This window comes from Urtica dioica, chromosome 2 (genome assembly GCF_054948205.1).
Source record: "Urtica dioica subsp. dioica isolate 48M chromosome 2, U.dioica_male_clone48M_v1_H2, whole genome shotgun sequence".
Classification (NCBI taxonomy): Eukaryota; Viridiplantae; Streptophyta; class Magnoliopsida; order Rosales; family Urticaceae; genus Urtica; species Urtica dioica.
Genome location: NC_142757.1, coordinates 31,419,725 through 31,491,813, shown reverse-complemented (window position 1 = coordinate 31,491,813; position 72,089 = coordinate 31,419,725). Strand labels below are relative to the sequence as shown.

At 41.7% G+C, this 72,089-nt stretch overlaps 2 protein-coding genes and 1 long non-coding RNA gene across 5 annotated transcripts; 1 reads left to right on the top strand and 2 right to left on the bottom strand.

Annotated features, from left to right (window-relative positions):
- Positions 1–21,890: 21,890 nt before the first annotated feature.
- On the bottom strand, positions 21,891–23,673 carry LOC149404351 (uncharacterized). Its single transcript, XR_016295473.1, has 3 exons — positions 23,063–23,673; positions 22,705–22,941; positions 21,891–22,113 (listed from the first exon to the last, which is right to left on the bottom strand). It is a non-coding gene; the product is annotated as an uncharacterized LOC149404351 (long non-coding RNA).
- Positions 23,674–30,454: 6,781 nt separating this feature from the next.
- On the bottom strand, positions 30,455–34,650 carry PHT4;2 (phosphate transporter 4;2). The gene is made up of 8 exons (XM_089607291.1): positions 34,073–34,650; positions 32,596–32,822; positions 32,169–32,517; positions 31,734–31,778; positions 31,507–31,653; positions 31,213–31,350; positions 30,923–30,956; positions 30,455–30,828 (listed from the first exon to the last, which is right to left on the bottom strand). Exons 1-8 carry the CDS (start codon positions 34,502–34,504, stop codon positions 30,656–30,658), a joined length of 1,545 nt encoding a protein of 514 aa, XP_089463417.1. The 5' UTR covers positions 34,505–34,650; the 3' UTR covers positions 30,455–30,655.
- Positions 34,651–41,720: 7,070 nt separating this feature from the next.
- LOC149404349 (Transducin/WD40 repeat-like superfamily protein) lies at positions 41,721–50,981 on the top strand. Of its 3 annotated transcripts, none has more exons than XM_089606485.1 (20): positions 41,721–41,923; positions 42,001–42,225; positions 42,525–42,633; positions 42,727–43,071; positions 43,156–43,211; positions 43,643–43,889; positions 43,978–44,033; positions 44,508–44,754; positions 44,871–45,025; positions 45,118–45,260; positions 45,344–45,445; positions 45,530–45,668; positions 45,818–45,904; positions 45,975–46,136; positions 48,129–48,461; positions 48,902–49,056; positions 49,158–49,264; positions 49,523–49,785; positions 50,226–50,423; positions 50,494–50,981. In XM_089606485.1, the coding sequence occupies exons 1-20, from the start codon at positions 41,870–41,872 to the stop codon at positions 50,773–50,775; spliced, it is 3,465 nt and encodes a 1,154-aa protein (XP_089462611.1). In that variant the 5' UTR covers positions 41,721–41,869; the 3' UTR covers positions 50,776–50,981. The 3 variants fall into 3 exon arrangements, with proteins under 3 accessions (XP_089462611.1, XP_089462610.1, XP_089462612.1); XM_089606484.1 differs by having other exon boundaries at positions 44,865–45,025; XM_089606486.1 differs by lacking the exons at positions 50,226–50,423; positions 50,494–50,981 and having other exon boundaries at positions 44,865–45,025; positions 49,147–49,264.
- Positions 50,982–72,089: the final 21,108 nt, after the last annotated feature.

The following is a 72,089-nucleotide window of genomic DNA, read 5'->3' as shown; positions in this document are numbered from 1 at the left end:
CTATATTAGAATATCAGAGAATATCTCCATGGTACTTGTTTTTTATGAAATGGAACAATTATTTAAAACTTCGGATGGTTCGACCCAAGGTCGGACCAAGTGCACCCGAGCCAAGTGTGTGAAACTAAAAAGTCATGAGTGTCACTCTTCTAGTTCAAGAACGTTACTCATTCGACCTAGAGATCTGAGAATAATAATAAATAAAGATAGGCTAGAAGGGCGCAGAGGCAATGCCTTTTGTGCGCAGTCCGACGCTCAATATTAGTCTGATTGTTGTGCCTGAGGTGAACCTATATTGGTAGAGAGTAGTTTAGGATTATGGTTCGATTTGAGGTAACTTGTGTGCCGATAGTCCTCAACAACATTTCAAAACTCTATAATTGAGTAGCAAGTGTTTGGAAAAAGTTACCAGGATCACTTTGAGGAATGGGGTATTAATAGTAAGAAGGAGGGCTAAAAAAAGCCCTCATGCGTGAAGGCAAGGTGCGCGCAGCTAGCCTGAGCACGTGCGTGCGCTCCTCGTAGGCATAGGTGCACCGCGCCAAGCGTTGGGTCGGGGCGCCACATTGATAGCACGAGCTTCTCTATGAGCGACGCGCGCAGCATCCGCAACTGGGGCGCATGTAAGTGAGGGCTCGAATTGGGCCCATTTTAGATGTGGTTTGGACTCCTTTGAGCCTTGGTGGGAATTTTTTATGATTCTGGAGCCGTAATTCATTGCAAGCCGCGATAAATTTAATGTTTCAGATTTTTCAAGAATGACCGATAACATTAGTCCTCCGTGTTTGTCGTTCATGGGACCCAGACGATGAACTTCAGACTTCAATGTCGGAGGTTTGAGGAAAAAAAATTCCTCTTGGTCTCTGTGGTTGCGAAGATTATTATTATTAGTATAACACTAATTATTATTATTTTTTTCTAGTGGTCGTGCCGCGCGTCAGGCTTGAGCGCATGTGGGAGGAATCTAGAATGGCATCTTCCTTCCCTTTCTTTCTTTCATTTTCCTAATTGGAATAGGAGTAGGAATCCCAATTAGGGAATCCTTCTTTTTTTCCTTTTCTATGCTTATAAATGGAAGCTTAGATTATTTGTTTTCCACAATTTGCATATGCCTCTTCTTTTTATTTTTATTCTCTCTTACCATATTTGAATAATTGAACATAAATTCTCTCTCTCGACTTTTGGTTTTTACGTGAATATCTCTCACTCGCTTCAGCGCTCCAAGAACTCTAAGAGCGATTTATTCCCAGGATTGAAGAAGGTTCCCTTGCACATGGAGGAGGACTCTTTCCCACGACGGTCGGCCACTATGCCGTGGCCGGCCACTATGCCGTGGCCGGCCACTCCTTGACGTAACCGGCCAATCACCCGACACTGGCTTACCCTCTCTTGCCACAACCGGCTGGCCACATAACGTAGGCCGCTTTGTCTCTCCTGGCCGGCCTATTGAAATATGGCCAGCTAGGGCCATTCTTATGCCACCCAAAGCCAAGACAATGATCCCATAACTCATCAAACCCCTATATATACCCCCTTCTCCTTGGGGGGGGGGGGGGGGGGGGGGGGGGGGGGGGGAACGAGTTTCTACATACCCTAAGCTCTGCTAAAATTGTCTCTCACTAAATCAACTCTTGAGATTTCATAAGAACTCAACAAAATCACACTAATGTTGAGCGTCGGATAGTGCACCAGAGGCATTGCCTTTGCGCCCCAATAGCTCAAGTGTTCTTTGTTTCTCAAGAACACACGAGCATCACTAGAGCTCACCCATAGCTTGGAGCAAAAATAGCTTCGAGCAAAGCCTAAACCCATAGCTTGGAGCCAAGACTTGGGGATTAAACCTAAAACCTCGACATGGAGCTTGGAGTTGAAGAGATTCGTGCCAATTTGGACTTTAGTGCAATCATAGTTTCTGGCTCTAGATCGAACCACTTTGGATTTTAGTGTTGATCCGTTTTCTAGCATTATTATTTTGGTGCTAGAAGGAGAAGGTCTTGAGTAATAATTACGAGATTCCCACCGGATTATCTATTGTCATCTCAATCAACCTGCAAACATGTGGATTGACATTCCACCGACGGCTTCTGGAGAGGCCGACAATCGGAGTATTGGAGTGGCCGCCACAAGCCAGAATCCTTGAGCGACAAGTTCGAGGTCCAACCTTTGCTTACAAGAGCGAAGGAACACAAGCATGCTCCCACAAAGACATATGAGCCAGCCCCAGCTTTAGGCTTTCATGGCAATCACAAGACACATGATATACGTGCAGAAGGAGGAAATCTATTACTCTGTAGAGCCGAGACTCAACTGGAAGCTACCACGACAACATTACCACAAGAGCAGCATCATGGTCGTCTGCCTTTCCTTGGATGACCTCCCTTGCTTGGTCAGCCCCTCTACCTTGGTCGGCCCTCCCGTTCTCAGTCGGCCTTTCTTGCTTGGCCGGCCTCTCTACCATGACCGACCCTATATGATTCGCTGGCCTCCCTTGCTGTGCCGGCCTCTATGCCTCGAGTGACATTCCCTGCTGGGCTGGCCACCCAGTCTTTTGCCACATGACCAAGCCAAAGTCATGTGTGTTGGAATTGATCTAGGGTTAAGAAAAGATTTAACGCTTCGAGCAAGCGGCAGAATTTAAAAATTTTCTTTAAAACAAGTAAAACTTTTTTTACTAACCTAGACAAAGAGCAAGTACATATAAATTAAAACTATAAATGAGCACTATATGTTTACTAACCTTTGAGAAGATTGAATGTTGAGAAGCCTTAGGAAGGTTGGAACGTTTGTCTCCCCTCGCAGCACGTCTCTCTTCTTTCCTCGGGAACTCGAGCAACCACAAAAGTTTCTATCACAATAATCACTCGAGAAAGAAAGGAATTAGTGTGTGGGTACTTTTAAACACGACAACTCAAGAACATGTCTCAAAGTCGAAGAGCTAAAACACTAGGTCAAATATGGACCTACGTGCCCAAACAAAAACGAAAGAAAACTTAGAGAGAGAGATAGAGGATCGGCCAAGAGGTTCTAGAGAGAGAAGCTCTCAATCTCTAAAACTTTGGAATGAATGAAATGAGAGGAATGAGGGCTCTATTTATAGGAGAGGTTTTACCTTTAATAAGGCAGCTTCCTCTTCTATAGAATATCACATATTCATGAGCAAAATTTGCTCTCCTTCCTTCCTCATTCACACGGCCAAATAAGGCTTCTAGAAGCCTTGGATTTGTTTCCTCTTTTGCTTCCCCTCTTGCATTGGCCGAAATCCCTCTTTCCTCATAGAGGAAATCTATTTCCCCTTTTTCTTTTGGCAAGTATCTTCATACATATTAATGCACAAAATAATCTCTCTTTTTCTCCTTTGGGTTTGGGCGTGCAACATGTCTAGAAGGAGCTTCTAGATTTTTCTTCCTTTGTTCATGACAACATAAGAAAAGCCCATTAAGAATTTTCAAGTAAAATTCTATGAAATGAAATTAATCCACAAGGTCCAATAAACTTGTTATGGCCGAGTGATTATATGTCATCATATGACAATCTCAAAAAATTTATCGACATTCATTTCATCCTATGTCCAAAAGGACAAAATTAACCTTTTGACGATTTTCGTAAAACTTGTCTCGTTCTTGTTTTGACTTAGCTTCTAGTTTAACTATTCCTACTCGATATGATTTGTGACAGTGACCTCATGGATCCAAATGAACAAACCTTTAGCTAAAATACTTGGACTCAAAAGTTCACAAACCTTTTCCAAGTTTAGCTTAATGTCAACTGACTCCACTAAAGAGTTGACACTGAGAATCTCTCGGTTAAAATGAATTTATTTTCTACTCAAGAATTCAACTAAATTGTGATGAGTGGATCCACTGAATATTATCTATGTTTACCCTTCATGAATATCATCAGCTAGTCGGGATTTACAAAATTACCATTTTACCCTTCTAGTTGTTATTTCCACAACTCTTTTGTCGCTTTTGAATAAGTTAGAAATAATGTATTGACGAGGAGCTAACAAGTCACATTGTTTCATCCAAAAGAGTCATGACTCAATTTGGACACTGGCCAGTTCATATATTCACATTCCAAGGAACAAAGCATGAGGTGATATACATTGCATTTCAGCAATCTTGTACATGAGTTCCATATCTATGAGATCTTCACAAAGTTACTCATGACATCTTCATAACTTAGTACTTCACCAATAGGTCTTGTTATGAATCACATAGTGAATCCAAACTCTGACTTTCTCAAATGAGAATACGTAAGCTATGAAATGGCATGTCTCATTTCAGGATTGAGGTAAGCACAATGCAATTCATACGTAGTGACCTCGAGACATAAGAGGTTAAATGGTTTGTTCTTATCTTGTCTCTAGAACTGCACTGATCAATTCAGTACCTTCGGAAGATACCTAGAAGAACTATAGAGTCTTCAACTCTCAATGTCCAATAACCAGACATCATAGATTCTCCTAACAATCGTACTGGGATCAATACTCCTTTGATCCTTAGATTGCGAATATATTTTTTTAAGCAAACCATGAAGAGTTTGTTCATGCAAATCTACATTTGTCTCTTCATATGTTGTTAGGTTTGTTTATGGACTAAAGACTAAGGTTTTATCATAAAGCTTCAGACATGGAAGAATGAATGAGCGTTTCAACTTTTATTAATAAATAAGCAATTACAAGCAAGAGTCTTCGTGAGACTTTATTATATCAAATGTACAAAAGTAAAGACTATAACTCTTCTTGTGGGCACCATTGACAAAAATGTGGCCAGTCCCTTGTCACAGGTCGGCCTAAATTCATGTAGTCCGGTCCATTGACCACAAAGCCGGCCCCCGATGTTCCTATGGAAACTCCCAAATAAGATTCCTCGAGTCAAATCTCAAGTCCACAAGTAGATTCTCGAGTCCTTGTATCGACTCAAGAATAAGATTCCTCGAGTCCAGTAGCAAGTCTTTTAGTCGAATCTCAAGTCCACGAGTCGACACTCGAGTCCTCCTGTCAACTTAGGAGCAGGTGACCCTCGAGTCCTCGTGACAATCTAAGAGAAAGTCCACGAGTTGACCCTCGAGTCCTCGTGTCGATTCATGAGTTAGTCCATGAGTTGACCCTCGAGTCCTCATGTGGACTTAGGGCTAACTCCATATGTCAACTAAAGAGCAAAATTCCTTGAGTCGACTACCGAGTCTTTGAATCGAATCTCAAGTTCACGAGTTAACTCTAGAGTCCTCATATCGACTCAGGAAAAGTCTACAAGTCGAACCTCAAGTCCTCATGTCAACTTAGAAGAAAAATACTTTTAAGTGTACTGGTGAGTCCTAGAGTCGAATCTCAAGTCTACAAGTTGACTCTCGAGTACTCGTGTAAACTTATAAGCAAGATTCCTCGAGTCGACTGGCAAATCCTATAATATTATCTCAAGTCCATGACTTGACCCTTGATTCCTCATGTTGACTCAGAATCAAGTCCACGAGTCGACTCGCAAGTCCTTTTGTTGACTTGAGAGAAAGATTCCTCGAGTCGACTGGCAAGTCTTCGGGTCAATTCTTAAGTCCACGACTTAACCCTCGAATCTTGGTGTCGACTTAGAAGCAATTCCACGAGTCAACTCTCGAGTCCTAGTGTCGACTTAAAAGCTAGTCTACAAGTCGACTCTCGAGTCCTCGTGTCGACTCTAAGCGAGATTCCTCGAGTCCACTGGTGAGTCCTCGGGTTAAATCTAAATTCCATAAGTTGACTCTCTAGTCCTCTTGCGAGCTCAAGAAAAAAATCCCTTGAATCACTGTCTACTCCTCGAGTTGAATTTTAAGTCCACGTGTCGACTCTCCAGTCCTCGTGTTGACTTAGGAGCAAGTCCGTGAGTCGACTCTCTAGTCATCGTGTCGACTTAGCAACAAGTCCACTAGTTGAATCTCGAGTCCTCGTGTTGACTTAGGAGCAAGTCCTCAAGTCGACTCTCTAGTCCTCATGTCGACTTAGCAACAAGTCCACGAGTTGATTCTCGAGTCCTCGTGTCAACCCAGAAAGAAGTCGAGTCGATCCTCGACTCCTTGTGTCTACTTAGAAGCAAGATTCCTTGAGTCGATTGGTGAGTCATTGAGTCAAATATCAAGTCCACGAGTGGACTCTTAAATCCTCGTGTTGACTTAGACGCAAGATTCCTCGAGTCAACTGGCAAGTCCTCCAATCTAATCTCAAGTTCACGAGTTGACTGTCGAGTCCTCGTGTCCACTTAGGAGCAAGTCCATAAGTCGACTCTCGAGTCCCAGTGTTGACTTAATAGCAAGATTCCACGAGTCGACTGGCGAGTCCTTGAGTCGAATCTCAATTCCATGAGTTCCTCGAGTCCTTGTGTCGACTTAGGAGCAAGTCCATGAGTCGAGTATCGAGTCTTTGTCTGAACTTAAAAGCTAGTGCACAAGTTGACTCTCGGGTCCTTGTGTCGACTCTAGGCAAGATTCCTCGAGTCGGCATGTGATTCGTCGAGTTGAATCTAAAATGCACTAGTTGACTCTCTAGTCCTCGTGAACTTAAGAATAAGATATCTTGAGTCGACTAGTGAGTCCCATTGAGTCGAATCTAAAGTCCATGAGTCGAGTCTCGAGCCCTCGTGTCAACTTAGGAGCAAGTACATGAGTCAACTCTCTAGTTCTCTTATCGACTTAATAATAAATCCACGAGTTGACTCTCGAGTCCTAGTGTCGACTAGGGAAGAAGTCCACGAGTTGACCCTCGACTCCTTGTGTCGACTTAGAAGCAAGATTCCTCGAGTCGACTTGCGAGTCCTTGAGTCGAATATTAATTCCACGAGTTCACCATCGAATCTTTATGTCAACTCAAGAATAAGATTCCTTGATTCAACTGGCGAGTCCTTAATTCAAATCTCAAATCCACGAGTTGACTATCAAGTCCTCATGACTAAAAAAGAAGTCCACGGGTCGACCTCTGAGTCCTCGTGTCGACTTAGAAGTAAGATTTCTCGAGTCGATTGGTAAGTCCTCGAGTCAAATCAGAAGTCAAAGAGTCGACTTTTGAGTCCTCATCTCGACTTAGAAGCAAGTTCACGAGTCGCTTTGAGTCCTCATGTCGACTCATGAGAAAGATTCTTTGAGTCGAGCGACAAGTCCCCGAGTCGAATCGCAAGTCCACGAGCTGGCCGTCAAGTCCTCGTATCAACTTAGGAGCAAGTCCATATGTCAACTCCCAAGTCCTCATGTTGACTGAAGAGCAAGATTCCTCGAGTCAACTGGTGAATCCTCGAGTCAAATTGCAAGTCAACGAGCCAGCCCTTGAGTACCCGTGTCGACATAAGAGCAAGTCGATGAGTTGGCTATTAAGTCCTCGTGTGGACTTTGAAGCAATATTTCTCAAGTCGACTTATGAGTCCTCAAGTCTAATTTGAAGTCCACAAGTTAACCCTCGAGTCCAGGTGTCGACTTAGGAGAAAATCCATTTTCAACTCTCTAGTCCCCGTGTTGACTTAAGAGCAAGATTCCACGAGTCGACTAGCGAGTTCTCGAGTCGAATCTCAAGTCCACGAGTTCCTCGAGTCCTCATGTCGACTTTGGAGCAAGTCCATGTGTCGAATTGTGAGTCCTTGTGTCATCTTACATGAGAGTCCACGAGTCAACTCTAGAGTCCTCATGTCAACTCTAAGCAAGATTCTTCGAGTCATCATATGATTCATCGAGTCGAATCGCAAATCCACTAGTTTACTCTCTAGTCCTCGTTTCAACTCTAGAACAAGATTCCTTGAGTCGGCTGTTGAGTCATTGAGTCGAATCTAAGACCTGCGAGATGACTGTCTAGTCCTCGTGTCGACTTAGCACCATGTCCATGAGTTGACTCTAGATTCTCGACCCTAGATTCCTTGTGTCGACTTAGAAACAAGATTCCTTGAGTTGAATCTCAAGTCCACGAGTTGACTCGTGAGTCCTTGTGTTGACTTAGAAGCAAGATTCCTTTAGTCAACTGGGGAGTCCTTGAGTCGAATCTTAAATCCACGAGTTGACACTCGAGCCCTTATGTCGACTCATGAACAAGACTCCTAGAATCGACTGGTGAGTCCTCGAGTCGAATCTCAAATCCACGAGTTGACTATCGAGTCTTCGTTTCAACTAAAGAGCAATATTCCTCGAGTCGACTGACGAGTCCCCAAGTCAAATCTCAATTCAACGAGTCGACTCTCAAGTCCTCCAGTCGACTTAGTAGCAAGTCCACGAGTCGACTCATGAGTCCTCGTGTCGACTAAAGAGCAAGATTACTTGTGTCTACTAGTGAGTCCTTGAGTCGAATCACAAGTCAACGAGTCGACTATCGAGTCCCCATCTTGACTTAGAAGGAAGTCCATGAGCTGAACTTCGAGTCCTTGGGTCGACTTAGGAGCAAGTTCACAAGTCATCTCTTGAGTCCTCATGTTGACTGAAGACCACGATTCCTTGAGTCCACTGGTGAGTCCTGAAGTCGAATCACAAGTCAATGAGCTGACCCTCGAGTCCTCGCGTTAACATAAGAGCAAGTCAACTCTCGAGTCCTCGCATTGACTTCGGAGCAAGTCTGTCAGTCGAGTCTCAAGTCCTCGTGTTGACTTAGGAGCAAGTCCATGAGTCAACCCACAAATCCTCATGTCGACTTAGTAGTAAGTCCACGAGTCAGCTCTCCTGTCCTCGTATTGGCTTAAGAGCAAGACACCTCTAGTGGATTGGCAAGTCCTCGAGTCGAATCTCAAGTCCACGAGTCAACTCTTGAGTCCTCATATTGACTTTGGATCAAGTCCAAGAGTCGACTCCCGAGTCCTCGTATCGACTCAAGAGAAAGATTCCTTGAGTTTAATGCCGAGTCCTTGAGTCGAATCTTAAGCCCATGAGTCAACTCTTGAATCCTCGTTTCGATGTAGGAGAAGGTCCACGAGTCGACTCTTGACTCCTTGTGTCGAGTTAGGAGTAAGTCCACGAGTCAACTCTAAAGTTCTCGTGTCGACTCAAGAGAAAGATTTCTTGAGTTGATTGGCAAGTCCTTGAGTCGAATCTCAAGTCTACGAGTTGAACCTTGTGTCCTCGTGTCGATATAAGAGCAATTCCACAAGTCAACTTTCGAATCCTTGTGTCGACTCAAGAGAAAGATTCCTCGAGTCGAATCTCAATCCACGAGTTGACTCTTGAGTCCTCATGTTAGGAGCAAGTCTAGTCGACTCTCTAGTCCTCGTGTTAGGATCAAGTCCTCGAGTCAAATATTAAGTCCACTAGTTGATTTTCAAGTCCTTTTGTCGACTCTATGCGATTCCACGAGGTTACACTCAAACCCTCATATCGACTCAAAAGAAGGCCCACGAGTTGACTTTAGAGTACTTGTTTCGACTCCAAACAAGTCCTCGAGTCGACTCTGGCATCCTCAAGTAGCCTTTAAGGAAGATTACTTAATTCAACTCTTGAATCTTCATGATGACACTAACTCAAGTCCACAAATGGACTATATGTTCCTCACGTTGAGTCTAATTCAAGATGCTTATGGAGTCGAACCATAAGTCCACATGTCGACTCTCGAGTCCTTGTGCCGACCTTTAGTCAGGTCCATGGGTTGACTCTGAAGTCCTCACGATGACCCCATGCAAGGCCATAAGGTTAAACTCAAACCCTTGTGTCGACTCAAAAGCGGGTCCATGAGTTGACTCTCAAGTCCTCGTGTTGATTCCAAAGAAGATTCATCGAGTCTACTCTATACTCCTCAAGTCATATCTCAAGTCAACGAGTTGTCTATTGAGTCCTCAGGGAGACGTCAAAGCAAGTCATCGAGTGGACTTCACCGCACCTTAGTTGCCATTCACGACGCACCTTAGGACGCCCCTAATGGCGCACATAAGACGCCAATCGCGATGCACTAAAGCCATCTCTCACTACGCACGAAAGCTGTTTCTCACGATGCAGAAATTCATCCATATAGCAATTTAAAAGGTATCTTTATAGAATATTCCAGAATATTCTAAAATATATTATTTCCTTTTATTGTGTTCACACTAGTGGATTAAATCTTAGCCATTGGATCTCAACAAGTGAATCCTATTTTTTTCTCTCATCCGTCAGATCAGTATCTATGATTTTATTTTATACAGCAGTATAAAATACTTGTTGTTGAGAAAATCTAGGAAATTATATTCTCCTATATATTCTCCTAAATATCCTCCTAATATTTAGCCTAAATATTATGAGAGAATATAGGAAAATATATCTCCTATTTATTGTACTATATTTTAGAAAACGTAAAATACTACAATCCAGAAAACCTCGGATTATTTGTGACACAACCCTTATGTTCAAAAATAAATCAAAAATTAAAGTAATAAAACTAGCAGGAAATTTTAGATCTTGATCTAGAGCATGAGCTTCTCAATAATTTGGGCTTGAATCCGAAATTGCTCAGCAAGCTCACCAATACCATGGTGTTCTTCTAGATCTATTCTGCAACAAGAATAGAAGTATGCTCATGAATAATTATCCTCAAAATCAATTTTAGGATATCATGATATTTTCGGTACATTACCAATATTCTTCTTGTTCTTTTCAAGCTCGGCTATGTACAAAGGACAGTTCCTCTTCCAATGGCCTTCAGTTGTTACAGTGGTGGTATTTGCCCACCATTTCACGCTTCTTCTCTTTTCCTTTTCCACTTCTCTTGAAGTTTCTCCTTTCCTTGTTAGCGGGAGCTTTCCCCTTCGAAGTCCTAGGATGTACCTTTGATGACCCAGCTCCAGAAGACATGTTCTTCTTGGATTTCTGCAAAGAACTTTTGTCAGCATGCAGAGCTGATCCTTTGTTCTTTCCTTGACGAGTGATAGACTTGAAAGTCTGTAACTCATTCAATAGCTGAGGCAGTCCATACATCAACTTATTCATGATATAGTTCGACGTGAGCTGTATGAAATCACTCGAAAGGTAATTCAGGATAATTCCCACCTGAGTGACCTCATCCATCAAAGCCCCATGGAGTTCAGCTTCTATGAAGTAATTAGTCGTTTTCATGACATGATCCCTCACAGGAGTTCCCGTACTCATCCTAGTTCTAGTGCACTTACGGGTGAGTTCAATACGGGCTTGCTCGCTTTGCATCTCAAACATTTCTTGCAGCAAGTCAAGGATCTCCACAGCAGTCTTCTTACCTTCCAACTTTGTTCGCAACGCATCAGATTTGCTGACGAGCATGTAGGCTATGGATTTGTTGTTAGCCACAGTCCACCTGTCAAAATCATCCTTCTGTGAGCAGGATGAATTTGATGTCGGAAAAAGAGGTATCTCTTCAGTGAGGATAAAGCAAATGTTTTCACTCACCAGCACAATATTCAGGTTAGACTTCCATTTCGGGAAGTTCTCACCAGTCAAGACGTCTTTCGACAACAAAGCCATAATAGGGTCTGACATGATTACTAAAATATAAAAGCATATATATATATAGCCTAGTGTGTGTATATATATATATATACACTATGAAACGAAACAAGCTATCAATAAGATTTAGGAAAATAAAAACATAATGCAACCAAGAACGAGATAAAATACTAAAGAAAAGAATCAAGTTTTTATATTCCACGGTAATCCACCAATAGCCACAGTCCGTCCCACTATGGTGGCGTAACGGAGTGCACCTAGTGAAAATCGAGAACCATCTAAAATTAGTGAACAATCGTAGTTCATGACACATCATAACTATGTTCACTAACTACCAATTAATTAGGAATCTTTGACCACATGAGCAACCACCGGTTGGATTCACGCATGAGTCAACCCAACATTTCAGCAGAAAGAGTATCACCCGAACGCACTGACTTAGCCAGTACACGCGGAACTCAACTCTCCCACCTATCGCTAGAGACACAAAATCAGAAAAGCATGTCCTTAGGAGCATATCACCATGTCTAAAAGACCGCCGATCAAGCAGGGATCTTTCATCCTCACGATATTGTGGCAGTGTTGGAGGTCTACGACTCAATATACTTTCAGTATTATTATTTTATTTTATCTCCTAGCATTCACTTTCATCTAGGTGATCCACTCGAATTATATAATCATATTAAAAACTCGAGTGTTTCTAAGCTACCCTTAAAAACAATTAAGTTTCGATATAGCTTAGTGATTAGGAGTATCTTGACATCTAGTAATAGCATTCCTTCACAGAAAAAGCTTCCAGCGAGGAGGGAAGGCATAGTCTTTTATTAACCCCCAAGCTTAGCCTCTTATCGGCTTGGTGATAAAGCTTCTCCGATCCATTCAACTCATTTATTAAAAACTATCCTAATCATATTAGATAAGTTACATATAATAAATGAAATCCCATGATAACCCACAAAACAATTTTTGATATATCATACATGGCAAAGCAATTAATTAAACAAGCATATATGGTTTTGATTCGGATTGATCGTATCCTAATTGATTCTTATAAATCTAACTTGATGAACTCAATCACATTAGTTCATAGATTCTTGTTGAGCACATTCTATGTCTCAAGTGAAAAATAAATCAATGTCAAAGATTATTTATTTTTCCATAGTTTTCAAAAAAATAATTTAATTATTAAGGCCCAATACAATTGGCCTTTGAAAAAATAAATCGATGTCATTGATCATTTATTTTTCATGTTTTAAATAAAATTTATTAGGGCCCAACCCATATATCTAAGGGGTAGGCGGAATTTTGTGACAAGGATGTCACAAAATTCGTCTTCTTCATCAAAGGTGGATCTCTGGAACTCCGATAGGGCTGTGCTTCAGACCATCATCTCATCTCGCAGTGGGTAGTCAGCCCTCCAAATTTCATGACGATCATATTACAGCAAGTATTTTAAATAAAATTACAAAAATCCTATACCCTTTGAATTTCGGGTTTAACAACAATTCTAGAAAAGCGAGAATAAAAAAATCTACGATCAACCACGAATCACAATTCACATATCATATCATATGAATTGAATGAATAACATATCATAATATAAATTCATAAATATCATATTAAAATTAATTACTAGAACGAATCGATTAATTAAGTAATCAACTAACTCTGATACCACTTGTTGGTGATTAATGCACCTTAAACAACCAATTAAATGCGGAAAAGAATAATTACGCTAACAAGAGCTAATTATTAACATGGTTATTAAACAAGATCTAGATTACTTAATTAACTAATCATAAGAAACTTCATCAAGCAACCATATCAGATAAAAGACGAGTTTAAGAAAACATACAGTTTTGGCTCACGAACCGAAAGCTTTCACAATCCGTCTTCTTCTTGAAAGCACAAGCCTCCACATGATCAGATCTGGAACTCCTCCTTCAAGGACTCGATGTGATGACACCAAAGTCATCCGAAACGTAATCTTCGAGGAAGATAAGACAAAAGAGTGGGCTTCGTTATATCTCACTAGATCTGGAAACGGGGTGTTTCCGATCTTTCTCTCTTATTTCTAAGAATGGAATTGAAGCAATTCCAAGGGGAAGAATAAGAGGAATTAGGTCGGCACACTCAAGGGAGAGAGGCCACGAAATTCCTTGGCAATTAGGTTAAATTTTGATTCACATCAGCCGTATATTTTTAGCAGTTTAAAATGTATCTTTAGAGAATATTCCAAATTATTCTAAAAGATATTATTTCATTTTATTGTGTTCACACTAGTGGATCAAATCTTATCCATTGGATCTCAACAAGTGAATCCTATCTTTTCTCTCATCCGCCAGATCAGTATCTAGGATTTTATTTTATACAGCAGTATAAAATATTTGTTGTTGAGAAAATCTAGGAAATTATATTCTCCTAAATATCCTCCTAATATTTAGCCTAAATATTAGGAGAGAATATAGAAAAATATATCTCCTATTTATTCTCCTATATTTTAGTAACAGAAAAAATACTAGTTACCATACTAGTGCAAAAAAACGTCCAACACCATAGGGGGTAGGCGATTTTTTGCTTTTTCAAGGCCCAATAGATTTAAGCCCATTAAACACTTATTTACTTGTCCAACAATAAATAATATGTTTAGTTACTTGATCTAGCAATAAATATACAGATTTACTATAAATATTTATTTAATTCCCAAACTACCCTTTTTGAAATTTAATGTTGTCAATCACTATTACAGCAAGTGAGATTATAATAATAATAAATACTATTATATTAATGTTCTTATCCACCTTTATCAAAACCGAATCGAGGACGATGGACCTAGTAGTAGAAAGCGTAACAATCTCGATAAAAGATAAAATATTCATTTTTCTTTTCTAATCGAATTGTCTAGTCCTTTTCAATACTCCACCGTGTAATCCAGGACGGAACCCAACTTTGATACTAGAATTATATTTACTCATCATAGCGAGTGTCCACTAATTTAGTCAGTACATGATCATGACCCTCAAGGTTCTGTCCGTATCGAGATAGGTCAATTTGTTCTGTTATACCTTTCTCGTTACATATAAGCCCTAAGCATCGTTGCTTCCCCAGCGAAATATTCAACCGAACATAAGTCAACTTCGAAAGTGTGCACAATCAATCGGTTCTGGAATCAACCTGTAGGTGAGAGACCATTAACCTTCTTTAAGGAAGGCTAGATTCTGTATTTGTAAAACACTTCCCTTCTACGATCATGTCCCGAGTTCCCAAAACACTTATTGTTTAGTTAAGCCCATTAAACACTTATTTACTTGTCCAACAGTAAATAATATGTTTAGTTACTTGATCTAGCAATAAATATACAGATTTACTATAAATATTTATTTAATTCCCAAATCAATCGGTTCTGGAATCAACCCGTAGGTGAGAGACCATTAACCTTCTTTCAAGAAGGCTAGATTCTGTATCTGTAAAACACTTCCCTTCTACGATCATGTCCCGAGTTCCCAAAACATCCATTTATTCAACCTTCATTGGCCTTTAACGTGATGAATCAAAGAACCCGGTAACACGACCTAGAAGTCCATGATCACTTCAGGATTAAGATCAAGTGTCACTGTGACCATCATTTGTGTCCCTGGCTAGTGTGTCGTAACGGTCCTTAAACAACACATCTACATGCAAGGTCTGTCCGGGTCGTACACTTACCACAAGTGCAGAATGCTCCCACTAAGTGATCAACCTTCACTTGTGTTCTACATATATGACTTTAGATAAAGCTTTCCAGGTACATATCAGTCATCGACCAAGTTTTAGTTCACCGCATGCGATTCAATTTGATACGGAGACTAAGGATGATAGTTGTTATTGATTCTGAATGTTATCAGACCTCAACCCACTAATCATATGATGCTAATAAAGTAACTTCTTATCTTATTTAGTAATCACCATCTTCTAGTGGGAAATATTCCTAACAGCCCATCCCACGAAAAGGTCCGGTTTAACTCTCCATGAATGGTAGATCTCTTTTCTTTGCTCCGAGGAACTAGAGGTGTCCAAGGACCATAAAACATCTATTTCCAAGGCTTTTTGAGTAGGTGATCTTGAGACTAGACACAATTTCCTTCGGTCACAAAGGGATTGAGGTGAATAGGGACAAGCCCAAAATAGCAAAGATCTCCTAAAGTCCTTAAGAGAGTGGTCCTAGGTGGTGGTAGACGCCTGAGTCGCTTCCTCCTTTGGATTGAATGGCATTGCTCTCCTTGCTACTTTTCCTAAGTCAAAGTAGTGAAATAGAAGAAAAATGGGCCAATAGCGAAATGTTCTTCTCTGTGATGTGAGGAGCTTGTGAATATGATTTCAACAAGCCCCTAAACACTCCTAGGGGATTGATAGATAGAAATTTGTGATGCCATGATGTGTTCTATGGACGAAAATGAGAGAAAATGTGTAAAGAGTGATTTTCCTCCAAGTCTAGAGAGAAATGAATGAAAATGTGACTTTTTTAGTGATGCTTCTGATGTTCTTGAGTGTTATGCAGTAAAAAAAGGATTTTTTGTGGTTGTGGATGTGGAAAATGAAGATAAATGGGAAAAGATAGAGATATGTGGGAAATGGAGATGATTTGTGGTGGCTTGGGTGGTAAGAATTTTTTTGAAGCAATGGAAGACAAGATAAATGATGGTGCTTATGGTGGAATGAGAGAGAAAATGATGGTTATGGTTGTTGATGTGTTGGAAGAGAAGAGAGAAGTGGTTGAGAGAGAATTTGTGTAGAGTTTCGGTATGAAAAATTGGGTCTCCCTTCCATTTGGTGAAATATTGGGTTTTATAGAGGTTTTGAGGTGTTAGGGTGTGTTTGGGTGAGTGTTGGGACCCACCAAGGGTATTAGGGCTGAAAAGAGGGTTTGGAGACCATTGAGAGAAGCCTTAGTCGTGCGGCATCAATGGACATGGGAATCCGGGCGGCAAGGGGTTGGTTTGCCCTTATGCAAAAAACAAGGAATCCTGGGTCGGCATGGCTTGGACCGCCCGAGCAAGGTTTGTGTCAAGTGTTTTCTGGCCGGCAAGGGTATGGCCAGCACGAATCTTTGTTGGGGTAGGTGTTTTCAGGCCACCAAAGAAGTTGGCTTACCCGGAAACATGGGACGGCAAGGTGCTTGCCCGGCCCAAATCGCCATTTAGTTGACAAAGAACATGATGTATCATGCTCAAACAAAGCATATACAATTCTTATAAGGAGAAAATCCACCCTTTAAAATAAAATGCGAGTAACGGTCAAACCGGGAAAAAAAACAACTTCCCGCCAAGGGAACACCAACTCTCAGTGGAGCATCACGACCCAAATCAAGGCTGGGCTCCGCTTGCCATGGGTGAGACCTTAGCCATGCTGAGTGTGAACATGACCCTTCCCTGGTCCCGCTACTCATGGGCAAGACATGCACCAGCCCAGCACACACGAGCCCTCTCCTGGTCTCACTAATCATGGGTGAGACCTCCACCATCTAAGCTAAGGTGAGTCTACCCAAGGTCTCGCCATCTATCGGTAAGACCTCACTGCCCGGGACGAGCCCTCACCCGTTGTCAATGGTGCCCACAATAAGTGTTGTAGTCTCTATTTATATACATTTGATGTAATATAGTCTTACGAAGACTCTTGCTTGTAACTGCTTATTTATTAATAAAAGTTGAAACGTTCATTCATTCTTCCTTGTCTGAAGCTTTATGATAAAACCTTAGTCTTTAGTCCTTAAACAAACCTAACAACACATGAAGAGACAAATGTAGATTTGCATGAACAAACTCTTCATGGTTTGCTTAAAACAATATATTCACAATCTAAGGATCAAAGGACTATTGATCTCAGTACGATTGTTAGGAGAATCTATGATGTCTGGTTATGGGACATTGAGAGTTGGAGACTCTATAGTTCTTCTAGGTATCTTCCGAAGGTACTGAATTGACCAGTGCACTTATAGAGACAGAATAAGAACAAACCATTTAACTTTTATTTGAAGTCACTACGTATGAATTGCATCATGCTTACATCAATCCTGAAATGAGACATGTCATTTCATAGCTTACGTATTCTCATTTGATTCACTATGTGATTATGAACATGACCTATTGGTGAAGTACTAAGTTATGAAGATGTCATGAGTAACTTTGTGAAGATGTCATAGATATGGAATTCATGTACAAGATTGCTGAAATATAATGTATATCACCTCATGCTTTGTTCCTTGGAATGTGAATAAATGAACTGGCCAGTGTCAAAATTGAGTCATGACTCTTTTGGATGAATCAATGTGACTTGTTAGCTCCTCGTCAATACATTGCTTCTAACTTATTCACAAGCGACAAAGGAGTTGAGGAAATAACAGCTAGAAGGGTAAAATGGTAATTTTATAAATCTCGACTAGATGATGATATTCATGAAGGGTAAACATAGATAATATTCAGTGGATCCACTCATCACAATTAAGTTGAATTCTTGAGTAGAAAATAAATTCATTCGAACCGAGAGATTTTCAATGTCAACTCTTTAGTAGAGTCAGTTGACATTAAGCTAAACTTGGAAAAGGTTTGTGAACTTTTGAGTCCAAGTATTTTAGCTCAAACTTTGTTCATTTGGATCCATGAGGTCACTATCACAAATCATATCGAGTAGGAATAGTTAAACTAGAAGCTAAGTAAAAACAAGAACGAGACAAGTTTTACGAAACTTGTCCAAAGGGTATTTTTGTCTTTTTGGTCATAGGATGAAATGAATGTCAATAAATTTTTTGACATGGTCATATGATGACTTAAACCACTCGGCCAAGTTAAGAAATTTGGGCCTTGAGGATTAATTTCATTTCATGGAATTTTACTTGAAAATTCTTAATGGGTCTTTTCTTATGTTGTCATGAACAAATTAAGAAGCATCTAGAAGCCCCTTCTAGATAGTGTGGCCGTCCAACCCAAAGGAGAAAAAGAGAGATTATTTTGTGCATTAATGTATGAAGATACTTTCCAAAATAAAAAGAGGAAACAAATTTCCCCTACATAGCAAGAGGGAAATCGGCCAAACAAGTCAAGGGAGAAGCAAAATAAAATAGGAAACAAATCCAAGGACTTGCTTGGCAAGTCTTAGCCGTGTGACTCTAAGGGAATAAGGGCAATATTTGCTCATGAATATGTGATATTCTATAGAAGAGGAAACTACCTTATTGAAGGTAAACCCTCTCCTATAAATAAAGCCATCATTCCCCTCATTTTATTCATTCCAAAGTTTTAGAGATTGAGAGCTTCCCTCTCTAGACTTGGCCGCCCATCTCCTCTCTCCCTCTCTAGTTTTCTTTCGTTTTTGTTTTGGCACCTAGGTCCACATTTGACCTAGCGTTTTAGCTCTTCAACTCTTAGACTTTTTCTTGAGTCTTTGTGTTTAAAAGTGCCCACACACTAATTCCTTTCTTTCTCGAGTGATTCTTGTGATAGAAACTTTCATGGTTGCTCGACTTCCCGAGGAAAGAAGAAAGACGAGTTGAGTAGGGAGACGAACGTTTCAACCTTCCTAAGGCTTCTCAATGTTCAAGCTTCACAAAGGTTAGTAAATAAATAATGCTCTTTAATAGTTTTAATTTATATGTACTTGCTCTTTGTCTAGGTTAGTAAAATCGTTGTACTTGTTTTAAAGAAAATTTTTAAATTCCGCCGCTTACTCGAAGCGTTAAATCTTTTCTTAACCCTAGATCAATTCCAACATCCACCACCAATGCGAGACCCATCGAGCGGAACCTAGACGCCCTAGGCGAGCCCTCACTACCATGGGTGAGCCATCACTGCCCATGGGCGAGACTTCACCTCCAAAGGCCAATGCACCCACCACAATTCACGCGCCCTCTCACATAACGACATTTATGAAGCCCAACCATCATCCCATAATCCTTCTCTATAAATAGAGGACCTCACCACAAGGAGAAAGTAAGTTTTCTCTAACCCACAAACACTCTACACCTGCACAACTCCATACTCTCTTTTCTTCTCTCCAAATCCTAACGTTTAGAGACAAGATGAGACTCATCCACCTTGAAATTACACCAATATTAATGTTGAGCGCCGTAGAGCATGTCGGGGGCAATCCTTTCGCGACCTTTCAAGTTCAGGGTTTATTTCCTCTCTTCAAGGAATTAAACCGATGAATTCTCACCTCTAAGGTTTGTGATCCAAGGGAGAACGACACTCAGCATGCGTGCGACCTCAGGGTCCAGTCCAGGGTCAAACATCGAATAGCTCTTTGATATTAGTAAAAAATCGAGCATTAACAACAACAATATCACTTCATCTGATCGACTATGGAAGATGGAGTGTTGGTGCTAGAGAACATCTCATGAAGTCATAATCCAACTGATATGTTAACAAAATCATAGCCGTATAACAAAGTGAACTTGTGCTCAACTTCAGTAGGACTACTTGAATGAGTATCAGAGCTCCACTGCAAATGGAGACAAGTGATATTGAGATTAGTGTCCATGTGGGAGATTGTTGAGGTATGGAGCCTAATTAAGATCGATCTAGCGAGCTGAGTGCCAAGTCGACCTGGAGAGCTGAAGATCAAGATCGAGCAAATGAATTGGAGGGAGTTGTCAGGATGGCGAACTCAAGTTGGCTAATACAAGATGGCGAGATCGGGCTGGAGACCAGACGATGATGATTGACGTCGTTTTGGTTTGGGTATTAGATTAACAGTATCTTAGTATCTTCGGGCCTACTTCCTTAAAATTTCTCTATATATTATTGTAGTTTTCATTAATGGTGGGTAGAAATTGTAGAGAGAGAATTGGTACATAGGAAAAAAAGGGGGAGAGAGAGAGAGAGAGATCTTGTGTCTTGGTCTTTGCATTTGTTTCTTCTTATTTTTCTAACAGAAAAACCTTAGTTAGAAAGTAAATGGTCTATGCTATATTTTGCCACACAATTTGCAATACCATTACATTCTCTTAGAACCCACCAACAGACTGCCTTCAATCGCTTCAGCCCCGCACATATTTCCTCTGCAATGACCCCTTACAGCCTGAGAAAGTTTACTTGGTGCCATCGGAATCGTACTCATTGCGTATGGGACTTTGAGTTTTAAGTCGAACGTGAATTTGCCTGCATTGATCTTCTGGTATATCAAATCCACTAACTTTGTGTAAGTTATCTCTTTTGAAACTCCTAAGTATGCATAACGGCGTTGGTGAAAATCCATACATGTTCTTTCTTCTCCCAAGTACCGTTCCAAGATAAAAAAATGCAAAAAATAGTCAAACTAAGCAAAATTAGCATTTGTATCGTACAGCATCGTACATCATCATACACCATCATATGACATCGTACAACATCGTACGGAATCATACAATATCGTACGGCGTTGTACACCAAAGGCATCATATCATATCGTACACCATCAAGAATTTTATTTTAATTTCATCGTACAAACAAGTTAAATCTCATCCTATTCTATCGTATACAATCGTACGAAAATGTTAAAACTCAGATTTTTCCCTATGTACTTCAGATTTGAAGGTAATAACCCTACATTCTATCCTATTCAATAAAAACTTATTTAAAATGACTAAGTAAGTAATCATACCCATAATTCCACAAAATCCACTTAAGTAGAGAGGATTTGAGAGATAGAGAAAAGATTGGGGAGTTAAAATGAAAGGGGTTTAAGAGAGAAATAGGTTTATATGATCAGAGGGGTATTTTTGTCCGAAAATGATCCAAAAATTCATTTTTAGATATTTTTTTAAACTGAAGTTTAATCCTGATATTTTATTAATTTTTAGGTTGTTGAAATTTCTCATATAGAATGCAGTTTCCTTAATTTGAGAAGTTGGTTATGTGGTGATATAGAACGTAGTTTTCTATACAGATGGATGGTTTATATTTTGGGCTGGCAAAAGTGAGTGGTGAAGAGAAATGAAAATCTCCATTAAAGATAAGCCTTGATTTTGGGGGATAATGAAAAAAAAAAAAAATTCAAATTTCATGATAAAAACAAGTATGTATGTAATATTCTAGTTAGGCATGAAGAACACCCGTTAACATATTTAAGAAAATAATTATATAAAAAAAGAGTAGTTGGTTTAAAAAAAAAAATCAAATTCCATGGTAAAAATACGTACATATACAATATTCTAGCTATGCCTAAAGAACACCCATTAACATATTTAAGAAAATAATTATAAAACACAAAAAAAGAGTAGTTGGTCTGTTTCGATAGGAGACTTGAAAATCGTATATATGTACAATCTTTTAGAAATCCAGAGCTGAATTGCTGAACCAGAGAACTTGTAAAAAAAAATTAAATAAATAAATCGTTTAAATTTTTGAAAGCTTGAGAAAGTAACCAATTTTATATAGAGTCGGATGAGGTTTGACCAAGACAAAAGAGGATAACTAAATAAAAAGAAAACGCTATTGTTTTCTGTGACGCCCAAAATAAGAGGTCAAAAGAAAAATATAAAAAAAAAAACTCAAAAACGAGAAAATAATGCTAAACAAAATAAAAGACATCACCTTAACCTCATAGACCAGTCAACAAACCATCTTAATTTAGTGTAGCACTATTTATATATAATAATAACAAATATCATCGAGTCATCTGAGTCAAAATATTACAGTAAAGAACGAGAATATCTTAAAAAATGCGTATCTCCATAACATTCGTTGGGATGCCATCATATTTTTACAATCAGATCATTTACACCTAGTGTGGGAAAAAAAAAAGAAAAATGGGTGAGATTCCACGTGCTCAGAAGGAGAACCATTACTCAACCTAAAGTTTTATTCAATTTTAATATATATTAAATCGCATTATTTATCAAAGCTCATAGATACCAACTTTACGTTATTAACCGATTATTAATAGCAATTTTATTAATACTCAAATTATATATAATAAACATAACCTCCAAGGTTCCAGGTGGATGTGCATCACCTGCAACCGATGCAAAAACCAAATTAACTGGGCGAGATGGGCCCAACTACCAGTAACTCCGAGTCTCACCCGCGCAAACCCGATGCGCAGCAAAGGGAAGCGAAATGCGCCACCGTTCTCTCCCATCAACATTTTTGGACAATAATGTCCCAAGACGGAAGCGCATCGCCCGATAACGAATAATTTGATTCCAGTTCATTTATCAATATCATACTATATTATATATAACAAAAGCTCTATCTCGTCGGTAAATTGGGACGGCCTACTTGGTTTGATGATATCATCTAATCATCTATCTTAATATTAACTATTTTTTAATCAGCTAAAACTCTCACAAAGGAAGTGTAATAGAACCCTTACCTCTTTGGATCCAAACGGGGCTCAACAGAACTCATGTAACACCATCTCGATGTGCGTATCATCGATCGCTTGAATGGAATTTGAAATCGCTAGTGTATTTGGTTGAACGGAAGGCACGATTGTGTTCAGAATGACGAAACAACTGTGGGAAGGTCTCCGCTTGAGATTTTGAAACCAGAGTTCCGGCGACCATGGTGGTCCGGCGGAAGTCCGACAACGGTGGCGATTTCCAGCAACCTGGAAAATAAAAATGATAGTCTTACCTTATATTTTCCCACCTTCAAAACAATATGGTGGAGTCGAATTAATCAAATACACAACACATCTACGAAGATCTAGCATTTTTTCCACAAATTACCTCGAGCAAAACGGAGTATCTTCGGCCACCAATTGAAAAAATTACTTGGGGGCTTTAATCATGTACACCGTAAACTTCATTTGTATGCTTGCGGTGATGACGACCTCCCTCCGGTGATCGAAAAACTCATCAGTGGGGCCGAGGTCTTTTTCGGCGAACGTCCACGACAATGAACCGAAATTTTAAGTGGGTATAATAGGTGTTTTCTTGAAGGTCTTTCCGACACGAGTTCATAGTATTTGGAATCACCCAATTTTAAATCCAAGAGTCAACCTTGACCAAGAAATACCAAATTAAAATACACTAAAAAAATATGGGTTTTACGGTTTTGGTGGATTGATTTTTACTCGACAATTTCTTTTGTGTCTGAAAAAGTATGGGAAAGGCAATAGGAGGAATATATCACGAAGTTTTGTGACGACTCGGACGCCAACGCTCCGAAGTACGTCATCCGACAGGTCAACGGTGGGAAGGACAAGCGTCGGTCGAGTATCCACGACATCTCGACCAAGAACCTCTCCGACTCCAAGCCCCGCCTGAAGGATGGTCTCGAGGATCCAGGAGCAGGGCAGGTTCGGTGCAAACGCACGCAGGAGACCGCAGCAACAAGATTCCATGATGTGTGGCCACTCACTCGGGGCTGTTGATGTTGGAAATGAAGTAACATTAAATAGGTGCTTTAATTAACTCAATTTAATTTGTTCACTAAAAGAAAAAATAGTGTGTTGTTGATTGAGAAAGTGAGTTTGTGTGTGGGAAAGAGTCCCACATGGAACAAATACTAAGGCGAATGAGGAAGTGACGAGCTCGACTGGGGCAAGGTCGACTGAACGAAATGACGAAGTCATTTCAGCTCGACTGGGGCGAGGTCGACTGAACGAAATGACGAAGTCATTTCAGCTCGACTGGGGCGAGGTCAACTGAACGAAATGACGAAGTCATTTCAGCTCGACTGGATGAAATGACGGAGTCATTTCAGCTCGACTGAAGGCGAGGTCGACTGGACAACCTCCTGTTGAGCTCGACCTCCTGTTGAGCTCGACCTCCTGGTGAGCTCGACCTCCTGGTGAGCTCGACCTCCAGGTGAGTTCGACCTCCAGGCGAGCTCGACCTCCAAGCGAAACGGCACGGTCCGCGGGTTTCTCGCGGCGATTCTCGCCAACGGTCGCGCCTCCTCATTTAGTAGTTATTTTTTGTTACAGTTCGAACCAACGGTCACGTCGCTTCGAAACGAACTACCGTTTGGCCAACGGTCGTGTCGTTTGCGACTATAACCGTAGTTCGACCGAAACAGTGCGTCTGTTCGTCGAACCTCTTCGCGAACGAGTACGATTGCTTATATAATCCGACTTCGGATTCAGTAATCTACATAGGTTTTCGAACCAACTTTCTCTATTCCCGAAACACTAATCCAGAAACACAGTTCTTGCTTATTTTCGGATTTTCACTCTGTCTTGGTGCAGTCCGAACTAGGCTTGTCGTATCCTGCGGTATTCTTGTACAGAAACCTTAAGACATTTTGGGGTACTCGAAATACTATAAGGAAAGCGTTCCTATGCGTGATTCAAGCCTCGAAGTCTTCAATTTCGAAGAATTATCGAACAATCTTATAGTATCTTGTGTTATGGCTACCGAGGCGTCTGTTTCGAGTCTGAAAGTGATGAGCCATGACTTCGTCAAGTTGGACCGCTTCGACGGCACCAATTTCACCCACTGGCAGGACAAGATGCGTTTCTTCCTCACCGCCATGAAGATCTTCTACGTGCTCGACCCGACGTTGGTGCCCATCCCGGAGCCGACGGACAATGATGATGACGAACTCAAGGCGGACCGGAAGAAGCGTCAAGAGGACGAGCTGCTGTGCCGGGGTCACATTCTGAACACATTATCAGACCGACTCTACGATCTCTACACCGACAATCCATCTGCGGTCGAGATATGGAAGGCTCTCGAGTACAAGTTCAAGGCCGAAGAAGAAGGTACCAAAGTTCCTTGTCTCGAGTTACTTTGATTTCAAGATGTTTGATGACAAGCCTATACTTGCTCAAGTTCATGAATTGCAAGTTATCGTCAACAAATTGAGGACTGTAAAGATAGATATTCCGGAGTCTTTCCAAGTTGGTGCGATTATTGCAAAGTTGCCCAATTCGTGGAAAGGCTATCGGAAGAAACTTCTTCACAACACCGAGGACTTCTCTTTGGAGCAAATCCAGACACATCTTCGAATCGAGGAGGAATCGAGGATGAGAGAAAAGACGACGGATGCCGGTACTTCCAAGGCCAATGCGGTGAGCGCTAAAGGCAAAAGGAAGAGGAATGACAAGGAAGGTTTTTCGGGTTCCAAAAAGGACTCGAAAAAAATTCAAGCATTCCGGCAAATCCATGTCCGGGAACAAGCCCGTGTCCAAGGGGTCCAAAGGGGGCTGCTATGTGTGTGGTAAACCCGGTCACTATGCTCGAGATTGTCGACACCGCAAGACGGAAGAGAAAGAAGTCGACGCCACTATGACCGATACTAACATAGTCGCTACGTTGAGCGAACTGATGGCGGTCAACGGCAAGGTTCAAGGGTGGTGGTACGACACTTGTGCTACCGTCCACGTCACCTATGATAGGGCTGCCTTCAAAACCTATTCTGAAGTCAACGATGGACAAGCAGTTCAGATGGGAAACGAGCATCGCTCTCAAGTTGTCGGCATCGAAAACGTGGATCTCAACTTCACCTCCGGGAAGACGGTCACTTTGACCAATGTTCTCCATGTTCCGGATATGTGTAGGAACCTAGTTAGTGGCGATCTCCTAGGCAAACCGGGGATCAAATCTGTGTATGAGTCGGGCAAACTTATCTTGACCCGTAATGGTGTATTTGTTGGCAAAAGCTATTCCAGTGAAGGGATGGTCAAACTATGTATTATTGACAATGTTATTAATGAAATTTCTCCTTCTGCTTATATGCTTGATTCTGTTTCTTTATGGCATAGTAGATTAGCACATATTGGTTTTAGCACTATGAAAAGGTTAATTAAATGTGGTTTAATTTCGTGCAAACCTGATAAATTAGATAAATGTGAAATATGTGTGAAATCTAAAATGATAAAGAAACCGTTTTATAGTGTAGAGAGAAATTCTAAGTTGTTAGATCTTATACACTCTGATTTATGTGAATTTAATGGCATGTTAACCCGTGGGGGAAATAGGTACTTTATTACCTTTATTGATGATTGCTCTAGATTTACATATGTGTTTTTATTGAAACATAAAGATGATGCTTTTAATGCTTTTAAGGTGTATAAGGCTGAAGTAGAAAATCAATTAGGAGTTAATATTAAAGTCCTTAGAAGTGATAGGGGCGGTGAATATTTTCCTAGTGATTTTAATGCATTTTGTGAAGAAAATGGTATTGTTCATGAATGTTCCGCACCTAGAACACCACAACAAAACGGTTTAGCCGAACGTAAAAATAGGACACTTCAAGAGATGATAAATGCCATGTTAATGTATTCTGAATTACATTTTAGTTTGTGGGGTGAAGCTTTACTTTCCGCATGTCATATTTTAAACCGTATTCCTTTAAAGAAAACCCAAATATCTCAGTACGAGGTATGGAAATGGCGAAAGCCGAATATTGGGTATTTCAAAGTGTGGGGGTGTCTAGCCTACTACAAAAACATGGATCCTAAAAGGACCAAGTTGGGTCCTCGAGGGATATGAAGTGCTTTTATTGGCTATGCTACGAATAGCAAGGCATATAGACTTCTAAACTTAGAGTCTAATGTCATAGTAGAATCCCGAGATGTGGAATTCTTTGAGAATCTTAACTCGAAAGAAAAAGAATCTCAAAATTCCACTAATGAAGAACTTCGACTAGGCGAGCTCGACCTCTAGTCAGGCTCGACCTCAAGGCGAGCTCGAACCCCAGGCGAGCTCGACCTCCAGACAGGCTCGACCTTAAGGCGAACTCGAACCCCAGGCGAGCTCGACCTCCAGGCAGGCTCGACGCCTCGAGAGGAAAGTTCTTCTAGGGTAGTTGTAGAACAACCCGAACTTCGGACGAGCAAAAGAGTTCGTAAGACTAAGGATTTAAGATCTGACGAAATAGATTCTCGCCTTATTTCTTTTTACCTAGTAGAAGGAAATAGAGAGAGTTTTGCTCGAAAGATTCCTATTATTCTTCTTATTGAAGATGATCCTAAGACTTATAGTGAAGCTGTGGCTTCTCGAGACTCTGCTTTTTGGAAGGATGCTATCCAAGATGAAATGGATTCTATTATGTCAAACCACACTTGGGAGATTGTCGATCTACCCAAAGGGTCGAGACCTATCGGGTGTAAGTGGGTGTTCCGAAAGAAGTACCACAGTGATGGCACTCTTAACACTTACAAGGCTAGATTAGTAGCTAAAGGATTTCGACAATGAGAAGGAATTGATTACTTTGACACATATGCACCGGTAGCAAGGACAACAACAATTAGAGTGTTGTTTGCCTTGGCTTCTTTGTATAACCTCAATGTTCATCAAATGGATGTCAAGACGGCATTCTTAAATGGAGATCTCGATGAGGAGATTTACATGGAGCAGCCGGAAGGTTATGTACTTCCGGGTAATGAACAAAAGGTTTGCAAACTTGTTAAATCCTTATATGGATTAAAACAAGCACCCAAACAATGGCATCAAAAGTTTGACTCAGTCATACTTTCGAATGGATTTGTTCCTAACGTTTGTGACAAGTGTTTGTACACAAAGGTGTGTGGTAACCTTGTGATCTTCCTATGTCTCTATGTTGATGATATGTTGATCATTAGCAATGAGATGAAAGGAATATTAGAAACGAAAAGGTTTCTATCTTCCACTTTCAAAATGAAAGATCTTGGACAAGTTGATACTATTTTGGGTATCAAGGTTCGTAGAACCAGTGGGGGTTATGAACTTAGTCAATCACACTATGTTGAAAAAGTGCTTGATAAGTTCAAACATTTAAAGTTCAAAGAGGTGAACACCCCATTTGATCCAAGTGTAAAACTTGAAAAGAATGATGGAAGGGCTGTGGCTCAATTGGAATATGCTAGTGCTGTTGGTTGTCTTATGTACTTGATGCAATGTACTCGACCAGACATAGCATTTGCCGTTAGTAAAATGAGTAGATTTACTAGCAATCCAAGTACCGAGCATTGGAAGGCCATTGGGAGAATTTTTGGATTTCTTTTGAAAACCAAAAACCTTGGACTTCAATACGGTCAGTTTCCTGCCGTACTAGAAGGATATACTGACGCAAGTTGGATATCGAGTGTCGGAGATAACAAATCTACGACGGGATGGGTGTTTACACTTGCCGGTGGGGCAGTTTCTTGGAAATCAAAGAAACAAACTTGTATCACTCATTCGACCATGGAATCAGAGTTCGTGGCTCTTGCTTCCACAGGTCAAGAGGCTGAATGGTTGAGGGATCTTCTTTTAGAAATTCCATTGGCTAAAGACAATATATCAACCGTGTCGATACATTGTGATAGTCAATCAACTTTAGCTAGAGCATACAGTGAAGTGTATAATGGAAAGTCTAGACATATTAGTCTTAGACATGACTATGTGAGGAAATTGATCAAAGATGGAATCATTTCGCTCACATATGTGAGATCAAGCTTTAATATTGCTGATCCGTTCACTAAACCTCTTGCAAGAGATTTGGTGAAATCGACCTCGAGAGGTATGGGTCTTAAACTCCTTGAGTAGCGATCTGACAATGATGGCAACCCAACCTAAGGTTAGGAAATGACTAACAATAGGTTCAATGGGTACGAACAAGTCATTGAATTGGATATTCATAACATTATATAATAATGTTGACTGTTACAATCGGGAGGTTGAGTTTCTTAACTCTTAATGAAGTTCAGTCTTAAGGACAAGTATCTATACGTAACAGAGATACTGTAAGAACTTCACCTATGTGAATTTCGGGATGGTGCCGTCCCAAAGTGAGAGCTGGAGTTTCTCTCATGAAAAATTCACGAGACAGGATGAGCACATGGCCATTAACGGTGCTAAGCGTGTGATATAGGCGAAGAACACTAAAGGGTGTGTGTTGAGTAACACCGATTTTATCACAAGGAAAATAGGTTCAAAGCCTGGCTACCTAATTTCCGATAAAGTCTTGTGTTGCTTATACTAAGGATAAGTTCAAATCGAAAGATACTTAACTGTACTAACACTCTTTGTCTCTTTTCTGGATTCTATTTTGACTTTTCTGAACAAGTGGGGGATTGTTGAAAATTGAGTAACATTAAATAGGTGCTTTAATTAACTCAATTTAATTTGTTCACTAAAAGATAAAATAGTGTGTTGTTGATTGAGAAAGTGAGTTTGTGTGTGGGAAAGAGTCCCACATGGAACAAATACTAAGGCGAATGAGGAAGTGACGAGCTCGACTGGGGCGAGGTCGACTGAACGAAATGACGAAGTCATTTCAGCTCGACTGGGGCGAGGTCGACTGAACGAAATGACGAAGTCATTTCAGCTCGACTGGGGCGAGGTCGACTGAACGAAATGACGAAGTCATTTCAGCTCGACTAAGGCAAGGTCGACTGGATGAAATGACGGAGTCATTTCAGCTCGACTGAGGGCGAGGTCGACTGGACGACCTCCTGTTGAGCTCGACCTCCTGTTGACCTCCTGGTGAGCTCGACCTCCAGGCGAGCTCGACCTCCAAGCGAAACGGCACGGTCCGCGGGTTTCTCGCGGCGATTCTCGCCAACGGTCGCGCCTCCTCATTTAGTAGTTATTTTTTGTTACAGTTTGAACCAACGGTCACGTCGCTTCGAAACGAACTACCGTTTGGCCAACGGTCGTGTCGTTTGCGACTATAACCGTAGTTCGACCGAAACAGTGCGTCTGTTCGTCGAACCTCTTCGCGAACGAGTACGATTGCTTATATAATCCGACTTCGGATTCAGTAATCTACACAGGTTTTCGAACCAACTTTCTCTATTCCCGAAACACTAATCCAGAAACACAGTTCTTGCTTATTTTCGGATTTTCACTCTGTCTTGGTGCAGTCCGAACTAGGCTTGTCGTATCCTGCAGTATTCTTGTACAGAAACCTTAAGACATTTTGGGGTACTCGAAATAATATAAGGAAAGCGTTCCTATGCGTGATTCAAGCCTCGAAGTCTTCAATTTCGAAGAATTATCGAACAGTTGATTATTATTATTAGTTTTAATATTATTATTAAGTCGTGATTGGATTTTCACCTGTGGCCATTTTTATACGTATTAGTCCCCTCTCACAAATCAGGCTGTCTCCTTCCTTATATGTAAGTGTATACAGTATTATACATATATACGCAAGGATATAAGAAAAATAAAAAATAAAAATCTTTAACTGAAATGGCATCAATATGCTTGAAAGCTTCGCGAACAATAAATTATCAGATTTGGTTTTGTTGAAGCCAGTCTGAATATTGTACATAATTATAACCACCAGCCAAAAGAATGAACCAAAATTTATGAGGTTAAGTGAACAATTCATGGTTAATTTCTCATTATTTATACTAGAAATATCCTTGGTAGACAACTAGACATATACAATTGACAATATGTCAATCAAAAGAATACGCGCTCACCGGTAGCATATACATTCCAGAACACAGCCGTTACAAAATACAGAGCCGCCGTGACAGTCAAAAAAGCCTGAAACGATCCAAGCCATTGTACAAAATACCCCGTCCCTATGGTGCTTACTATCGCCGCTAACGTCCCAGCTGAATTTGAAACCCCTGTTGTCAACAAGCAAAGAATTATACAATAAATTAATAAAATTAAATATAAACTACAATCCAACTAAACAACATTGTGGCAACAAGAACGTACCATGGAGAAATCCGGCATATTGAGGAGCAATGTCCTGAACAAAATAAAAATAAAAAATAAATAAAAACGTTATATAGTTTGTATGAAAGTTAAAATAAAGTTCATTTAAGGTGAAATCATGCATATATTTTTGGTAATCTCAAACTGAAACTCAAATTATTTCTGTTACGAAAAAAAACGAAACAAAAGAAAATGGAACAAAACTACTACAAATTTTATAAGAAGTGTCCAAAAGAGGACATTAATTAAAGGCTATGTCTGTTTTTATAATGGGAAAAACTGTGACTTACTTGCATATTCAGAAGAAATCCAGCTTGGCTGAAAGAGCTTAAACTTAAGGCTATTGTGAGCAGCACGGCTGCAAAGGCAGGTGTGTTTGCAAAGTTCAAGCAAAGCAATGCAACCCCGGGACCAATGAACCCAACTGACTGTATAAATTTATGTTCACGTGTAAATATACATAACGTTATTGAGAATGTGACAAAATGCAAATCAGCAAGTTGATTGCAGGCCGTTAAAATACGAAGCAGAGCGTATGTTCTTATACTTAGATGTTGTAATATTAGAAGTTCTATTTATTTTACCTGCATGATCTTCCGAACAAGTGTCAAAGAATAGCCGGTTTTGATTAAATAATCCGATAAAGCACCAGCAAAGTAGCCAGAAACCGCCATCGTTCCCCATGGAACCGCACTAAACCATGCCGCTTGCTTCAGGTTCACATCAAACACCTACATTTCTTGTACAAAATCAATCGACGCGCAATTTTTTAATAAACAAAAGATGGAGAAAAAATGCATTATTCACTTACCGTCTTAAAATAAACCGGCATCCATGACAGTAGAACGAAGTAACCCTGCAATACAAACCACACATGTAGTAGTGTTAGGTTCTTGCTAGTAGTCGGAGCAAACATTAAATTTCATTACATGGCTTATATGTAGAAATATTCAGGGGAGCTTTTACTATAATATCCTAATGATGTGTTTTTTAAGGTAGTAATATAACCGTTTGAGATAGTTTTGAGGGTATTTTATAGACTTTATAAGTGATAGTTTCCTAGTAATTGTCAAACTATGTATTTTTAATAATTTTTAAGTTTGACATAGACTCTTACAAAAGTGAAAAGAAGTATTTTCAAAACAAACTAAAAAAGAAAGATTTGGGTGGATAGAGTTACTTGGCGACCCCTATACAAAACAGTCAATGAAAGAAAGAATAGTAAATAATAAAACACAAATCTCACCCAATTGTTGGTTATGTTGGCGAATATAATAGCCCATGTGGGTAACTTGGACAAGAGTAGACGGAGAGGCGGGAATTTGTTGCTCTGCACCGGGGATTTAACTTTTCCGGCTTGTATCAACCGGAGCTCCGATACGGTGATGAACTTGCTATCTTTCGGATCGTTTGACACCTTGAATGCCCACGAGAGAAGCCACAACATCCCGAGTGACGAAAAGACTATGAAGGGTCCGGAAATGCCTACCGACGAGAGCATGATCGGAGTCACTAGTAGACCGGCCACGTTGCCGAGATGAAATCCGGCCATGGAAATCCCAACTGCACTGGCTCTCTCGTGGCTCGGAAACCACCTACGCAAGAATTTGTTGATATGTATTTTAGTATGGGTTCAGATTTCAGAAAAGCAAGCAGAGGGATGACACGTGTACCTGGACAAGAGGGTGGTCATGGAGGGAAGGGCAACGCCTTCGGCGAGGCCGAAGAATGCGCGGACGACCAAGAGCATGGGAGTTGAGTGGGCGGCAGCCCACGGAGTGAGGAGAGTGGCCAGAGACCACATTGCCACACCCCACGCCATCACTCTTTTCCCGCCGTACCTATCCACCAGGGCTCCTCCAACCGCCGACGACAATATGTACCCCCACAAAAACGACGACTGAACATTAATTCAAAACCAATTACTTAATACATCATGCAAACTAAATATATACCAATGCATTCACTAAACCAAAAACCATCCAAATGACATATTACAAGAATATTCTAATTCTGCTGTCACCTTGACGAAAAGAACTATGCCTAAATTTCATAATCATTAATCGGATAAACAGGATCTCTCTTTACTTGATACAAAAAAAAAAAAAAAAATGTTCAAAGACTTGGGATTGTAAACTAGATGTAGCTACTTAATGGCTTCTTGGAGAGCAAAAAATTTTCCTATGATACTTGCTACTTCATTCAAAAGGTAAGATATTGACTAATTGTAAATTGTTTACTTCAGATGTTATTTGAAATGACATTTAATTATTATAAATATATGGAGATGCATCTGATTTACAAGTCAAATAGTTTCAAATACTTCCTCAGAATTTATAATTGCATTTTTACGATATAATATTTTTATGCCGTTTTTACTTGATTTACAAGTCAAATGGTTTCAAATACTTCCTCAGAATTTATAATTGCATTTTTACGATATAATATTTTTATGCCGTTTCATTCAATATTTACTTCACTTGACCAACAGATTTGATTTTTTCAGCATAGCATGGCTGCATAGAAATAGTTCAACCCACACAATACGACATCACGACTATCTAAGGCGCTGACAAAATTAAAGAGAATGCCTGTCCACGTCAAGCATGACTCAGGTATAAGAACGACAAAGAGAATCAACTCAGCAGAACGATCCATTAAGAAATTGGTCTCAAATATAATGTAGTATTTGAGATTAAGAAAACCATAAACTCTACGAAAATAAAAATATAAAGCCAAAATTGAAACGAATAAAAGAAAACAATGAATAAATAAGAATTTTATAACCAATTGGGCCAATATCAAACTTGGGATTTTCATTATAACCAATAAATAATTGTAACAATAGTTTAAGCCGCAGAGTTCGAATTCTACACAGGGTAAGATATTATATGAACCTTTTGTAAGAAAATAGTAATTAAAAAAAAAATAAAAAAAAAAACTATTTGATATGAATAAACTACTTATGATACTTCCAGCATTTTATTATATGAACCAAAGTTACTGATCCTGATTCTCTATGTCCGTAATTGGTGGCGACGTAATGTACGGGGACCATGAATGATACCCAGCATTTTATTTAAAATAATATACATGGCAATGGTGATATAGAAAAGGAATTCATAGTATTTAATTATTTATATATTTAACCTGAACAATGCCAAGGAAAGAGGTGGACCAGCCGAGCTTGGAGGCCAAGGGAACAACAGCGACGGACATGACGACTCTGTCGGCGTTGCAAAGGCACATGACACAGCCGACCAAAGCCACCACTTTCAGCCTCTCTGGGACGTTGAATTTGACTTTGACTTCATCTGATCCTTCTCCTCTCCGTCCCACCATTCCCTCGGCCGTACATCTCACTTCCGACCTCCGACCTATTCTGCTCTCTCTGGCCATGCTTCTCTCGATGCAATGCTTTATGTCTCGTATCCATGTATTGGCTATTGTTATTGGCTTTGTGTTGACCACTCTCGTCTCGAGTATTAACTTGGGATTATTTCTCCTATTATGACTCCTCGCCTGTGTTTGGAGTGTGAAGAAGAAAGATGGGTTTGGACTCGGAGAGAGTTTCGTTGCCATTGAAAAAGAAAACTAAGTAAGATTAAGAGAGAGAGAGAGAGGGAGAGATTGTGTTGTTGTCTCTCACTCGGTGCGGCGTCGTGGAAATTGTATTGTATATGCTCTTTTTTTTCAGAATGTGTAACGTTTGGTTGTTGAGATTGGCGAATTGCAAAATAATTAAATATAATAAAATGAGTTTGATATAGGAAGATTAAATGGGGGTTGTTGGTTTAGGAGTTGTTGGGGTTTGTGTGTTTGTTAGAGAAAAACATGCCTATTTTAAATGGTATTGCGAATTTGAAAATTATTTATATAAAAAAAAAAAAATATGAGATCGGACTAAAAATATAACAATTAAATTAAAAAAAAAAATCTAATTTTAACATGCAAATATTATTATTTAACTATGAAAATTAACAGTTGAATGCTGATATTTTATCATATATCACAAATATTGATTAAATTATAAATATAACGGAGTAGTGCATATATTTAAAAGTAAATGAAAAATTTATTGCAATACCCAATCATCTATCATCGTTTTAGATTTTAGCTTAAATTTCATTTTATTAAATAAATAGATCATATAATTTCACATGCATATTATACTCTTGTTTATTTGTTTTGCATCAAGAGTTCTCTGTAGAAGCTCTCGATGAACTCGTTGACGGTTAAGTCGACGTGAAATTACTGAGAGTCGTCAGCGACAGCGATGAGTAGAGGCGCGTCGAAGAAGAGTTAATTTAATTTATGCTTCTAGTTAATTTAACTTACTGCGAAGTTAATATAATTTACTACGTAGTTAATTTAATTTACTATTGTAGTTAATTTAATTTACTAAGAAGTTAATTTTAATTTCTGTGTAGCTAATTAAATTTACTATCGACTTGACGGTGTGGTTGTAGTTGCGCGAGAGTTGCAAGAAGAAGAGTTGCCATCGGAGAAGAGTTAATTTAATTTATTATTTCAGGTAATTTAATTTATTGTCGACATGGTGTTGATGGTTGTAGGTGTGCGAGAGGTGGAACAATGAACGATGAATTGCAAGCTTTCACGGCCATGTTGGAGCGCTTCATCACCGAACCATTCGACCAATTCCAACACCATATGGAGCAGATGATGCGAGCGCCGAACACCAAAATGCAAGCAGAGGACGCAGATCGACACGCATAGGAGATTGCGTTATGGCAGTGGCGGAGAAGAAATAGAGGAGCAGTGATGGCGGTATAGAAGAGATGGCATTGAAGAGTCGGCGATAAAGAAGAGATGGTATTAAAAAAACAATGTTCACTATTTTTATCACAAAAAAAGAGTGATATATAAATATGTAAAACGGAAAGTATAATTTGTTGTAATTAGTCAATCATCTAACTTCTTTTAAGAATCTAGAAAAGTTTCATTTTATTAAAAAAAATAGTCACTAGGCTGAAATAGATTAAATTAACTAAAATAGTTAATTTTATTTATTTAAATTAGGCTAAAAAAATTAAATTAACTAAAACAATTAAATTAATATATTTATTGGGTAATTTTATTAAATTTTAACTATTTTTAAAAAAAGAGGGGATTATTGATTTATTGACCTAATTATTCCTTAAATAATTATGTCAATATTGAATTTGTTTATACTGGTCAGCTATGTGAATTGTTTTTAAATCGTATATGCTTCTAATTAAATATGGATATTTTAAATTATAGTTCTCACGCGAGACGGCAAAAGAGAAAACTACTTGTGTAAGGGTGTAAATGTCTACTTCCCTTTTAAAAAAAAAAAAAAAAAAAAAAAAAAAAAAAAAAAAAAAAAAAAAAAACGTGTTAATGTTTTCATAAAAGTCTGACGTGGACATTGCGTGTCACCTAACTTCGTACATTTGCCTTCAAGAGTTGCAACACCCACCACCACGTTTTTGAACAGCTCAACGCCAATGTCATTTCAACTAAAATGTTGACTCCATTAAAATACCAAAATTTTCCCATAACACATATTCATTTTAGAATCCAAAAAATACGAAGGAAAGGAAATAGAAGAGTAACGAAATATAAGAGAAAGTATGAGTTAAAATGTATAACTAATAAATAGAATTAATTTTCTATAGAACATTGAGTTTAAAATGAAATTCAACTTCAATTATATCTATTTTCTTAGGTTATCCTCTTATTTTTCACAACTTTTAAACACAAAATATAATTTTGAGTGAATAATTTCAGTTTATATGTGCTAAATTAAATTAAAAAAAAGTGTTATATGCTGAAAATAAAAAATATATTACATATATATTTTTATATCTCCTCAACCTGCCACAAGTCATCATTGTCCATAATAAGATCGTAATTCCACGCTTTATTTTTCGAACAATGATCAGCAAAGACTATTTCTGAACTCGTCGTTGCCTTTAGAAAAATTATCAAGTTGCATCAAGTACCGCAACCAACAACAAGTCACCGTAGTCAATATTTTATTCTAAAAAAAATGATCAACGACTCTTTTCAGAGTAGTAGTTTCCTTTTAAAAAAAATTAATTTATTTTTGTTCATAAATGAGTTCCTTACTATGCTGACTTGTAACATGCTATGGTGACTTCAGTAGGCTATGGTGGCTTGTGTTAACGCTCGGTTTCGGGCTAACCCTTGAGAGCCGGACCAGATCTTGAGATCGCACGTAGGATGGTGTCATCAAATGCCCAAGATCATAGATAGACGGGAGTTCTTTTGTTCAAATCATGTGGAGGAAGTAATAGTGAACTTAGAGGGGCACAAAGGGTTTGTCAGCGTCGTGCTCTCCGACGCTCAACATTAGTGTGATTGTAATGTTAAACGGCAAGGGAAAAAAATGCCTCTTAGCTCGGAAGCATTGAAAATTTAGGGAGAGTAAGTATGAGTAGCCTAAAGAAAAGAATGACTTACAAATGAAAAGAAGGATGAAAGCTTTCTTAAGCTTTCTTCCTACATATATCTACTTATATCTTCCACAGACGAGCTTGATGTCATAATTTTATTTATTTTTATTCTGTATATAGTATTTTTGACTATAACTTGATCCATCATAAATTGTAAATTTGTTATTTATTTTCTCTTTTCCTACATTTTTTATTTTGAGTTTCTTTTACCTAAGCCGACGCAAATTTTGGGGGGATTGACTTGAGTAGGAGTAAAGTAGTGGATTTGGACATATTACTTTCTTTTTTGAAATATGAAACATCTAGGAGTGCTCAAAGGAGATGGAAACATAGTCAAAAGAAAGATAAATATAATTTACCTAACGATATCTTTGTTTTTTTTTTTTGTCTATTTATTACTTCATACCACCTAATATTAAATACCTAAAAATTCTCAACCAATCAAAACAAATCATAAATAATCTTTTTCTCTCAGTTCAACCACAACACTTTTTCTCTCTCTTCAACTCCACCACTTTTTCTCTCTCTTCTTCGTAACACCTTTCTCTCTCATCATGTCTCTTTCACACGCCAATTCTCTTCTTCATCCTTCTATTTCTTTTTTTCTTCCATCTTTTGATCTAGTGACTAGTACGTAACTAATTCATATTATTTAGTTACTTTCAACTAATTTATCCCTTGTGGACCCTCTTCTACACATGTTGGTTCCACTTCGAGCTCCGTAGAGAGTGGTTTTTCGGGAATTGAAGATCCCGGAGCAGCTCCCTTGCTTCCTGCGATGAATCGTGATTCTGATATCCCCGACAACATCTCTGAAGAGTTTCCTCACTACTACAAAAATGACTTTTAGAAGCGACTAGAAATGACATTTTACCTTTATAAGCGACAAGTCGCTTCTAACCTATTCCACAGATATACAATCATTTTGACATGAAAAATTCATTCTGTTTGAGGTTAGCGCGACAAGCCGCTTCTAAATATTTTTCACCGATTAAGCGCGACGTTTTATGGTATGCAAACAATTAGAAATGACTGACCTTTAGAAGCGGACTTTTAGAAGCAACAAAGTCGCTTCTAAAGGTCATTTAGAAGCAATATTTTGGCTTTTAGAAGTGACAAACATTTAGAAGCAATATTAGGGCTTTTAGAAGCGACTTTGTCGCTTCTAAAAGTTGTTTTTATAGTAGTGCCTCTGCTTGTCGGCGAAACATCTCATATCTCCAACGACGGAAACATATCTAACACAAGTGACAGTGAGTCCCCTCCAGCTGCCGTTGAATTCGTTACAAACATTTAACTAAAATATGCATATTAGTTACATACACGTAAGTAATATTTATTTACAAGTATGTAATTTTGTGTATTAGTTACGTATATATTTACAAACACATAATTAATTTATATTTATTAGTTACATATACGTAACTAAAATATGTTTTTTAGTTACAATCTATTTTTTTCGTTGTTGTATAGGTGCGATTGTCATCAGTGTATGAGTTTGAGGTCATTGACATGCTCATGGGATGTAAATTTGACGAATAAGACATAAACGTGAAGATCAATAATCTGGGCATATGTATTGAATTTGAATTTCTTGTTGATGAAGAGCAATGAACTCAATATGCATTCTATTGACTCTTTTCAAAGTTTGTTAATCTCTCATGAAATAAAAGAATATAAGTCTGGAATTAGTTACAAACATGTAACTGATATATAAAATTTGTTACATATTCGTAACTAAACCTATAAATTAGTTACAAACATGTAACTAATATATATATATATATATATATATATATATATATATATATATATATATTTGTAACTAAAATATGTGAATTTGTTTCAAATATGTAACTAATATGTATATTAGTTACATATTCATAGAACCAAGTCTTAATTCACAGTTTGTGACTAATTTTAGAGAATTAGTTACAAGTTTGTCACTAATTTCAAATTCAGTGATTTAGTGACAAGTTTATCACTAATTTCAGATAATTAATTATAGATTTGTCATTAATTTCTAAGAATTAGCTACAAATTTGTCATAACTATAAATTGCAAAGGTTCCAAGTTGGACAAGTTGATCTAAAACAAACTTAATCGCCTCTTCCCGGGTATTTGATCGCCAGGTTTATGATCTTCACCTCTTGTTTCACATTTTCTTTTTCACGTTGAAAAGAAAGCTACATATAAATCTCGAGGCAAACCCATGAAGAAGCTATATAAAGGAATAATTCTAGTAAAAAAAAGTAAGATTCTTCAGCCAATTTTATCCTATTCAGACTGAATGTGATTTAATTCAAGACGAACCGAATTTCAAAATTTTGAAAAAATTATAACCTTCAACGAAATTGATATCGACGCTCCCTAGAAGCTGTTCCTTCCATCTCCTCAAGCTCTCATCGTCCTGAAACCCAAAAATCATCGCACTCTCATAAACAAGAATGGGAAAAGAAATTGAATATCGAGATCAAAGGAGAGAAAATTTCCTTGTCTTTTTCGAGCTGTTATAGATAGTAGTTGATGAGAATACTCTTTGTTCTTTCAATTCTTTTGTCACTAACTCACTAGAATCAGTTACAAACTTATAACTAATTCTATATATTTAGTTACAAGCTCGTCACTAATTTCATAGAATTAGTGACAAACTTGTAACTAAAACAAGAAAATTAGTGAGAAAATTATAACTAAGCACTATTTTAACTAACTATATGGAATTTGGTTACAAGTTTGTCACTATAGCCAAAGAATAGTTACAAACTTGTAACTTATTCCAAAAAATAAGTTACAAGTTGTATCTAATGCAAAATAATCCCTCACTAATTTATAACCAAAATTGTAACACAATAGTCTCATCAACGCAACAAAAATTCTTAATTACTACAGAAACCAAGCTCTGGCCTTTAAAATTGGAAGTTCTCTGGTTTCAAGGATTATACACAAAAGATTTTGTTACCGGGGTCGACCCCAAAACCATAATGTATCAAAACGAGGAGGCCATAGAGAAACTTATTCCTTTGTCTCGGTGAAGAACTCCATTCTATCTCTTTTTTCAAGATATCAAGCTCTTGGAATAATATGATAGATATTTTAAAGGCCAGAGCTTGGTTTCTGTAGTAATTTAGAATTTTGGTTGCGTTGATGAGATTATTGGGTTATAAGGATTATCCACAAATACTGTGTAAACACAATTGTTGTAAACTTATGATAAATCTCAATGTTCCCAAATTAGCAAATAAATATGAAACATTGCTCTCTAGATCACATTATGCATTACTATCTTATTCCTATAGCCACAAACATGCTAACTAGAAATAAATAGCTTTTATACAAAAGACAATTATATTTACCAAACAAACGACAATTGATTGGCGGGAATGAAGACAATTGATTTAAAAAATAAAAGTCTTTGAGACAATTCTTCAAACACATGGCGCAGCAAAAATGAAATAAACAGAACACCAACATAATGACAAGCCTAATTTCTCGAATCTATGGCCACACAACATATTCAAACAAAGATCAGACCAAGAAAAAATTAAGATCATAGACGGAGAGAACTCAGGGTAATGAGAAAGGCGTAGCGGAGCTCTTAGTAAATATGCCGTACGACCTCTCTCCTTGCTGGACATGGGCTGTAGATTAGCGTTCTCCTCGCGATCTTCTCGAAGTCAACATCTTTGTTAGAGCTTTCCCGCTTGAGTGGACTTGGAGACTCGTCCTTGATTACGATGCACGACGTTGGTGTTGAGATTCAGAGAGATAGGATGGTGGTATTAACAAACCCATTTTTTTAGATATGTGGAAGAGAACAGTGAAAAGTAATGAAGAGAGAGAGAACGAGGAAGGGAGATAAGAAAGAGGGAGAGAGAAAAATTAGGAGAAGTATACAAAAGGACATTAAAGTCTTTTACTGAGTCAACACCAAAGTCAAAGTTCTAGATGTATCATTTAAAAAAAAAAAAAAAGTAATCTATCCAAACCCACTAATTTACTCCTTATCCATGGCAATTTCTACAAATTTTTGCTTCGATTTGTTAGCGGATTTGTTAATGGGCTTTAGTTATTGGACTTGGGCTTGGTCAAAGACTTGGCTGTAGCTAAGGAAAATAAAGACTAGAGACGAAAATCATCGAACCGGGCCAAGAAATTAAACGACGGAATTCGCCATAAAACGACGAGAAACAAAAATCTTTTCATGGAAAATCGTGAAAAATCCTAGGCATTTAAACTTTTATTAGCAGAGAAACTTTTTGATAACAGAGAAATAAATCGAGATCAGATACATTTAAGACATTATAAAATCATATTGACATTTTTTTTTTGCAGGACAAATCAATCATATCTCCTAATTCAATTATTAAAATGATTTTGAAAACACATTCGATTTCCAAGCAAACTTAACGGCTAATGAGCAGAACTGCAGAACTGAACAACCATTTCCCTCTCGAGAATATAAGTCATCTCTCTCTGTGTCACAAGAATGAAGAGGACGATTCGCAAGGTTTCCAAGAAACCAGACGGTTCTATTTCTAAGGTAAAAATCTCTCATTTTCTTCCCACGGTCACTCGATCGAAGCCCTAAAACGTATCTGAAACCCTCCGTTTGCGTAGCTGGTTCTGAGAGAGATAATCGGACTGACGGCGACGGACGGCAATGGCTTGGCTTCGAGCTCCTCGTCGTCTTCGTCGAGCTGCGTCTATGTCGCCGGATGCGTCGCGGTGGTCTTCAACGCTGAGTCGTGCCGGCAGTCTCATTTCGTGGTGTCTCACCGCAAGCCAAGGCCGCTTAGCTGCGTCGCAGTCTCGGAAGACGGCCGTTTCTTGGCCGCCGGAGAGGTAGGCGCTTTTTCAAATAACTGTTCCGACAAAGGAAGAAAAAAAGATATTCATTCATGGAACTATGACTAGTCCTTGGAACTCTAGTGTTACATTGTAGCGTAGGAGGTTTTTACTCTGCTATGCCTACCATTGACACGATGAATGTTGTGAATTTGCTGTTGTTAGTGTAATCTGAGAAGCGTAGTTTTGGGTTTCAAGAATTGGGATTTAATTACAAGGAATCTAATTACAGAATTCCACGCTTTTAATTTATTTACTGGTATTTGGATCGATACGTGTCGGATATGGATTCGCAGTCAGGTACTCAACCCGCAGTGTTAGTGTGGGATACTGTGGCGCATACCTTAATATCTGAGCTGAGAGGTCATCTATATGGCATCAGATGCATTGCATTTTCACCCGACGGTTAGTTTAATTGCATGTCTATGCCAATTGATATGTATTTCAAATTATTGTCCAGCTTGTCAATCTAGTGTTTTTGTGTAAAACCATTTGTAGGAACTCATTTAGTGTCTGTCGGAGGGTACATTCATCTTTGGGAGTGGCGGCGTAGCGTGCTCAGTTCAAAGCTCAAAGCAAGTTCATCTTGTTCTGATGTGTCATCAGTTAGCTTCTCAGTGGATGCAAAACTTGTGGTAACTTCGGGGAAGAAACATTTTAAGTTTTGGGTTGTTGGACCCTCTCCAAACGCTCGATCAAATAAGGGGGTCAAATCATTGGCGATGCTTGGAAAGGCGGTTGATCTCGGTCTTCAGAAAGAGAGCACATTCGTATCTACTGCGTTTTCCCTCACTTCTGGGCCTGCCAGCGATATGTTCTCCTTATACGCATTAACCGAAGCAGGTTGAAGCAAATTTAATAGTTATCTTAGAAATGTATAATTGGAAATTCACAATTTTGATCACTTAGCTAAATTCTTGTTCACAGGTGTTTTGTGCTATATGCATTCTAGCTTCTCAATAAGGAAATCTATCAATTTAAAGGTTCGTTGGCTCATGTATGGCTCTTGATGGATTATAGAGCTGATGTGTAGATATGTATGGAAATTTTGTACCCTTAGAAAGGGAATCTACTGCTTAAGATGAGTTTAATCTGGCCTCCCCAATTAGAATACGAGGATGTGGCTTTCCTATTTCAGAATTCTTAATGCCTACTTTGTAGCATCACGGTTTCCATAATTTCGGTCAACTATACATTGCGTTGGTAATAAGGAAATTCTTTTCAGCAATATATATTTTATGGCATATCCAGTAAGCCTCTCGTGCATTTTTTATATTATTTGTAGAAGTTACTATCAAGTGGTTTTGTCTGTACTGAAGTTGGTCATAGTGAATGATACGCAATGTTTTTCAGATGCTACTTTTTACAGCATCCTTATTCGTTAATATTCACCATCCAAAACTTAAACTTCCAGGTTGAGAAAGGATTTGCAGTATCCGTATCAAACAATCTAATTGCATGTGCATGTAGTAGTGGAATAGTGCGACTCTTTACCACTGAAACTCTCAAACATGCTGGAAATATACTATATACAAAGGATAAAAAAGTACACGGGAAAATGGACATTGTTTCACATTCCAATAGTACGAAGAATGATTCTGAACAGTTATCTTCCCTTCCGGATGCTTGGGCTTGTCAGTTTATGAAGTCCGAAAAGCTTGGTTAGTATAATATACTCTTGAGTTTTCTTCATTCAAATTCAACTATGTGTTATCTCCCTTCAAGACAGCTAATGTTACCAATTTGCAGTGGTTATTTATGGAGATCACAGTCTATGCGTATGGAATATTCAGGACATAAACCAGGTAGTTGTTTTATTTGAGACATGGTACTCATTTATTTTTTTCCTTCCTTTATTTGACAAGTTGACCATATTCATTATTTATAAGCGGATTTCTTTATAACATGGCACCCTTTGTGAGTGTGTTTAAGCTACTATCCTTTTTAATTCTTAAAAGAAAATTTGATTTGTACTTTTTTTAATAAAAAATTTAGATAACTAGCCAGCTTAGACGTTTGAGATTGCTATATACTCAACGTTTGGTAAATATTTGGTAAATAGCCACAAACATGACGTGGCATTCCTGGTTTGTCCTTTCATTGAAATAAAAGGGTGGGGTATTTATGTCAATTTAAGCATGTAAATACGTTGATGTGACTATTACCAAATATTTACAAATGTTTGCTAAATAGCAATCTTAAAGTGTAAATATGGCTATATACCTAATGGACCCTTTTTTTTATTTTACTTGTTAGTAAGATTGTTTTATGCTCTCCAGGCTACGAGGTGTTACGTGTTACTCGCACACTCTACATGCATATGGGATATCAAGAATCTGTGTTGTGACAACTTGCATGATCAGCCTCTTGCATGTACAGCTAGAGGATGTTCTGGCGGGGTTTCTTTCGCGACATGCTCGGATGATGGTACCATAAAGATATGGGATTTTTCATTGAAACCATCTTCAGAGGATTTTGCAGATCACCATTCTTCAAAGAGTCCATCAATTAGCAGCACGAGTTTAGGTAGTTAAAGCATTTGTTCATGCGATTCTATAACAACTTAAACAAGTGCATTTGGACGGAAAAGGTGGGTGTTTATGTCTTTCTTGCTAACTGTTTGTTAACTTGTGAAGTCACAGGAACTTTTGAGCGTGATTCCATTGAATTAGGTTTTAAGAGTACAGGATTTCGGTCATTGGCAACCAGCCCAGACGGAAAGTACCTTGCCGCTGGTGATAGCAACGGAAGCCTTCATATTTATGATCTCAACGATTTTGATTATACATATATCCAGGTAATGTTCGATCTAGTCATCAAGTTTACAATACATGCCTTGTAACTCCAAACCACTTTGGATCTGAGTGTTTGTATTGGTTTTCTGGGCAGGATGCTCATGATTCAGAGATCCTATCTTTGGGTTTTGGTTTGACAAGAAAGCACTGTGTTGAATCTAAAGAGTTGAGAAGTGAACATTATTTTCTTGCTTCTGGCGGGCGCGATCAACTTATTAATCTTTATGATTCCGGGAGGTGTGACATCATTGCTTTGAGGCATCATCAACTTCTTATACTGTGTTTTAAATATGTTTATTAGGTTTCTTTGTTATTCACAGGAATTTTGATCTCGTCAAAAGTATTGATGACCATTCTGCTGCTGTGACTTCTGTAAAACTTGCTGCTGACAGCTCTAAGATTTTAAGTTGCAGTGCAGACAGGTATCACCTAGTTGGTGGTAAATTCTTTTTCATTATGCTATGTTCTATACAATTACAGCGACACATCACTCTATCTTCCTCCAGGTCTTTGGTTTTCCGTGATGCTCTCATCACAGATGACTCTATTGAAATTTCACATCATCTTCATCAAACAGCATCCCAAGGAACTGTCTATGACATGGTTGTGGATTCAAAAATGGAAATCTCCGTAACAGTTGGACAGGTTAGTATCTGAAGATGATCCGTAATTGTATGCTTGTAAAATCATGCAGAAGAAACGGCTTGATTCTCTGCCTTCCCAAGCGGATCAAGCTCTGTTTCTATTATAAGCACAGTACATTAAGTTAATGAATATATTCTGTGTACCCATAGGATAAGAAGATAAACACATTTGACACAGCCTCTGGGAAGTTAATCAGATCATTCAAGCATGATAATGATTTTGGGGATCCAATAAAGGTGAGATTTATTGGTCAGCAAGTCATCCTCATTCATTTCACCATTAGGTAAAATCTAATCATGTTGGCAGGCCGCGATGGACCCAAGTTGTAGTTACCTTGTCTGCTCCTATTCGAACAAGTCTTTGTGCCTCTATAACTTCACTACCGGGGAGATGGTCGCACAAGCTATGGGCCACAGTGAACTCATTACTGGGGTCATCTTCTTACCGGACTGCAAGCACATAATTTCTGTGAGCCGCTCCTAATCCTATCTTTCATCTGCTAATTAAATTTTGATTTTTAAATCGCCGGTTTCTCCTAATCTCTGGTTTCATCTGCAAGCGCTGTTTTTGTGTTATTTGAGTAGATGATGATATTTTCTAGAAAGAGTAATGCTACGTATTTAATTATCTAGGGTTATTAATTATATAAATTAGGAGTTTTAAATTTCTGCAGTAAGGGTTTTAAATGATATAATTAGATTTTTAAATTATGCGTTTTTATTATTCCAGATTTAGATTAATTGATTAATTAAGGTTTGCTTATGTAACTAGTTTTATGGTTTTGGGTCCGCTCCATTAGGTTGTCTCTCTCTCAAAGGAGGGGTGACTAAATTTGGTGAAAGATTTACAAAGTTCCTGTTTCAAGATCGAATCCAGGGCTGTAACAAGTTTGGTACCAGAGTCATGGTGTTATCTTAAAAAACTTCAAGCAAGATTAGAACCGTTTATGGCGATGACAACATTGTTATTGAAGAAACAACAATATTTCATTTTCGCTCTTCAAGGGAACCTAACGACCATGGAGGAACGTATGGAGGCATTTTCGTTGGGACTGAACAACAACTTGGCCATCAAGGGGGCAGCGAATGAGGTCGAGGGCAAACGAAGGCTGGTGGCAGTGGCTACTGTTTGACAATGACAATCTCGGCGAGTTTCGAGTTTTGGGTCCGCGGCGGTGGCAGACTGTTGGACAGTGGCGGTCCACCGCCGGAATGGGTTCCTGAGGAGGGCGAACTAAGGCAAACGGGGTTTGGAGGACATGGCAGTGAATGGTCGGATGACATGGGCTAGACAAGGTCCGAATGGGGTTGAGGGCAATCTAGAGCTGGTGGCGGTGGTGGTTGCTCCGACGGTGACAATCTCGGTGAAACCCAAAACCCTAGTTTCTGACTTTGGGGTCTGCGGTGGCGGCGGATGATTGGACATAGGTGGTCCACGGCCGGAATGGGTTGATGAGGGAGGGCGAGCTAAGGCTGTAGGTGGCTGCTCCAGTGGCAGAATCTTGGCGAATCCAAAATTCTAGTTCCTGGGTTCGAAATTCGCGGTGTTGGAAGACAGTCAAATAATGGCAAGGCCTGGCGAGGACTAGTAAGGCCGGTGGGCCGGTGGTTGCTTTGGCGGCAAGGTTTTGGCTAGATTGGGCCGTCAAGTGAACATTTTACATGGTCGATACCCCATGGCCGAGATGGTTATGGCGGAGGAAGTTATGCCAAAAGTGGCTATGGCAGAGGGGCAGGAACACATACTACGGCGGAGGTTTTGGTAGCAGCGTGTGGAACGGCGACCGCGAAGGGCGCAGCTGGTTCACCGCCTACAAAGGGTAGCAAAACACCTGCAACAGTTAGAATAAGAGCAGCTATGACAGCAGTGGCGGACCCACGTTGAAGGCCCAAGAGGCCTGGGACCCCCCCAAAAAAAAAAAATTCAGGCTTAAATTTTTTTTTTTTTTTTTTTTTTTTTTTTTTTTTTCCAGCCAAAATTCAGTTTTGGCCCCCCCGCCGCCCCCCCCCACCTTCCGAGTCTGGATCCGCCACTGTATGACAGGGAAGACTACCGTAATAGGAGCAATGACATTGTTCTCCTTTGGATTTTTTAGTTTGAGCTTGAGGACAAGCTCAAAGAGAAGGAGCGGAGTAATGTTATGTATTTAGTTGTAGGGGTTATTAATTAGAGACATTAGGGGTTTTAAATTATGTAATTAGGGTTTTGAATCAATCGTTTTTATTATCCCAAATTAGACTAATTTTTTAAGTTTTAAATCTGAATCTAGGTTTATGATTTTGGGTCTGGCCCATTAGGTTGTAATCCTTTGTAGATTTAAGAGACTCTTAAGTTAATTAGAATAGTAGCCAATAATCAATCACCAAAAGTTTAGTCTCTCTTAAAGGATGGTTAGGTGCTATTTTACGTCCTTGTTTACAATGATCATCGTATGCCACTCTTAACTTTTTGGGTGTCCAGGTAGGTGGTGATGGTTGTATCTTTGTGTGGCAACTGCCAGATCTTCTATCCACTTCCATACAGCAGAGAATTCAGGATATGCATGGTCCGTTGTCCCCAAAGTGCCTAGTTCAGCCAGTTAGTCACCTTCCGATAATTCCTTCCGTGGAGAAGTTATGCAGATGGTCATTCGATACAAAGCAGAGTGTTGAGCCAGAAAGTAATCACCAAGTAAGTGACAATCAGGAGACCTTGGAATACAAGTTTAGCGTTTCAAAACTTCCAAAGTGGGCGCAAGGAAAAGTTACTGGCATGGATGTTATCCCTAGCAAACTTGACTCAGCTTCCACACAGGTATAATAGATTATGTTTTTTTATCCCCCTTGAGGTTTTCCCATTACAACTAATTTTCCACGCAATTTATTAATTAGTTTCCTCTGCGATTTATCGGTTCCATATCTGTTTAGCCCCGTTCGTTCTGTTCTCAACTCATTCCGTTGATAATTTTAGATCTTAGTGTGCTATGTACAAAGTAGGACCTGTTTCTATGCAATCGCCTTTATTGAAGTAACCAATGCATATAAGTTTTTAAAATGGCCTTACTAGTTACAGTGTCGAAATAAGTATTGCTATTGGCTCATGACACATTAAAGATGTAGAACTTTCACAGCCCACAATTACATCAATGATCATATGAATAATCCTTTTTTGATATATAAAGTGAGCCCAGTGTTTGCATTTAAACTTCATACAGTTTATTTCTTGATGCTTTATATCTCCACTGCTTACTCCAGGAAGTAGAGTTGGAACATGTATCATCTTTAGCCTCCCACATTCAACGATATGAAAGTGAGATAGGTGTCAGTGAGGCCTGTGATAGTAGATCGTATGGAAGCTCGTCATATGCTGAAAAAAATCGCAGTTCTCCAAGACCCGAAACGATATCTAGGTAAATTTCAATGAAGTTTCCAATAATGCTTTCTCATATTAGTTAGTTTTGGTGCTGTGTCTATCCACACTCTTTGGACTTTCTCACAAGTATTTCAGCAGCTTTCGCATGGACAATCGCTGGAACCGCGTCTATACCGTGTGTTTGTCTAACTCCCCAGAACTGCAGAATCACAAAACAAATATGCCCGTCTCATTCCAGAGTTCATGTAAGACCAATGCTTAACTTCACATGAAAATGTCTGCTTATTTAGTAATACAAAATAAAAATAAATATTGTGAGAACTCATTGCTTCATAACCTCCTTAAGTTGGTACTTAGTCTAACGTTCTGATCAAGTTGTATGCTCCAGAGCTCTCATATTTGAAATCTTTGCATCCTAAATTACGAATATAAATGTGACCGAGCTTCGCGTTTGTTCAAGTTCATTATGGTGGTTTACAACTGAAAATGAGTTTTCCTTGCAGTACAAGGAGGAACTGGTATGATGAATTACAACCAGTGCACTTCGGGTCTTGAGAACCAAACTGGGAATGTTTGCAAGTCAAACTCTAAATCCATATGCAATGAGAATGACTGCAGTCACTGTGATAAGGCGGCTAGTGATAACATCCTTGATGCAGAAGAGCATGTTGACAATTTTCAAGCGACATCAGATTTTTCCCAAACAGATGCGGAAGAAAGTGATTTATTTAAGAAACACTTTGGCAGCTTATCATCAACAAACAAGGTTAGTGACTTTAACCGTGTAATCTGTACGAAATACCTCGACTATCTCTGGATGCTGACTTTTTTATCGACTTGGTTTCTCTTGGAATTACATTAGTAAACCATTCAGGTAATTTTGGCAATTCATGGAAGTTGAGAAATGGACTGTCATTATTACTAATAACTATTAGTAGTTCATTTGTTTCTATGTTAGGTGAGCCATTAGGGTTTTGTGAAGAGTTATTAAAGTTTATTGTTTTATGTTATCTAGTCTTAAAATATTGCGCTGGAAAGATTTGTTCACCTCTCGAATCCTATTATATTAGTGATTTATGCTATTTGTTATGCAAGGTCCTATCAATATAGTCCATTATCCAGATTGCATCAACATGTTTTTAAATGCATAATGCAATTAGGTTTTCTTCAATTTGATCAAAATATTTTGTTTCGTACCGTTTACAGATAAAACATGAAAACCCATCGAAGAGGAGAAAATACTCTGCTCGTTCAACCGTTCCCAGAGACTACACCGGGAAGGAAATTTTCGACTCAGCCTCTAAAAATTTAATTGGAAATGTCTCGAACCGTGTAGAAGAATCATTAGCTGATACATCATTACAAATACCAGATCAGCAACAAACACCAGATTTTAATAAGCAGGTAAAATTATAAGAGGAGCTTCGTTTGATCTTTCGTTTTCTTATTTAACTGAATCTGTTCCGAATCACAGGACTGCATAGAAGACAAGCTATTTGAAGTGGGGGAGCGAAAGCAAGTTGTTCCTCAAGGAAGTGAGTTTGCAGGAACGATTGACTCCTGCCGAGAAGCAATACTAGCATTAGATATGGCAGCGGATAATGCAGCCCAGTTATTTTTGGAGTTACGAACTACAGGATTAAGAGAAGATTTAACGAGGAGGGACGAAGCTCGGTTGTACAACGAGGCCTCGAAGCTGATTCCTTCAGTCTTGGAGAAATTAAAGGTCATTACCGAATTGGTTCAAAACATGTAACTTGAAATGTTTTGACTATGATCTTCTTGGAGAAAATTCTTAAGTGTCGCATGTAAACCCATGTAGGCAAATATATCTTGGACAAACGCAGTTAATAGAATAAGAACATTTCCTGCCAAACGAATCATTTCTTACTTGTGAAGTTCACCTAGTTTACTATCGGTTTATATGCTCAATGACTCCAATTTGAAAAAGTTATATGGAAGACAAATTAATACAAGGGAATCTCAAAGGCTTAGAGTCGCTTACTTGTAATACATCATTAGAAAATATTGGGGACAATTAAGTCAGTAGTCCAATAGTCCACCATTTTTTTTAAAATGACTAAAATTTTATTTTATTAAAAATATAGCTCAGTTAATCAATTAATTGGTTAGGTTAATTTAATTTACTTCGATAAACAGTCCACCAAACTTAAATAAAGATGGACTATTTTCTTTATAAAATGAAACTTTGACTAGAATTTTAAAAGAAGTTTGAGAATTGACTAATTGCAACAAATACTTTAAAAATATTATATATTTGTTTCATGTTATTCCACTTTTGTAAAAAAAATTAAATATGTAAGTATGAAGTATTTTTCGCGAAAGCAGGTGACGTTTAAGCGTATTTTCATAGAGCTATATAGTAGTCAATATATTATGAAAATTAAATATAAGTTTTTATTTTTCTTTATATACACAAGAACCTTATGGTGGCACGAATCTTAGAATATCCATGCATCTGTTATGTATTTACTTAATACAAACATATTTAAATATAAAAATAAAAAGTTAACACGAGTTGAATTAGTATTTCGAAACACTATTCTTCCCAAATTAACTAAGAAACACCCTACTAACTCATAGGTCGAGAGACGCTTATTTCATCTACTCTACTCTACTCTCATTCACAACGTGAGCCTTCACTTTGTCTACATTACCAAGAGTCATGGTCTATGAGTTAAAACACTCAGCAAGTGAGAGTTTATCTAGGATTAAAAGTCTAAATTCGATTCATGTAGGAAAGGCATAGTTAGTAATAAATGCAGCACAAGTGATATATGAAATGTGCATTTATAACAAAATCTAATGATACAATTTGTACAAGACTAATTATTACTTGTCATCATTACTTTCACGACAAACAAGAAGAGTAAATTTGTGATTTGCATAACAAACTCTTCTAATAGTAGTTTGAGTTTTGACTGTTAAGTCTTTGTCCTAAAATAGAGAAAAACACAAGAAGAGTCAAATTGTGATTTGCATAACAAACTTTTCTAACAATTATTTAAAATTAAATATTCACATCTTAGTATCAAATAGACATTTGATCTAAGTATTGATTGATAGGAGAACTTATGATGTTTGACTATCAGACATAGAGAGTTGAGGACTCTATAATTCTTCCTAGATATCTTATAGAGATATTGAATATGACCAGTGCATTTCTAAGAGTGTATACTCAATCCATTTAACTCTTATACTCTTAGAATCGCTATGTATGAATACATTCATGCTTACCTATATCATGAATTAAGACATACTCACTTTATAACTAGTCATCTTCATTGGATGAGCCAATGATCAAGGGCCTTCTTCAAGAACTTATGATTAGACCGTTGGTGAAATTACAGCCTCATAGTTATGAAATTCATGTACAAGATTGCTAAACTGCAATGCAGATCACATCATGCTTTGTTCTTGAAAATGTGAATAAATTAAATGGGCCCAGTATTCAAATGAGATTACTCGTCGAATCAAGAATTGTGAGATAGTTTCTTCATCTCATTGAGAATAAGTAGAAGGGTGAAATGAAAACTTGTACTTCTTATCTTGTTAATGACGTTAAAGGGTAATCATGTAAGTCAGTGGATCCCAACATATTATGATGCAATGCACAGAGTAGAAAATAACATATATGAAACGAGATTATTAGTTTCAATTCTTTAGTGGAGTAAATTGACATTGAAAAATGTTGGAGAACTTTTGTGTCCAATAGTTCAATCTTAAGCTTTGCTCATATGAGTTTGTAAGGTCTCTATAACATGCTATAAAAAAGTATATTATTCGAATAACTATTAGACTGAGATTCAATTGGTTAATCAAGTGTATTTGGACACTTGTATAAGTCACATAGAGTGAAAACTATATTTTCACTTTGACATGCTAATTTTGTCAAAATTCGATTTTGATGTTGTAATAAAAGAAAATGGGAAATAATTGTTGTGTTTATTCTTCGGTAAGAGACCATATATAGATACAAGATATGTATGAACTTTTAGTAATTGATGCATACTCTCTAAGTCTAGATAATTCTAAGTTTAAATAAGTCTAATTACTTCTAGTTATTATATAACACTCCCCTTCAAGATGGAGCATATATATTAATCTAGCCCAATTTGTTACAAAGATATTCAATCCGAACCCCGTTAAGAGCCTTTGTGAAAATATCTCCCACTTGGTTTTCTGTATTTACATATGATGTGGAAATCAAGCTTTGTTAAATCTTCTCGCGAACAAGGAGACAGTCGATCTCAATGTGTTTGTTCTCTCGTGGTATACTGGATTGGATGCCATATGGATAGCAACTTAATTTTTGCACCATAATTATTTTGATCGAGGCTTATCTTCATCAATAGTTGATGTATTCACATTATCTCGCATGTTGCTTGTGCCATGGCTATGTGCTCTGACTATGTACTACATCTTGATACCACATATTGCTTCTTACTCTTCCATGTAGTCGATCCCCTATCAATCTTGGATCCTGCTAGTCTCATATGTGAAGCATTTAATGTTGGTGCGGCCATGATTCGAGTATAAGATCCCACGCCCTGGTTCCCCTTTCAAATAGCGCAAGATTTGTTCAAATGCTGCCCAGTGGTGAACTGTCGGAGAAGCCAAGAATATGTACAGACAGAATATGTGGTATCTGGGCGACTTACAATTAGGTCGTTCAATTTGCCGACAATCTTCTGTATCGTTTAGGATCTTCCATTAGGTTTCCCTCTCCTACAAGTTGCATGTTGGGAGTCATTGAGGTACTACATGGCTTGGCCTTTAATTTCCCAGTCTCAGATAGCAAGTCAAGCACATACTTCCTCTAAGTTAAGTAAATACCTTTTTTTAGCTCCTTGTCACTTCAACTCCCAAGAAGTATTTCAGCGTACTCAAGTTCTTTGTGTGAAATTGAGTGTGGATGAAGGTTTTGAGAGATGAAATACCAACAGTATCACTTCTTGTAATTATAGTGTCTTCACATAAATAACTAGGAGAATGACACCATCTTTCGTTTTCCTTAAAAACACAGAATGATCAAATTTGCTCTTTAGTAGCCAAAACTCTTCAAGGGCATGGCTAAAACTTCCAAACCAAGCACGAAGACTTTGTTTCAGCCCATATAGCGCTTTTAAAAGATGACACCCTCGACCATACTCCGCCGTGCGCAACAAAACCAGGTGGTTGCTCCATAAATACCTCTTCATGTAGGTCTCTATGCAAAAACGCAAATTTGATATCAAGTTTGTGTAGATGACAATTATGGGTAGCTGCTAAAGATAAGAAAAGTTTGACGAATGTTAGCTTGGCAACCGGGGAAAAAATATCAGAATAATCGACGTCATAGGTTTAGGCAAAGCCTTTTGCGATGTTATCGGCCCGTCCCGGACCGACGAGAGCAAAAGCGTCACACCGACCTACTTGGCCAATGGCCGACCCGGGCTTCGCTCGGCCATCGGCCGGCCCGAGCTTCGCTCGGCCAATGGCCGGCCCGGGGCTTCGCTCGGCCATTGGCTGACCCAGTTCACTCGGCCATGGGGGTTTTGAAACGGTCCTTGGCTGCCTATAAATAGAGAGCTCGATTCTCTCCCAAAAGTAATCCAATTTTGAGCACTGAAACGCTGTCGAACTCTCAAGTCACTTGTTTCACTCACTCTCGGCCTCTAAACACACTAAAACACCTTTAATCAACCTTACTTGTACTAATGTTGAGCGTCAGAGAGGTAAACAGAGGAAACCCATCCATTTCCCCTTTGTATTTCTTCGTTTACCCCCATTTTCATGTACAACGACAAGCATATTCATCATCAACAGCTAGAATAGACTTGGGATACCAAGTCGAAGACGCTCGAGCCCGAACGCGACCACGTGGTCTAGCCTTGGGTCGAACCGTTGCAGGTTCTTAAATCGTTGTCCGTAAAACTCGGACATTATTTTTTCGCTAAAAGGAGGGGCTCTCCTTACTTGGCAACACATTCCCTCTACCACTCATATTTCTACTTCAACAAGCAAGACTCTCGACAGATGAGTCATTTGCCGACCACCTCTGCGGGCACCCGAGCGACTAGCTCGAGGTACGGCATTGGAGAGCAACCTCGTGATAACGAGAGCCAACCCCTAGACCCGGCCGCCAACGTCGAGGCTGTCCTCCGTGAGGACACGGCCCGGAGGCTTGTCGAGCTCCTCGACTAGCTAGGAGATGACGGCATGCTCATCGCCAACCTCCTCGGCTACGACATTGAGGATGGTTCTAACCACGATGGCACCGACCCTGACTACGAAGGGGAGTCGAGGACTGATGAGGCTAGTCCTAGCCATGCGTGCTCCTGGTCCAAGAGTCCGAGGGACAGCCCGGCCGTGCCCGCCCCATCGGTGAGTCAAAGCTCTATTGTCCATGGTGCCCACAAGAAGAGTTGTAATCTTTATATTGTACATTTGATGTAATAAAGTCTCATGAAGACTCTTGCTTGTAATTGCTTATTCATTAATAAAAAGTTGAAACGTTCATTCATTCTTCCGTGTCTGTTTGAAGCTTTATGATAAAACATTAGTCTTTAGTCCATAAACAAACTAAACAACTTACGAAGAGACAAATGTAGATTTGCATGAACAAACTCTTCGTAGTTTGCTTAAAACGATACATTCGCAATCTAAGGGTCAAAGGACTATTGACCTCAATATGATTGTTAGAAGAATCTATGATGTCTGGTTATGAGGCATTGAGAGTTGGAGACTCTTTAGTTCTTCTAGGTATCTTCCGAAGGTACTGAATTGACCAGTGCACTTCTAGAGACAAGATAAGAACAAACCATTTAACCTCTTATGTCTCGACGTCACTACGTATGAATTGCATCGTGCTTACCTTAATCCTGAAATGAGACATGTCATTTCACACCTTGGTATTCTCATTTGAGAAAGTCAGAGTTCGGACTCACTATGTGATTCTGAACAAGGCCTATTGGTGAAGTACTAAGTTATGAGAATGTCATGAGTAACTTTGTGAAGTTCTCATAGATATGGAATTCATGTACAAGATTGCTGAAATGCAATATATATATCACCTCATGCTTTGTTCCTTGGAGTGTGAATAAATGAACTGGCCAGTGTCCAAATTGAGTCTTGACTCTTTTGGATGAAACAATGTGACTTGTTAGCTCCTCGTCAATACTTTGTTTCTAACTTATTCACAAGCGACAAAGGAGTTGAGGAAATAACAGCTAGAAGGGTAAAATGGTAATTTTGTAAATCTCGACTAGCTGATGATATTCATGAAGGGTAAACACTGATAATATTCTGTGGATCCACTCATTACAATTAGGTTGAATTCTTGAGTAGAAAATAAATTCATTTGAACCGAGAGATTTTCAGTGTCAACTCTTTAGTGGAGTCAGTAGAAATTAAGCTAAACTTGGAAAAGGTTTGTGAACTTTTGAGTCCAAGTATTTAGCTCAAGCTTTGTTCATTTGGATCCATGAGATCACTGTCACGAATCACATCGATTAGGAATAGTTAAACTGAAAGCTAAGTCAAAACAATAACGAAAATTGTCAAAAGGGTATTTTTGTCTTTTGAGACATAGGATGAAATGAATGTCAATAAATTTTTTGACAAGTTCATTTGATGACTTAATTTCACTCGGCCAATATTAGTCTTATTGGGCCTTGTGGATTAATTTCATTTCATAAGAATTTTATTGAAAATTCTTAATGAGCCTTTCTCATATTGTCATGAACAAATGAAGAAGCTTCTAGAAGCTCCTTCTAGAATGAGTTTGGGCGCCCAACATACCCATAGGTAGAGAGAATATTTTGTGCATAAATGTATCAAGATACTTGCCAAAAGAAAAAGAGGAAACAAATTTCCTCTATGAGGAAACAAGGAGAATCGGCCAAGGCAACCAAGAAGGGAACCAAAAGAGGAAACTAATCCCTTGGGGATTAGCATGAGGTGGGCACATATTTGGATGGGAATGGGTAATAAAAGATTGCTCATAAAGGCTTGGAAAATAAGAGGAAACTACTTCTTTCCAAGGCCAACCCCTCTCCTATAAATAGGACCCTCATTCCTCTCATTCTTTTCATTCCACATAAGTTAGAGATTGAGAGCCTCTCTCTCTAGAACTTGTGGTTGCCGCCCCATCCTCTCTCTCTCTAGTTTATTTTCGATTTTTTGTTTTGGCACCTAGGTCCTCATTTGACCTAGTGTTTAGCTCTGCGAATTCAAGACTCGTTCTTAAGTCGTAGTGTTTAAAAGTGCCCACTCACTAATTCCTTTATTTCGAGTGATTTAGTGATAGAAACTTTCGTGGTTGCTCGAGGTGCCGAGGAAAGAAAGAGAGACGTGCTGCGAGGGGAGACGAGCGTTGCAAACTTTCCAAAAGCTTCTCAAAGTTCAAGCTTCAAGAAAGGTTCGTAAACTTCTTTGCTCATTATAGTTTTTATTTATATGTACTTGCTCTTTGTCTAGGTTAGTAAAAAAACTGTTTTTACTTGAAAAGAATATTTTTAAAATTCCGCCGCTTTGCGAAGCGTTAAACTTTTTCTTAAACCCTAGATCAATTCCAACAAATGGTATCAGAGCTATGGTCAAAGATATGCATGTACATGTATTTAAAAATATGAGCTTGAAAATCGTTTTCGAAAGTTTACTAATTTTGTGACAAGTTAGAATTGTTTTCTCAGATTTTTTTTTAATTTATTGCTCTTGCCTTTAAATTAAAAATCATATTGATTTTCTATGAGTTTGGGATGATATTAAAACACATTAGAATCAGTTCTAAATTTTTTTTAATTTTTTATATTGGAAAACGTGGTTTAAAGGTTTGAGAAATTTCGAGTAAATTTTGTGACTAGTTTTCTTGTCTTACTAGTTTCGTTTATTTACTTGAATCGTTTTATGCATGTTGTTATTTCTTTTATATCTTGTTATTACCTTGCTAATAAAACACCAATAAAAGCTTTAACAACATCCTAAAACGTTCTGTTACACTCGATTCTTTTTCGCACCTAAAAAGGACCAAGTTTTAATTATTTCTTTTTCTTCGAGCTGGGGTAAAACCCGCAGTAAAAGTGGCATAACTCTCTTCTCAGAAATCTAAATTTAATGATTCTTGAATCACATTAAAGCTCTATCTGTCCTCTGTCCAATGCCACCCGTTTCAGGTCAAAAATACATCGGAGCCACCAGCTATGGCGATTTTACTCCGAGGTGCACGGCTGTTCCGAAAGTCCAGTTTTTTAGAATTCCGGATTTTCAGCCCCACTACCATGAGTTATAGAACTCTAATGAGAAAAATTTCTTGAGCAAAAATGTTTTTCATAAAATTATAAACATGATGTGTAAGATTAAAATGTTTTGATTTTGAAAGTTTAATTGAAATTGAATTTTTACAAAACTAGTTTGAATTTTGAAAAACCGTTTTCGCTTTCAAACTTGAAAAATATTTTGTCATCCAAATCAAATAAATTTTCAAAATGTTTTCAAAACTATATCTATATCACATATGTTCAAAATCTATATGCTCTTGAAAATTTGAGTGGGAGGTCTCTTTGTAGACAAGCCGGAAAATAAAAGGATGTGTAATTTCAAACTTTCAAGTGTTCGAGTGAGTTGAAGTTCACACTTCCCTCATGCACTTTCCCGAAATAGAAAATAGGAAAAGATCGAGTATGTACCTTGTGCCTTTATGCACTAACACTGCTCTGAACATGATGATCTAGGATTCTCTTCTAGTTGTCCGCTCTGTCGCTCTCTAACTAGGAAATCCGTTTCCGAACTTACAAGAGTCGATGAACCAACTCCAAAAACTAAGTGGGAGGGTTATATTTGTTGTTTGTAACCCACGATCCCCAACACTAATGAAAGAAGCAATTAACGTGGGACTAAGAGCCGCTCTTGCGACCCTCTCTTAAATGGGAGTACTCCAAGGCGTTTTTGCTTCGATCATTGCTCAATGAGCTACGTCCGAGAGTGAGACGATGATGACAAGGCCTCCCCTTGGGGGATTGTTTTTCAAAGTTGATCTTTTGGACTAAGTGGTTGGTTGCGCACTTAGGCTCAATCCCTAGTAATCCTCCCTTGAGGCTCTGCGAAAGGATGTGAGTGATCAAACCAATTTAAAAGGTGGCTAGTCAAAATTGATGTATTGACATCTTGGCTAAGTGTTGTCGCAGTTTTTCGGACAACGATTTAGGAGTCGCAGACGGTTAGACCCAAGGCCGGACCAACTGGTCTCGTCACGACTCGAGCGTGTCGGGCTTGGTATTCCCAAGCCGTCCCTTGGCTGTAGGTGATCTCTGTCTCGTCCAAGCACCTGAAAAGTAAGCAAAGAAGGTGTGAACTACAAAGGGGAAACAAAGGGGTTGCCTCTGTTTACCTCTCCGACGCTCAACATTAGTAGGATTGAGGTGGTTTGTAGAGGGTTCAGTGTTTAGGGGTCGAGACTTGAGAGAAACGAGCGAGGTACGAGTTCGACAACGTTTCAGTACTCAAATTCGGATTACCTGGACCAAGGGAGGTACCTTGGTATTTATAGGCGACCAAGGAGCGTCGTGGACAGCCCCTTGGCCGAGAGACGCCTCTGACCCGGCCATGGACGGCTCTGACCCGGCCATGGCCGGCTCTGACTCGGCCGTGGAGGCCATGGCCGGCTCTGACTCGGCCGTGGAGGCCATGGCCGGCTCTGACCCGGCCATGGAGGCCATGGCCGGCTCTGACCCGGCCATGGCCGGCTCTGACTCGGCCGTGGAGGCCATGGCCGGCTCTGACTCGGCCATGGCCGGCCTTGAGGTGGCCGTGCGCCGGGAAAGGCCCGGGGAAGCCGCCATATGATGTCGTTGCCGTACCGGGCCGGGACGGACCGGTAACATTAGCCCGCTGAGTTTATTATCGAGTGTAACTCGTGTGATAAACTCGAAGCCTCCGCCATTGGCCCACCGGAATAGCCCATCGCCAAGAGGTACGTCCCGACGCCCTTTAATATTATTATTTTATTTTTTGTCGGTCATTCTCGTCTCGTTATTCGCGCCCATGGACCCCATCGACCGCCTATCGGGGTGTGGGACCATTGAAGACGACTTGTTTCATTTGCTTGGGGATCAACACGTGGACTTGGAAACTTTTTGGACTCAATTTTCATCTCTCCCGAGCGTTGCTAACGCGCCTCACTCATCGAGCACGAGCAGCGTCATCACGATGGCCGGGGAAGACCTTGCCTTGGTCGAAGCGTGGTTGACCGGTGATGGAGGGGGCGCTCGGGCCGGAGACGGCCAGCGCCGGCAGGTGGACGCCGGAGACGATGCGTGCGCCGGAGGAGGCGACCGGGCTCAAGGTGGCACCGACGGCCCAGGAGACGTCGAGGAAGACCCGCTCGGGTCGAGGGATAGCGCCTTGGCGCTCGGTGGTCTGGGTGGCGCGCGCGCGCCGGAGGCAGCCGCGCCTGGAGCGGCCGACGCTGGAAAGGGCGGGCCGGAGGAGGTCGGCCGCGGGAATGGCGCCTCGGCCACGGGAGGCACGGCCTGGGTCGACCCCGACCTCGAGGGAGCCCTCACTCGGCCGGGCGAGGCCGTCGGGACACCCGCCTGTCGCGTTGGCGGGGAGAGCCGCTCGGGCGCAGCGACCGGCCCCGGGGAAGCCGCGCACGGCGAAACCAGCGCCGGGGGGGGGGGGGGGGGGGGCGCGTCGGCCGGCGTCGGCGCCTTCTGTGCCGGTCCCGACGAGGATGAGCGCCGCCGGGGAATCGCCGGCGCCGGGGGACGCCGCCCGTGGAGGCGCCAGCGCTGGGCAGGAGGCGGCCCGGCCTGGCGACGCCGGGCAGGAGGTGGCGGCTCGCCTGGCCCCTGGGGAAACCCTAGGCCCGAATGGGCCGGGCTTGTGTGGTGAAGACCCAGCCGGCTGGGAATTGGGCCGGGCCGGCAGGTCAGGCGCGCGGGAAGAGGACCCGGCCGGGCAGGGGCCGGACTGGGCCAGTGGGCCGTGCGCGCGCGAGGGAAGCCCGACCAGCCGGGGCCTGGGCCGGTCTGCCGGGCCGGGTGCACACGGGGCGAGCGCTGGGGCGCCCGGGCAGAGCCCACGGGCCGAAGGCCTGGCCAGACGGGCCAGATGCATGCGTTGGGAGCGCCGGGCCGCTCGCGCCGGGCCCGCGCATGGAGGAGCCACCCAGCCAAGAGACGGGCTGGGTCCTCGGGCTGCACGCGTACGTTGGAGGGAGCACGGTCGGCCGGGAGCCGAGCCGGTCCGACGACGGTGGACCGACCGGGCGGCGATCGGGCGCGCCCTCGAGCGACCACGCCGGGGCCGAGGGGAGCCAGCCGGCTTGTGAGGGCGGCCATGACGAGGCCCCACCTTGTCCAAGCGCGGGTCACGACGCCGATCGTTCGAGTGATTTGCCCAACCACCACGATGCACCTGCCGCGTCGCTTTCCTCGACCGTGCGGGAAGAAACGCGAGCCTCGGCCTTCCCGGTTGGAGAGTCGGCCATACGGGGCGAGCTCAATTGCTCGGGCATCGACGTCCCGAGTTCGCTCTCGATCATCAACTTCACGAGTCTAAGAAGGCGTTACAGTATCCCAGAGTGCGTGTCGATCCTGAGGCCATTACCCGACGATCTTCCTACTCGCCCGCGCAAGGGGTACGCAGCGGTCCACGAGGCGAGTCTCCGCGGAGGACTAAGACTTCCCTTTCAGCCGGTCATCCAAGAATTGTTGGTTCGCTTAAGGGTGCACGCCTCGCAGATGTCCCCGTCCTTCTATCGGGTGGTTGCGGCGTGCCACATGATGTTTTTTCGGGCGAAGAAGAGGGCCATCACTGCCGACGATATTCAGAACCTCATGATGGTGCGAGGGGTGCCCGGGAAGCCTGGCTTCTACCTGGCGTCGCACCGCAAGCGCCTCGCCATTCTCACCAAGGTGAACTCGAAGCATAGATACCCCTGGGTATGGGTGTCCGAATCGTCTTTCGGGGTCGCGCCCCTCGTCTTCGGTCCTGTGGCCGACTTTCCACCCATGGGTGACATCAAAGGATCCGAGCTCGACGCGGTGATCAGAGCGGTCCCAGAATCGAGGCGGCAAGGAACGCTCTTCGAGTCCCCAGACCTAATGGCGAGGACGGGGTGGTTCGTGCCTAGTGACGATGTTCCTTTGTGCCCTGACCTCGACGCGGGGGTCCCGGAGGATCCCGAGTCCGAGGCGGGGGGGTTGTCAGCTCCCTCCCCCGACGCGGGGGGTACTGGCCACGCACATACTTTCGTGTTATCGTGTTATCGTTGTTTCCCATTATTTGTGCTTGTCGTCATGTTTTAACTGACAAACGCTCTTCTCTCCTCTGTAGGTACCATGGCTCGACGTCATCGACCGCGCGCGCAAATGCCGAGAGCGATGCCCGCTGACGACGCTACGATCGCGGCTCGCCCCCCAGCCGAGGCCCGTCGCGGGGGGTCACCATCGCGGGCGAGGAACGAGGCGATCTCTTCCAACAAGCGACCATCATCGTCGGCTTCTCTCGGGTCACCGTCCGGACACAAACGCGCTCACACGTCGACGGTGTCAGACAGTTTGGACTCCATGCTCTTAGCGGAGGCGGCAGAGTTGAGAGACCAGTGCTCCGGGGGGATCCTTGAGACCTCCTTGCGGGATTTCAAGGGCCTGCTGACAACGAGCGATCTTGAGCACTTCCAGAACGGGATCGGCGACGCCCGAAAGGTATGACTCGTTTTCATGTGTTATGTATCGTTGTCGTGCTTATTGTGATTATACGCGTTTCCTTCGTTTCCACAGATGCTCGCACGCCAAGAGCGGAGCGATCGCATTCTCTGAGATATGCTACGACGCATGCAGATCATGGAAAAGGAGAAGGCGAGCATGACGGCTGCGCACGCTGCCGCCCTAGCGGAGGTTCGCACTGCCCAAGAGTTTGAGACGCTAGAGAAGGAGCTGGAGCGAGCTCGCGGAGAATCGGCCGCCGAGAAAGTGCTTCGTGAGAAGGCGGAGCAAGCAGCTGACACCTTTCTGGGGGAAACGAAGAAACTCCAGGCGGCACTCTCGAGCCGGGATGCGGAGCTGAGCATCGTCCATGCTCGGCTATCGGCGAGCGAGATTGCTCGGGTCAAGGTGGAGAGGGAGAGGGACACCTTGCGGGCGGAGATGCAAACGCTCGTCGAGGAGAAGGAAGATGCCGTGCGATCCAAGACGGACTTGGAGGACGACTGGGACTTGACGTTGGAGGCGGCCCGTTACGAAGCGGCGAGGCGAGTCCGAGACGCGACCGCGAAGGAGAACGCGTCCCGCGGGACTACATTTTCCTTCTTTAACGCCATGTTCCCTCCTTATGATGACGAGCCGCCGAAGGACGACCTGCATCCACAGATCCCCGTCGAGGCTGCTCAGTCGACGACCCACCAGCCTGACGGAGAAGCCGTTGGCGGGTTTGGCGCCCCTGACCCCGAAGGAGATGAAGAGCAAGTCGACTTTGGCTCGGACTAGTTGAGTTTTCCTTGGTTTTTCGCGCACTTGTTTAGCGCTCGCTTTATGCTTTCTTTCGGATTATTGTTATGTTTGCGTCGTACTTTCGTACTTTTCTTGTTGGGTTGTTTACGCAATATCGTTTTGCTTTGATTGAAGCTTTCTTTTCATCGTGCGTCTTATTTTCTCGACTTGCTGCGCTTAGTGTAATCGATTTGCGCAATTTGAATAGTGCGTGTCTTACGAGCCCGGCTTACTATGCTTAGCGTAACCGGTTGGCACGGCTTACTGCCGCATTTGGCGGCGAAGTTTCCCGCGGACGCTGGCTAGACCAGTTTCATCCGGCGGGTGCGATTTCCGGCCATCCATTTGTGACTCGCTGCCTATCGGCGTGCGCGAGCTGGGTGGCCGTCGCGCTCATCCTCCGGCGAGTACGCTACCTATCGGCGTGCATATCGCGACGAGCTCGCAGTTCCCAGTGAGCGTGGTACATGTCGGTACGCGTGTCACGTTTTGGGTTTTGACTGCCGGGATCGACCGTCCGGTGCGCGGACGTGATCCATCGATGCCTTGTTGCCTATCGGGGTGCAAGGTGCATCGATGCGCGAGAGGGTCGCAGCAAAAGGCGTGCGAGGTTGGAGGTCCGGTGCGCGGATCCAACTTGTCGACGTTTCGCTATCTCTCGGTGTACGACCTCAACCCGTGCGAGAGCGTCGCACGAGGAGGGTACGAGGTCGGAGGTCCGGTGCGCGGATCCGATTTATGGGTGTTTTGTTACCACTTAGTGCGTGGAAAGTGGAGTAAGCGAGCTTGTTACTCTCACCTTATCCTGCTTAGCCCCCCGAGTTTCTTGGGTGCTCCTAGAGGAGGCTAGAAACTAAGATACAAAGTTTTGAAGTTAAATGTAATTCATTAAATTATTGAAATGGTTCAAAAATTACATCCCAGGCCTTTGGCCAAACTTGAAATTTAAAATTGACTTTGCTAGAATCGAAAGTTACATGAGAACAACAAAGCGTAAAAATGGACGAATGAACATCTATTGATAATATTGCCGAAGGTGCTCCGCATTCCACGGGTGTGTGAACACGAGTCCCTCCATGTTCTCGAGCTCGTATGTGCCATTGTGGATGGCTCGGCGCACACGGTACGGGCCTTCCCAGGTGGGGCCTAGAACTCCCGCACCTTGCACTTTGGTGTTTTGGAACACCCTTCGAAGAACGAGGCTCCCGTCGGCGAACTTCCGCAGCTTGATCTTTGAGTTGTAGTACTTCTCGACCTTCCTCTTTTGCGCAGCAAGCCGGGTGAGTGCGTCCGCCCTCCTTTCGTCTATGAGGTCTAGCTCGAGCCTGATCGCGTCGTCGTTGGCGGCTTCGTCGTACTCCTCGATGCGCAAGGTTGGCAGCTTGGTCTCGACGGGTACCACAGCCTCGACGCCGAACGCAAGAGCGAAAGGGGTTTCGCCGGTCGCGTTTCGAGCGGTGGTGCGATATGCCCATAAGACCATGGGGAGCTCGTCGGCCCAAGCCCCTTTTCTTGCCTCCAACTTCTTCTTCAGGTTCTCCTTGATCGTCTTGTTCACCGCCTCGACCTGACCGTTGGCTTGAGGGTGGCGGGGAGAGGAGAAAGTCTTGCTAATGCCAAGCTGTTCGCACATTTCTCGGAGGCGCACATTGTCGAATTGTTTTCCGTTGTCGGTTACAATTGACGCAGGGATCCCGAAACGGCAGATGATGCTTTTCCAAATGAAGCTTGTCGTGTTCGCCTCGGTGATCTTTGCTAGCGGCTCAGCCTCTACCCACTTTGTGAAGTAATCGATAGCCACGATCGCGTGCTTGTATTGTCTCGGGGCCGTAGGTAGCTCGCCGATGAGGTCGATTCCCCACTTCGCGAAGGGTCGGCACGATGATCGGACACAAAGGGGCCGGCGCTTGGCGCGGAATGTGGGCGAACCTTTGGCACTTGTCACACTTTTTGGCCCACTCGTGGGAGTCCTTTTTCAAGGTCGGCCAAAAATATCCAAGTCTCAGCAGCTTCAGCGCCAAAGATTGCCCGGCGGCGTGGTTACCGCATACCCCCTCATGCACCTCGTGGAGTGCTTTCTTTGCCTCTACCTCGGTCAGGCAACGGAGAAGGGGCATGGAGTAGCCTCTCTTGAACAAGCTATCCTCCCTCATTGTGTATTTTGGGGCCAAGCTTCTCAGCTTTCTGGCTTCTTCTTTGTCCTCGGGGACGACTCCCCGTTTAAGGAATTCCACGAGCGGGGTCATCCATGAGGGAGGCGGAGTCTCGTCAACGACCCCTATGTCGCCTCTCGAGACGTAGGGTCGGGTCAACACTTCGATTGGGACGCTGCCCTCGCCCTCCTCGTCTATCCCAGACGCGAGGCGGGCTAGGGCGTCGGCGTCAACGTTCGCCTCTCGAGGAACCTGGACGATCTCGAACCACGACAGGGCCTCCAAGTTCTTTTGGGCTTTGGACAAGTATGCGATCATGTGTGGCTCCTTTGCGGCGTAGTCGCCCTTAACCTGATTCACGATCAATTGCGAGTCACAATGGATGCGCAGGTTTTGGGCGCCCAACTTGTTCGCTAGCTCCAAGCCAACGATCAGAGCCTCGTACTCTGCCTCGTTGTTGGAAGCCTTGAACTCGAACCGCAGGGCGTATCTCAGCTTTTCCCTATCGGGATTTGTGAGCACAACGCCGGCGCCAGCCCCCCGGGCGTTTGACACGCCATCCACGTGCAAGTCCCAGACCGGCCCTATCGGGTCGTTGGTTCTCTTCTTTGACGACTCGCTATGGTCGCCCTCCTTGTCTTCCGTGGTCTCACTGTTCTCATCGCCCTCGTTGGTTGGGGGGCGCTCATGAACTCGGCGATGGCCTGACCCTTGATGGCGGTTCTCGGTTGGAACTCGACCCCGTATTCGCCCAGCTCTTGGGACCATATCGCCATTCGAGAGGAGGTCCCTTTTTGAAGGGCCTTCTCGATGGGATGTCCCGAGCGGACCACAATGGGGTGCGCTTGGAAGTAGGGCCGGAGCTTTCTCGCGCTCATGACGAGGGCGAGGGACAGTCTCTCGATTTCGGGATATCGGGTTTCGGCGTCGAGGAGCGCCTTGCTAACGTAGTAGACCGGCCATTGTACCTTGTCCTCTTCGCGTATGAGGACCGCGCTCACGGCCCTATCGGAAACCGCGAGGTAGAGGTATGGGGTTTCGCCATTCTTTGGCTTTGTGAGGAACGGGGGGGAGGTGAAATAGGCTTTCATATCTCGGAATGCTTCCTCGCACTCCTCCGTCCATACGAACCCGTCGGTCTTCTTCAGTGCCTTGAAGAATGGTTGGCACCTATCAGTGGCTTTGGAAACAAATCGTGTCAGGGCGGCGATTCTTCCCGTCAAGCTTTGAACTTCTTTGACCTTTTGTGGCGACCTCATCTCCAAGATCGCCTTAATCTTCTCAGGATTGGCCTCGATCCCGCGGCGGCTCACCATGTAGCCCAGAAATTTTCCAGACTCGACCCCGAAAGCGCACTTGTTGGGGTTGAGCTTCATTTTGTAGCGCCGCAGGATCGTGAACATTTCCCTAAGGTCTCGAACGTGGTCGCGGGCTTTGAGGCTTTTGACAAGCATGTCATCCACGTAGAGGCAGGCTTTGTTGAGATCTTTGTCGTCGATACAGATCCGCCACTTCCCGTTTGGCTTCTTGACCATCACCACATTGGACACCCACTTGGGGTGCTCCGCCTCCCGGATGAAGTCGGCGGCGAGAAGTTTGTCAACTTCTTCACCAATGGCTTGGTACCTCTCCCCACTGAACGCCCGTCGCGGTTGAACGCGCTCAACCACCCTCTTGTCGTCGTTGAGACGATGAACCATGATCTCGGGGTCGATCCCCGGCATGTCGGCGTGTGTCCACGCAAAGACATCTTTGTGCTCTCGGAGGAAAGCGGCGAGCTCGATTCGGGTCTCAGGCGGGAGTTGGGCTCCTACCTTGACTACTTGGTCAGGCTTGGCGTCGTCCAACACGACGGGAACGAGGTCGTCCGGCGTCTCCACCTTTCGACGCTCGACATCGTCCCTTTGGTCTAGCTCTCCGAAGGTGCCTCCCTCCTCTAAGTTGCACGGGAATTTGTCTCCGAGTTGGAAGACGGTGCTCACCATCTTCCCTTTCCCTTTTCCGTCCACGCCCCGGATGTAGCACATCCTCGCCATGGATTGGTCTCCCAACATCACGGCGATCCCTTTCTCGGTCGGGAACTTCATCATCAGGTGGTACGTGGACGTTATGGCCTTCAACCGATTGAGAGTCGGGCGGCCGACGATGATGTTGTAAGCCGAGGGCTGATCCACCACTAGGAACGACACGATGTGGGTAACCTCGAGCCCCCCCGGCGTACCGAAGGTAACCGGGAGGTCGATAGTTCCCTCCGTCATAACCCTCTCCCCAGAGAAGCCGAAGAGCGGGGTTGAGATCGGGGTCGGTCTTACCCCGGATAGCTTCATCCTGTCCAACGCCGATTTGAAGATTATGTCGGCGGAGCTCCCATTGTCGATCAGGATTCTCCGGACGAGGTTGTTGGCGACCGGGGCAGAAACGACTATCGCGTCGTTGTGTGGATGGAGAACTCGCGCCGCTTCTTGTCCGGTGAAGAACATGGACTCGAAGGGGGCCGGAGGAGGGACCTCGTACGTATGGTTGATGTAGTGCGCTATTTTCCCTTGGGAAACTTCGCGCACGTACTTCTTCCTTTGCGTAGCCGAGTCTCTGAACTCCGGGCCACCCAAGATTGCACCCACGACGTGAAGTTGCGAGCTCTCCGGCTCTTCGTTTGTCGCGCGGTCCGTGACAGTCACTCGGAGCTCGGCCTCGGGGTCATTCATCGGGTCTTGGGGCTGGCTCTCGCTATCGCGAGGTTGCCCTTCAAGACGATGTGCGAGGCGTCGAAGACCGTACCTCGAGCTCGTCGCTCGGGTACCCGTGGAGGTAGTGGGAATGTGACTCATCTCTCGAGAGTCGTGAGAACAAAGGGAGAAAACTGGTAGAGGGAATGCGTCGTCAAGGTCGAGAGATCCCCTCCTTCTAGCGCCAAAATGTTGTTACAGTTTTTCGGACAACGATTTAGGAGTCGTAGACGGTTAGACCCAAGGCCGGACCAACTGGTCTCGTCACGACTCGAGCGTGTCGGGCTTGGTATTCCCAAGCCGTCCCTTGGCTGTAGGTGATCTCTGTCTCGTCCAAGCACCTGAAAAGTAAGCAAAGAAGGTGTGAACTACAAAGGGGAAACAGAGGGGTTGCCTCTGTTTACCTCTCCGACGCTCAACATTAGTAGGATTGAGGTGGTTTGTAGAGGGTTCAGTGTTTAGGGGTCGAGACTTGAGAGAAACGAGCGAGGTACGAGTTCGACAGCGTTTCAGTACTCAAATTCGGATTACCTGGACCAAGGGAGGTACCTTGGTATTTATAGGCGACCAAGGAGCGTCGTGGACAGCCCCTTGGCCGAGAGACGCCTCTGACCCGGCCATGGACGGCTCTGACTCGGCCGTGGAGGCCATGGCCGGCTCTGACCCGGCCATGGCCGGCTCTGACTCGGCCGTGGAGGCCATGGCCGGCTCTGACCCGGCCATGGAGGCCATGGCCGGCTCTGACCCGGCCATGGCCGGCTCTGACTCGGCCGTGGAGGCCATGGCCGGCTCTGACCCGGCCATGGCCGGCTCTGACTCGGCCGTTGAGGCCATGGCCGGCCTTGAGGTGGCCGTGCGCCGAGAAAGGCCCGGGGAAGCCGCCATATGATGTCGTTGCCGTACCGGGCCGGGACGGACCGGTAACACTAAGCATTAATGATGTGTCATTTACTTATAAATGGAGATTTTTTGTGGCCTTCTCTTGAGGGAGTAAATTATCGTTTGGTTTATAACACCTTTGGATTTTATCAAAGTCTTAAATAAAACTTAAATCCTAAACCAAAGACTAATCATAAACTTGTTTCAATTTTTATAGGCAATATGTCTCTCAACCCTCTCTCAACCATTCTTTCCTCGAATAAACTTGAAGGCGACAATTACGTCGACTGGAAACGTAACCTCGACATAGTCCTTACTGTCGACAAGCACAAATGGGTTCTCACCATCCACTGTCTTCAAACGAATGAAGATTCGACGCAAGAGGAAAAAGACGCCCTGGCGGCTTGGCTTCGATCAGATAAGATTGCGAGGTGCTATATTCTGGCATCAATGAACAATGTGTTGCAACAACAACATCGTGATTATGAAACTGCCACCGATATGCTCTACAATCTCCATGAGATGTTTGGAGGGCAAGGACGTCAAGCTAGGCAACAAGCGGTCCGACAATTCATGAACTTTCGTATGAAGACTGGAACTCCCATTAGAGATCATATGATACTGATCATTAGCTATCTAAACGAAATGGAGATTCTTGGATCTGAAATTGATGGGGAGACCAAAATAGATATGATCTTGGAGACTCTCCCCGAAACTTTTGATACCTTCAAGTTGAATTATTCCATGAACAAGCTAGAGTACACGGTTACCGAGCTCATGAAGGAACTTCAAACCGCTGAGGCACTCACTAAGAAAAAGAGGGCTCTAGGAGAGGTACATGCTACTGCCTCCACCTCTGGATCTAAGAATAGACCTCGCAAGGCCGAGAAGAAGAACCAACCTAAGGTTCAAACGAAGAAGAAGGCACCGAAGCTCCAAAGGTGGATAAGTCTAACGACAAATGCCACCACTGCAATGAGCCTGGTCACTGGCGTAGGAACTGTCCTGCCTACCTTAAAACCAAAGTAAAAGGTATTGTACTTATTACTGAAGCTTGTTTAGTAGCTGATAATGTATCATCGTGGATTATTGACTCCGCTACTACTAACCATATTTGCTGCTCCTTAACTGGTTTTAGGAAAAAGCAAAAGCTTAGAGGATGGCGACTTCTGCTTCAAGTGGGGTGATGGGAGCGTGGTGTCTGCGAAGGCTGTGGGATCCGCGACGCTATCTTTTGAAGATCGCACTTTAAATTTGAATAATGTTTATTATGTTCCTTCCTTTGGGAAAAACTTAATATCTGTTGCTTAACTTTTAGAGTAAAATTATTATTTAAAGTTTATAAAGAATGGAATTCGTATTTCCTTTTCTAATTCTTTTGTCACTGATGCATGTATGAAGAATGGTCTTTTTTACATCTATCCCACTCAACCTTCTCTTTTAGACACCGAAATAGATAATGATCTAATTAGGGAGCCAAAGAGGATCAAACTTTCTGAATCCTCCGATCTAACAAAATCAACATACCTATGGCACTTAAGACTTGGTCATATCAGTCTAGATAGGATTAAGAGACTTGTGAGGGACGGTCCACTCCAAGCCTCTGCAATAGGTTCACTACCTACTTGTGAATCATGCATAGAAGGAAAAATGACTAAGCGACCTTTCTCCAATAAGGGTCGAAGAGCCTCTGAGTTGCTAGAACTAATACATTCTGATGTATGTGGTCCGTTCAGCCAACAGACACGTGGGGGATACGAATACTTCGTTACCTTCACTGATGATTACTCGCGATATGGTTTTGTCTATTTTCTCAAACACAAATCCGAGACCTTTAACGTATTTAAGGTCTTTAGGGCTTTAGTGGAAAAGCAAACTGGCAAAGTGATCAAAACACTTCGATCTGATCGAGGTGGTGAGTATATGTCTGGAGAGTTCGATGACTTTCTTAAAGAAGAAGGTATCACTTCTCAGCTTACCGCACTTGGCACACCTCAACAAAATGGAGTGTCAAAGAGAAGAAACCGAACTCTTATGGAGATGGTTAGATCAATGATGAGTTACTCATCACTCCCTCTTTCCTTTTGGGGATATGCCCTCGAAACAGCCGCTTATATTTTGAACCAAGTTCCGTCTAAAACGGTTCCTGGTACTCCCTATGAACGATGGACTGGCCGTATAGTGAATCTTGGCCGCATCAAAATTTGGGGTTGCCCCGCACACGTGCTAAGGCAAAAGACTAGCAAGTTGGCTAATAGGTCAGAATTGTGTCTGTTCGTTGGATATCCAAAGGAAACCAAGGGTTTTACTTTCTATAGTCCCGAGGACGATAAGACTTTCGTTAGCACGAATGCTCGTTTCCTTGAGGAGGACTTTATGAAGGATGTAAAACCTAGAAGCAAAATTGTGCTTGAAGAAAAGTTGGGTGAGGAAGCTTCTACTCATCTGTAAGAACTGTTCTTACCCCAACTGAAACACAACCTAACTCATCAAAATCTCGTCAAGTTGTACTTCGACGTAGTGGGAGGGCTACTCAAAAGCTTGACATGTACATGTCTTATGGAGACTCTCTCGTAGCCGTCTCTGACATGGATGATCCTGTTTCCTATAGCCAAGCGATGGGTTGTTCTGAATCAAACCTTTGTCTTGACGCCATGAAAGTTGAGATGCACTCGATGTATGTCAAAAATTCTGGAAACTTGTAGACCTTCCTGAAGGGATTAAACCCGTAGGGTGTAAGTGGATATACAAGAAGAAAAGGGGTCCTGATGGGAACGTCGAGACGTTCAAAGCACGACTTGTGGCGAAGGGTTATAC

What these genes read in the sequence shown, in the direction of transcription:
- LOC149404349 (XM_089606484.1), top strand. Translation starts at nt 41,870, where the DNA reads ATGAAGAGGACGATTCGCAAGGTTTCCAAGAAACCAGACGGTTCTATT. An exon ending in AATTAGCAGCACGAGTTTAG is followed by an intron (nt 44,755 to 44,864) that starts GTAGTTAAAGCA and finishes TAACTTGTGAAG; the next exon opens with TCACAGGAACTTTTGAGCGT. An exon ending in CGTCTCATTCCAGAGTTCAT is followed by an intron (nt 49,265 to 49,522) that starts GTAAGACCAATG and finishes TTTTCCTTGCAG; the next exon opens with TACAAGGAGGAACTGGTATG.